Raw genomic sequence first — 72089 nt, forward strand, 5'->3', positions numbered from 1 at the left:
GTATAAACACTCTCCAGGCATGATTCGGTGCAAATAAAAGACATTCTTTATTTCACAACTCTTTCCAAAACCGGCAGTTACAGATGACTTCACGTTTTCCTTAGCTGGGGGAAAGCCTGCCCTGACGTCCCCTCCAGTGGGGATGTGCCCGGCTACTCTGCTTCACCCGGCTCCCACTACGGCTACCCACAGACCGGACCCACACCGGGACTGCTTCGCACTTCGAGGTTCCGCCCGCTCCTTTTCTCTCCGGCTTCCCTATTCTTCCAGCTCCCACACTCTGCCCCGGCTCCGCTTCTTCTCTCCCGTCCCGGACACAACTGCCTTCTTGCTCCCACTTTTTCCTCCACAACACTACTCCTCCCTCCCCTTTCTGCTGCCGGCTCCTCCTACCACCTGTTTCTGTGAAGACAGCCGTCCCACCCGGCCACTAGGGGGACCCACTAACACAATATAATAACAATAAAAACATTTTTATTAATAACAACGTTCCGGGTTAACTGTGCTCCTTTGTAAGGGGTCTGCCCACCCCTTACAGTATAACCACCATGGACCAACGCAAGGGTTTGAATAGTGCAGTTAGCATTCATTGCGTATTAATAAATAACACCATGTTCAGTGGCATTTTTCTTTTCTTAAATGGAGAGACTCCAAAAAAAAACCCAATGATCCTTGTAGAGAAAAATGTGCTCTTTCAAATGATAACAGAATTAATATATTTTAGGGGTACCCTTTTTGGGAAATTTGACCTAAAAATAGGTAAAATTCGGTGTTTTTAAGTTTTTGATCATATGTGGGTGTGAATATTTCCACAAATACATATGCTTTGACCGTGATATTGCAGCAATGCAAAGTCATGAAGATGTTTGTTGTACAGGGTAAAGCACCAGTTCCTATTGGTTTTTGGTCTTGAGTTATATATGGGCAAAGTTTGGCATAAATTTTATGCGAGGCGTTTTGCAAGCTACTTTGACACAAAATTGCGGCCGAAATATTGTTTTGTCATAGCCGGTAATAATTTTATCGCGTTTAGCAGCAAAAGTTGAGCTAGTATGCCAAATTTCAGCATCATAGCCAGTATAGAACTCTAATGGCTATGTGCCAAAGTTTGCAAAATCCTCTTAGCTGAAGCCGCAGGCTTGGGGGGGCCTCCAGTGAAAGGTCAACAGTGCCCAATATATTTGAGATCTGGCCCTAAAAATTTACAGAACCTCTTTTCAAACATACATGTACATCCTTATAAATTTTCAGCAAAATCGGAGAACGTCGAGTGGGGCCGATTTTTAAAACTGGTCCACTTGACACGGAATGACCCTGCTTTAAGTTTCCTTCCTTGACGCTTTGATGTCTTCCTTGGTCTACCAGTATGTTTGCGTTTAAAAACCTCCCCATGTTGTTTGTATTTGGTCCAGATTTGAGACAGATGACTGTGAACAACCATTATCTTTGGCAACACTGCGTGATGATTTACCCTCTTTTAAGAGTTTAGTAATGCTCTCCTTTGTTTCAATTGACATCTCTCGTGTTAGAGCCATGATTCATGTCAGTCCACTCGATGCAACAGCTCTCAAAGGTGGGATCACTCCTTTTTAGATAGAGACTAACGAGCAGATCTTATTTGATGCAGGTGTTAGTTTTAGGAATGAAAATTTACAGGGTGATTCCATAATTGTTTCCTCATAATTGAGTGATTCCATAACTTTTCCCCCTGTTTGGTCTTGAATAGTCACCGTTACTGGCTGCACATTATGTTTTCATGATTTTTTAGTGTTTGTTAAAGCCAGAAAGTTGCCATTTGAAATGACTTTAGTTTTGTGCCGTCTGTGATCTGTTTTTTTAAACAAAAGTAAAAAACTGAATGAACATCCTCAGAGCCAGAGGAGGCCAGAATTATTGCCAGGGGTATATAACAAAATGCTCAATAAACGTCCCCAGGGGCCACATCTGTGATTGGCACAACGAGGAAGTCTGATGTGAAGTGCGGGGGTCCTGATAATGTTGTTCCCAGAATAGGGACCCCTCCCACTCCAAATACTTATTGTGTAATCCAGTCTTATACTCCAAAGCTGAATTAACAATTCTTCAGGCTTCAGAGCTGAAATCTCACAGCGTTCCCCTTGCTCAGTGTCTGTACAGTGTTTGCTCTGGTGATTTGTGATATAAAAGGAGGTCTGGCATCTCTGGATGTTTTTATTTTGCAATGGGGGGTATGTTATTAAAACAAAAGAGGGCATCCAAGCAGTGGACAACCCCTTTAAATGAGCTCCTATAATGAGGGGACAGCTAGGATAACATTTCACATAATATAATATCACCAGAGTGAGCGCTATACAGACTTTGAGCAGGCGGACGCAGGGAGATGAGATATTAGGGGCGAGTCTGCTGACAGTCATGCTGACTGTTTCCTATACTAGAACTCCAATGTTACAGAAGCAGGACATGCAATCTATAAACCTTGTCAGCAATTTAGTGCCCCCTAGAGGAAGTAATATGCATAAACCTGCCTTTGTCTCATAGTGGGTTGTAAATGATACCAACAGCGCCACCCTTGCCCGTAGGTTATGAATGGTATTACAGTTCAACTCCATTAAAGAATAGAAGCTGAGCCTCACTGCCACCTATAAACCGTAGACAGGTGAGGGTAAAAACAATCATGTATATTGGTCTACCCCTGTGCATATAACCTACTGGGGGGCAAACTGAAGCCCGAAAACTAAGCCTCTGGGGTCTGTGCTTTTATCTTCTTTAAATATGATACTGTTTTGCGTATTATTGATCCCACAATGACGGCTGAACACTCGTGAAGCCAACAGCTTTCCCTCCCGCTCTCCTCACACGTGCACACTCAGTTCAATTGAGCATGCATTTCTTCTTAATCCACTTATCTCCCCCAAGAGCAAAAGGATTAGGTATGTTGCAATTCAATTGCCTGATCCTTATCGCTCCCTCAATAGGGGGAGAGTCGGGAGGCCCCCATACATTCTAGAGGCCACTGAGTCTGTGCGACCACCGCTCCTAAAGGCAGGAAACACATATGTTGTCGCACATGCTCAGTACAGCTCCATTCACACAGGGCACTTTGGGAGCCTCATCCTAAATATCCGAGCAGTCAGACCCCCCCAGAGATGGTGAATTTATCATCTATCCTGTGGATATATATTATTTATGGGACAACCCCTTTAAATATAATAAGTGAAACACCAACATTTTTCTTTTTGGGTGCTCCTGTCCATCCACACCTAGTGGCGCTCCATATTCTACACACTGTATATTTTTCCATTCATTTCTCGGGATCTTATAGAAGCCCCTGAATACTCCAGTGCAATATACAATCCAAAATCTATAGGTGTCCATTCTAGATATTATGCTGCCCTATAGGGGATGAGCACAATAAACTTCATCCGATCTGCACCGATTATGCTCCTGACTCTGCACCTTCCTCCACGACGACTAAAACAAAAGGGAAATAACAAAGGTAAAACCGAGGCGACGAAACCTGATTGTGCTTATACGGCTAGAACCGCCCCCGAGGAGCGATCCAGGCTCCGCCTGTGCATAGCTGTCACCATGGAAGCGTCCACACTGTGTCTGCATGCAGCCGATACTGTATCATAAATATAGCGGTGTACTGTCCACAAGGGGGTGTCACATCCCCCCGATACAATCTTTTAGTGCTGGGTGTGTCAGGGGATAGGACGATCTCTATTTTAGGGATTTATATACTGTATATTTTCATAAGAAAACTAAGTACACCCTCTTTCTTTCAATTCCATGGTTTACATATTGGGATATATTGAAAAAAAAAAGTTGGTCTTTAGATATTTTTAACTAGTGATGAGGGAACACTACCATGCTCGGGTGCTCTCGGTACTTGTAACTAGTGATGAGCGAGCACTACCATGCTCGGGTGCTCTCGGTACTTGTAACTAGTGATGAGCGGGCACTACCATGCTCGGGTGCTCGGTACTTGTAACTAGTGATGAGCGGGCACTTCCATGCTCAGGTGCTCAGTACTCGTAACTAGTGATGAGCGGGCACTACCATGGCCGGGTGCTCAGTACTCGTAACTAGTGATGAGCGGGCACTACCATGCTCAGGTACTCAGTACTCGTAACTAGTGATGAGCGGGCACTACCATGTTCGGGTGCTCGGTACTCGTAACTAGTGATGAGCGGGGCACTACCATGCTCGGGTGCTCGGTACTTGTAACTAGTGATGAGTGGGCACTACCATGCTCGGGTGCTCGGTACTCGTAACTAGTGATGAGCGGGCACTACCATGCTCAGGTACTCAGTACTCGTAACTAGTGATGAGCGGGCACTACCATGCTCGGGTACTCAGTACTCGTAACTAGTGATGAGCGGACACTACCATGCTCAGGTGCTCGGTACTTGTAACTAGTGATGAGCGGGCACTACCATGCTCGGGTGCTTGGTACATGACTAATGATGAGCGGGCACTACCATGCTCGGGTGCTCGGTACTTGTAACTAGTGATGAACGGGCACTACCATGCTCGGGTGCTCAGTACTCGTAACTAGTGATGAGCGGGCACTACCATACTCGGGTGCTCCACATAATGCTGCGGTCACAGCTGATGGGCAGGGATACACAATCACATCCCCCTGAGCTAATACTGATGACCTATTCTACAGAGAGGGGACCAGGGAAGCTGTTGTCACTGGTGATAATTGGTTCCCATCCCTTTTGTCTCCACGCAGTACAGACGCCATGATGAGGTTTGGTGCCCACCGCTCGTCTCTGAAGACCTCCCTCTTTATTCTTCAGCAGCACGTCCCCACACAGCACCTCTAAAAATAAAAGTATCATTATACTGCCCCATAAATATAAATATCTCCCATGCTGTGCCCTTGAATAAATAATCACTGTGCTTCCTTCACAAAATATCCCCCCACACTGCCCTTATCCAAAATACCTCCCACACTGCCTCTCTCCTTACTATACCCCCATGCTGCCTTTCTACTTAATATACCCCCACGCTGCCTCTTACCATAATGTCCCCCCATATTGCCCCTCTCCAAAATATTCCCCCCTAACTGCTCCTTTGTAAGCCCCACACAGATGCACAATACAATACACCCCCTCCCCACACACACACTACAATATAATGCACCCCCCATTACCCCTCCACACACACTATACAATGCACCCCCATCACCCTCTCCACAAACACACACAATACACCGCCATCACCCCTCTTGCCACATACACACACACACACACACACTACAAAGCACCCCCCATCACCCCCTCCCCGCACACACACAATGCAGCCCCCATCACCCCCTACACACACAAACACACACACGCACACACACAATGCAATGTACCTCCCATCACCACACACACACACACAAAATATGCACCCCCCATCACCACACACAAATATCATGTACCCCCCATCACCCCACACACAATACAATGCACCCCCATCAACACACGCATAGCACCCCCTATCACCACACACACAATACAATGCACCCCACATCACCACACACACAATACAATGCACCCCCATCAACACACGCATAGCACCTCCTATCACCACACACACAATACAATGCACCCCCCCATCACCACACACACCCTCCTCCCTCCCTTGGAATACAGTGATCCCCCTCTGCTTGTCGCAAAGCTGTGTTGCTTCCCAAATGTTCCCCCATTATGTGCCCTCAGCTTCTCTCCACTCATCCCCATTAATTAAACCTGTCATCTTCAGCTCCTCCATGGAGCACTTACCACTGCCTGATGTGTCTGTGTCTCCCACAGCAGTATGATGACGTCAGCAAGGTGCTGATCTCATTACGCTGCTGCACATTGGGGGCGGGGCCCAGTCATGGCACTACACACTGTTCAAATGTAGAGAGCTGCAAATACATTTGAATTGGAAGGAGGGAGCTGCGGTCACCGGCATTGGCCCCGCCACCGCTTGCTCCACCGCAGTGTGTGCATGCTGGACACACCATCACACAACAGGGACGGCACAGCACAGCCTCCTGGTCCTGCTGCAGCTACTGTGCGCATGGCAAATAATGCTGCCCGGCACACTACAGGCACCAGCGCATCTGGCATTTGCCACAACTGCCCTATTGCCAGTCCGGGCCTGTATATATATATATATATATATATATATGCCACAACTGCCCTATTGCCAGTCCGGGCCCGTGTATATATATATATATATATATATATATATATATATATAATATGTATGTATATACAGTTAGGTCGAGAAATATTTGGACAGTGACACAATTTTGGCGAGTTGGGCTCTGCATGCCACCACATTGGATTTGAAATGAAACCTCTACAACAGAATTCAAGTGCAGATTGTAACGTTTAATTTGAAGGTTTGAACAAAAATATCTGATAGAAATTGTAGGAATTGTCACATTTCTTTACAAACACTCCACATTTTAGGAGGTCAAAAGTAATTGGACAAATAAACCAAACCCAAACAAAATATTTTTTATTTGCAATATTTTGTTGCGAATCCTTTGGAGGCAATCACTGCCTTAAGTCTGGAACCCATGGACATCACCAAACGCTGGGTTTCCTCCTTCTTAATGCTTTGCCAGGCCTTTACAGCCGCAGCCTTCAGGTCTTGCTTGTTTGTGGGTCTTTCCGTCTTAAGTCTGGATTTGAGCAAGTGAAATGCATGCTCAATTGGGTTAAGATCTGGTGATTGACTTGGCCATTGCAGAATGTTCCACTTTTTTGCACTCATGAACTCCTGGGCAGCTTTGGCTGTATGCTTGGGGTCATTGTCCATCTGTACTATGAAGCGCCGTCCGATCAACTTTCCGGCATTTGGCTGAATCTGGGCTGAAAGTATATCCCGGTACACTTCAGAATTCATCCGGCTACTCTTGTCTGCTGTTATGTCATCAATAAACACAAGTGACCCAGTGCCATTGAAAGCCATGCATGCCCATGCCATCACGTTGCCTCCACCATGTTTTACAGAGGATGTGGTGTGCCTTGGATCATGTGCCATTCCCTTTCTTCTCTAAACTTTTTTCTTCCCATCATTCTGGTACAGATTGATCTTGGTCTCATCTGTCCATAGAATACTTTTCCAGAACTGAGCTGGCTTCATGAGGTGTTTTTCAGCAAATTTAACTCTGGCCTGTCTATTTTTGGAATTGATGAATGGTTTGCATCTAGATGTGAACCCTTTGTATTTACTTTCATGGAGTCTTCTCTTTACTGTTGACTTAGAGACAGATACACCTACTTCACTGAGAGTGTTCTGGACTTCAGTTGATGTTGTGAACGGGTTCTTCTTCACCAAAGAAAGTATGCGGCGATCATCCACCACTGTTGTCATCCATGGACGCCCAGGCCTTTTTGAGTTCCCAAGCTCACCAGTCAATTCCTTTTTTCTCAGAATGTACCCGACTGTTGATTTTGCTACTCCAAGCATGTCTGCTATCTCTCTGATGGATTTTTTCTTTCTTTTCAGCCTCAGGATGTTCTGCTTCACCTCAATTGAGAGTTGCTTAGACCGCATGTTGTCTGGTCACAGCAACAGCTTCCAAATGCAAAACCACACACCTGTAATCAACCCCAGACCTTTTAACTACTTCATTGATTACAGGTTAACGAGGGAGACGCCTTCAGAGTTAGTTGCAGCCCTTAGAGTCCCTTGTCCAATTACTTTTGGTCCCTTGAAAAAGAGGAGGCTATGCATTACAGAGCTATGATTCCTAAACCCTTTCTCTGATTTGGATGTGAAAACTCTCATATTGCAGCTGGGAGTGTGCACTTTCAGCCCATATTATATATATAATTGTATTTCTGAACATGTTTTTGTAAACAGCTAAAATAACAAAACTTGTGTCACTGTCCAAATATTTCTGGACCTAACTGTAGATATATATATATATATATATATATATATATATATATATATATATGAGGGGCCATCCAAAAGTAATGATAATCAATAATAAACACAATGAATATATTAAAAAAAAATATATTATTTTTCTACATAGTCTCCTAACAAGTCTCTTTTCTAAACTTAGAATTCCCTTCGAAAAAAATTCTTGATCTTGACCCTCAAAAAAATCCCCAACAGCGGTCATCACATAGCTATTGTCGTCAAATTTCTTGCCCCGGAGGTGTTCCTTGAGGCGAGGAAAGAGAAAGAAGTCACTGGGGGCTAGATCTGGCGAATAGGGGGGGTGTTCCACCAGTTCAAAGTCCGCTTCTTGAATGGTTGCCATGGCAACTGCAGCTTTGTGAGCCGGCACGTTATCTTGGTGAAACAGCACTCTAGCCCGCAGTTTGCCGCGCCTTTTCTCCTTGATAGCCTCCCGCAATCTTCTTATTTGTTCTGCGTAGTAGGAGCCCGTAATAGTGGCTCCCTTCTCCAAATAGTCCACCATAATAATTCCTTCAGTGTCCCAAAAAACGGACGTCATATCCTTCCCTGCTGAGCTTGACACTTTGAATTTCTTCGGCTTCGGTTCGTCGGCTCGTTTCCATTGTCATCGATTGTTGTTTAGTTTTGGGATCAAAGTGGTGGATCCAGGTCTCGTCCATGGTCAAAAAACGTGACAAAAAATTCTCCTTGTCTGCTTGGAACTTTTCGAGATTTGTTATTGAAATGTCAACTCGTTTCTTCTTTTGCTCGTCAGTTAACATTTTTGGCACCCAACGCGCGGAGACCTTTCTCATATGCAATTCTTTTGCAAGGATTCTTTGAATACTGCCATATGAGATCCCTGTGACCTCAGCTACATGCCTGATAGTCACTCTTTCATCTGCCAATACAACTTCAACTTTTTTCACGTTTTCTTCATTGAGTGACGTGGATGGGCGTCCTTCATGATGTTCATCTTCTGTCGATGTTCTTCCCAGCCTAAATTCCTTGGCCCAGTGTGCAACTGTGGAATATGGAGGAGAAGAGTCCCCCAATGTTTCCACCAAGTTGCTGTGTATGTCTTTGGTAGTCATTTTTTTCAAGCAGAGGTATTTGATGACAGCTCTGAACTCGTGTTTTTCCATTGTGATTTTCACTCCTCGGCAGTTCATACTCAAATGAATGTAGCTCCCGGGAATCGTGGCCTATTTAAGTGATTTTTTTTTTCCTGGACTAGTGGGTACCTAAGAGAGAAGAAAACATATTTTATTTTAATTTCTGTGTGCAATAGAAATAACCAATTATCATTACTTTTGGATCGCCCCTCATATATATATATATATATATATATATATATATATATATATATGTATGTGTGTGTCTATCTCCTGGAATAAACTCCACTCTAGTGGTGTCTATGAGGCGCTGTCTAGATTGGAGGTGATTCTTTGATGGGGGGAGATCCTCAATATATCACCTCCATTCTAGTCCCCTCAGTACAGAGCCATCTACACTGGAGACTGCAGTCACCTCACAATATCACCTCCATTCTAGTCCCCTCAGTACAGAGCCGTCTACACTGGAGACTGCAGTCACCTCACAATATCACCTCCATTCTAGTCCCCTCAGTACAGAGCCGTCTACACTGGAGGCTGCAGTCACCTCACAATATCACCTCCATTCTAGTCCCCTCAGTACAGAGCCGTCTACACTGGAGACTGCAGTTACCTCACAATATCACCTCCATTCTAGTCCCCTCAGTACAGAGCCGTCTACACTGGAGACTGCAGTCACCTCACAATATCACCTCCATTCTAGACATAACTGTCGCCTCGTGAAATCAGATCATGCCCCTAACACGTGTCAGGAAGGACGTCATACCGGAAAGGAGCCCGTACATTCTACCATCTTACATCCCAGTGGCCAGAGAGTAGCGTCTAGAATGGAGTTGATTTTTTGAGGGAATGATGTCACCAGAAGGGGCGGGGCCTCCTCGTGCTGTGCAGATCTGTGAGGGGAAGCAGCAGTGCCCAGGCTCCTGTGCAGAGCGGATCGATCCTGACCCTTGAGGTGGAGAAGATTCAGCTTTTCCTCATTTGTTATAGATCTGAGGCTCACACTGGATTTTGGGTAAGAAATAAAAGTGTCTCCTGTCACTACTGGGGGCTGCAGCTCGTGTATATATCACAGGGAAGGTACTGAAGCTGCAGCACAGGGCTGTGGAGGCTCCCATAAGGAAGGGGGATATGGGGGGTTACACAGGGCAGGGAGCGATGCTGCATATTGGGGGCTTACACTGGGCGATGCTGCACGTTGGGGGAAGGCGGCTGTACGTTGGAGGGGGGCTCGCAGGGGGAGAGGCTGCACGTTGGGGGTGCACGTTGGGGGTGCTCGCAGGGGGAGAGACTGCACGTTGAAAGAGGCTGCAGGAAGGATAGATGGATGGAGGGGACTGTAGGATGGAGGGGGGCACATCTGGGGTGGGGACTGTAGGATGGATGGATGGATGGATGGGGGCACATCTGGGGTGGGGACTGTAGGATTGATGGATGGGGGCACATCTGGGGTGGGGACTGTAGGATGGATGGGGGCACATCTATGGTGGGGACTGTAGGATGGATGGATGGGGGCACATCTGGGGTGGGGACTGATGGATGGGGGCACATCTGGGGTGGGGACTGTAGGATGGATGGATGGGGGCATATGTGGGGTGGGGACTGTAGGAAGGATGGGGGCACATCTGGGATGGGGACTGTAGGATGGATGGATGGGTGGGGGCACATCTGGGGTGGGTTCTGTAGGAAGGATGGATGGATGGATGGGGGCATATCTGGGGTGTGGACTGTAGGAACGAAGGATGGATGGGGGCACATCTGGGGTGGGGACTGTAGGATGGATGATGGGGGCACATCTGGGGTGGGGACTGTAGGATGGATGGGGATACATCTGGGGTGGGGACTGTAGGATGGATGGAGGCACATCTGGGGTGGGGACTGTAGGATGGATGGATGGGGGCACATCTGGGGTGGGGTCTGTAGGATGGATGGATGGGGGCACATCTGGGGTGGGGACTGTAGGAAGGATGGATGGGGGCACATCTGGGGTGGGGACTGTAGGATGGATAAATGGGGGCACATCTGGGGTGGGGACTGTAGGAAGGATGGATGGGGGCACATCTGGGGTGTGGACTGTAGGATGGATGGATGGGGGCACATCTGGGGTGGGGACTGTAGGAAGGATGAATGGGTGGGGGCACATCTGGGGTGGGTTCTGTAGGAAGGATGGATGGATGGATGGGGGCATATCTGGGGTGTGGACTGTAGGAAGGAAGGATGGATGGGGGCACATCTGGGGTGGGGACTGTAGGATGGATGATGGGGGCACATCTGGGGTGGGGACTGTAGGATGGATGGGGATACATCTGGGGTGGGGACTGTAGGATGGATGGAGGCACATCTGAGGTGGGGACTGTAGGATGGATGGATGGGGGCACATCTGGGGTGGGGTCTGTAGGATGGATGGATGGATGGGGGCACATCTGGGGTGGGGACTGTAGGAAGGATGGATGGGGGCACATTTGGGGTGGGGACTGTAGGATGGATGGATGGGGGCACATCTGGGGTGGGGACTGTAGGATGGATGGATGGGGGCACATCTGGGGTGGGGACTGTAGGATGGATGGGGGCACATCTGGGGTGGGGACTGTAGGAAGGATGGATGGGGGCACATCTGGGGTGGGGACTGTAGGATGGATGGATGGGGGCACATCTGGGGTGGGGACTGTAGGATGGATGGGGGCACATCTGGGGTGGGGACTGTAGGAAGGATGGATGGGGGCACATCTGGGGTGGGGACTGTAGGATGGATGGATGGGGCACATCTGGGGTGGGGACTGTAGGATGGATGGATGGGGGCACATCTGGGGTGAGGACTGTAGGATGGATGGATGGGGACACATCTGGGGTGGTGACTGTAGGATGGATGGATGGGGGCACATCTGGGGTGGGGACTGTAGGATGGATGGGGGCACATCTGGGGTGGGGACTGTAGGATGGATGGATGGGGCACATCTGGGGTGGGGACTGTAGGATGGATGGATGGGGGCACATCTGGGGTGAGGACTGTAGGAAGGATGGATGGGGACACATCTGGGGTGGGGTCTGTAGGATGGATGGATGGATGGGGGCACATCTGGGGTGAGGACTGTAGGAAGGATGGATGGGGGCACATCTGGGGTGGGGACTGTAGGATGGATGGATGGGGGCACATCTGGGGTGGGGACTGTAGGATGGATGGGGGCACATCTGGGGTGGGGTCTGTAGGATGGATGGATGGATGGGGGCATATCTGGGGTGGGGACTGTAGGATGTATGGATGGGGGCACATATGGGGTGGGGTCTGTAGGATGGATGGATGGATGGGGGCACATCTGGGGTGGGGACTGTAGGAAGGATGGATGGGGGCACATCTGGGGTGGGGTCTGTAGGATGGATGGATGGATGGGGGCATATCTGGGGTGTGGACTGTAGGAAGGAAGGATGGATGGGGGCACATCTGAGGTGGGAACTGTAGGATGGAGGATGGGGGCACATCTGGGGCGGGGACTGTAGGATGGATGGGGATACATCTGGGGTGGGGACTGTAGGATGGATGGGGGCACATCTGGGGTGGGGACTGTAGGATGTATGGATGGGGGCACATCTGGGGTGGGGTCTGTAGGATGGATGGATGGATGGGGGCACATCTGGGGTGGGGACTGTAGGAAGGATGGATGGGGGCACATCTGGGGTGGGGACTGTAGGAAGGATGGATGGGGCACATCTGGGGTGGGGACTGTAGGATGGATGGATGGAGGCACATCTGGGGTGTGGACTGTGGGAAGGTTGGATGGGGGCACATCCGGGGTGGGGACTGTAGGATGGATGGATTGGGGCACATCTGCTGTGGGACATTTTTTTTTAATTTCCCTCCCCAGACTCATAACTAAAACCAGAGTCTTTGCGGGGGGGGGGGGGGGAGGATTTAGGTGTTAGTTGGTCCCGTGATTAATTTGTATTAGCGTCTTGAACGCTAATACAAATAATCCTCCATACCTGCTCCTGCGCGCCACTTCCGGGGTCACAAGCTGCAATCAGCTCCCTGGCCTGGCGCGCTCACTGATGACGTCACGGGTAGCGCGATGAATTACCTCACCGCTGCCGGCGTCTTTGCAGACTGAGTGCCGCTGAGGAGATGTAACCGGAGCAGGGGGTAGGCGCTGTAGAGCCGAAGATAGCGGCGGTACCCGGGGGGTGTAATCTGTATGGGACAGGGGCAGCCATAGGGGGCGCTCTCTATGGGAAAAGGAGGTGCATGGGGTGTAATCTGTGTGGGGCAGTGGCAGCAGCCATAGGGGGCGCGCTGTGTGGGAAAGGGGGTGCATGGAGGGGGATCTCTATGGGGCAGCAGCCGTAGGGGGTGCGCTGTATAGGAAAGGGGGTGCATGGAGGGGGATCTCTATGGGGCAGCAGCCATAGGGGGCGCGCTGTATAGGAAAGGGGGTGCATGGAGGGGGATCTCTATGGGGCAGAGGAAGCAGCCATAGGGGGCGCGCTGTATAGGAAAGGGGGTGCATGGAGGGGGATCTCTATGGGGCAGGGGGCAGCAGCCATAGGGGGAGCGCTGTATAGGAAAGGGAGTGCATGGAGGGGGATCTCTATGGGGCAGGGGCAGCAGCCATAGGGGGCGCGCTGTATAGGAAAGGGAGTGCATGGAGGGGGATCTCTATGGGGCAGCAGCCATAAGAGGCGCGCTGTATAGGAAAGGGGGTGCATGGAGGGGGATCGCTATGGGGCAGGGGCAGCAGCCATAGGGGGCGCGCTGTATAGGAAAGGGAGTGCATGGAGGGAGATTTCTATGGGGCAGCAGCCATAGGGGGCGCGCTGAATAGCAAAGGGGGTACATGGAGGAGGATCTCTATGGGGCAGAGGCAGCAGCCATAGGGGGCGCGCTGTATAGGAAAGGGAGTGCATGGAGGGGGATCTCTATGGGGCAGCAGCCATAGGGGGCGCGCTGTATAGGAAAGGGGGTGCATGGAAGGGGATCTCTATGGGGCAGGGGCAGCAGCCATAGGGGGCGCGCTGTATAGGAAAGGGGGTGCATGGAGGGGGATCTCTATGGGGCAGGGGGCAGCAGCCATAGGGGGCGCGCTGTATAGGAAAGGGAGTGCATGGAGGGGGATCTCTATGGGGCAGGGAGCAGCAGCCATAGGGGGCGCGCTGTATAGGAAAGGGGGTGCATGGAGGGGGATCTCTATGGGGTAGCAGCCATAGGGGGTACGCTGTATAGGAAAGAGGGTGCATGGAGGGGGATCTCTATGGGGCAGGGGGCATTAGCATAGTGAGCGCTCTGTATAATAAAGGGGGTGCATGTATTTGGCTCTGTGTGGACTCACAGCATGGGGTGTGATCTGTATGGGGCAGGGGGCAGCCTGCGGGGTGGAATCACTGTGGAAAAGGGGGCAGAGTGGGGTGGGCTCAGTATGGAAAAGGGGGCAACGTGGGGTCGGCTCAGTATGGAAAAGGGGGTAACGTGGGGTGGGCTCAGTATGGAAAAGGGGGCAATGTGGGGTGGGCTCAGTATGGAAAAGGGGGCAGCGTGGGGTGGGCTCAGTATGGAAAAGGGGGCAGCGTGGGGTGGGCTCAGTATGGAGAAAGGGCAACATGGCTCAGTATGTAGAAGTCTAATGTGTGGGAGACAGTTCGAATAGGGGGCAGCATGTGATGCAGACAATTTGGAGATCGTAGTTCCTAAGTGAGGAGGGTGTAGTGGGTGTAACTCATGAGGGGAGACTGTGTGGTATATAAAGGGGGCAGTGTGGAAGCCATGTACCATAATATAGACAGTGTGGGGGTCATTTTTTTGTGCAGGGATTAAAGTGAGGGACAGTTATTTATTTTGGGGGCTTATTTAGGGAACAGCATGGGTTTTTATTTTTATAATGAGATGTTATTTTTAAGGGCACTGTGTCGTGATGTGCTGCAGAAGAGCAGAGAAGATGGAGGTCTGCAGAGACGAGCTGTGGATGTGAAGTCATCATGGCGCCAGGACCTGTGAGGTACCGAGGTTTGAGGCTGGATAAATGCAGGTGATGGCTAAACACATTGGCTAATGCAGGTTTTAAGTGATCGCTGATCTATATCCAGCAGATGGTTAGTGGTTTAACAGCTGCTGAGCCTGTGACCGTACTTTCATGTGCACAGTACGATCTTTACCATGATCGTCCTGTGCACATAGAATAGCATTCTTCTTGGCAGCATGTGTTCACAGGACAATGTGCGGCCAAGAAAGATATTTAAAGGCGTCTGTCACCCCCCAAATGCCAATTAAACTGTACAAATATTTTTTAGGGAACACAGCCCATATAAAAATCATGCCAGGTAGAAACAGTGTAACCTAAAAATAAAAAAATCTTCTATTTTTTATTATATTATTTTGCAGTGAGGGGGCATTGTGCACTTCTGGAGTGGCCTATAAACAAAAGTGAATCTTTTATCAAATGTTAAGTTGAGCTGTATACACCTGGTGTGATTTCTGTATGGGCTGTATACACCTGGTATGATTTCTGTATGGGCTGTATACACCTGGTGTGATTTCTGTATGGGCTGTATACACCTGGTATAATTTCTGTATGGGCTGTATACACCTGGTATGATTTCTGTATGGGCTGTATACACCCGGTGTGATTTCTGTATGGGCTGTATACATCTGGTGTGATTTCTGTTTGAGCTGTATACACCTGGTGTGATTCTGTTTGAGCTGTATACACCTGGTATGATTTCTGTATGGGCTGTATACACCTGGTATGATTTCTGTATGGGCTGTATACACCTGGTATGATTTGTGTATGGGCTGTATACACCCGGTGTGATTTCTGTATGGGCTGTATACATCTGGTGTGATTTCTGTTTGAGCTGTATACACCTGGTGTGATTCTGTTTGAGCTGTATACACCTGGTATGATTTCTGTATGGGCTGTATACATCTTGTGTGATTTCTGTATGGGCTATATACACCTGGTGTGATTTCTGTATGAGCTGTATACATACACCTGGTATGATTTCTGTATGAGCTGTATACACCTGGTATGATTTCTGTACGGGCTGTATACACCTGGTGTGAGTTTTGTATAGGCTGTGTACACCTGGTGTGATTTCTGTATAGGCTGTACAGACCTGGTGTCATCTCTGTATGGGCTGTATACACCCGGTATGATTTCTGTATGGGCTGTATACACCCGGTATGATTTCTGTATGGGCTGTATACACCCGGTATGATTTCTGTATGGGCTGTATAAACCCGGTATGATTTCTGTATGGGCTGTATAAACCCGGTATGATTTCTGTATGGGCTGTATACACCCGGCATGATTTCTGTATGATCTGTGTACATCTGGTATAATTTCTGTATTCAGCTGTATACACCTGGTATGATTTCTGTATGGGCTGTATACACCTGGTATGATTTTTATATGGGCTGTACAGGGCTGTGGAGTCGGAGTCATGGAGTCGGAGTCTGAGCTCATTTTGGTGGAGTTGGAGTCGGTATAAAATGCACCGACTCCTAAAATATATAATAAATTGGGGACAGTAGTGCAATGCAGAATGTGCTGAATTTTTTTTCATAGGAATTTGGGAAAGTTATGAAATGTCCTATAAATGTCTGTTCTATTCCTGATCTAAGGCTACATTCACACACAGCGTTTTTGCTGCGTTTTTTGAGGATACGTTTGTCAGCTGCAAAAGCAGATCAGCTTTTTAAAAAACCGCATCACCTGAAGGGTTTTTGAGCTCATACATAATGCTTTCAATAGCAAAAGCAGATTAGAAAAAGGCCACACAATCTGACATGCTCATTCTTTGTGAGGATCCTCACAAACCGCTGTGTCTGAATGTCCTATATTGAAACCCATTGCCTTTGCTGGATGCCCAGAGTCACTGCATTTCACTGAATTATTTTGCCATCAATGTTCGATATGTTTGTGACAAGAAAGAAATTGTTAGCAAGACACTGGCAGTAAAAGATAGTAAAGCTCATCACACCGGCCAGTTTCTTCAGGCCTTAGTGGAAAAAGTTCTGCAAGATTACAAACTCAAAAAACAGCAGGTTCTTGCCATTGTAATGGACAATGCTTCAAACATAAGTACAATTAAAGTGATGAATGAGAGTAATGAACAACAGCTAGTAGAAAATTTCGGATTTAGTATGTGTGAGATGGAAGGCCACAGTGCTGTTCATGTAACTGAGGAACCAACAGATATTACAACAGAAGAACAGCAAAATGATACTTTAGGATTAGATGGTTACATAGTTACTAAGGTTGAAAAAAGACCTAGGTCCATCTAGTTCAACCTTCCTCCACCAGTTCTACACCTGGTCACCAAGTCATTTATAACCAACAATGTTGTGTGTACTAAGGAAATCATCCAGCCCTTTTTTGAAAGCTGTTATAGTATCTGCCATTACTACCTCTTGTGGTAGGGCATTCCACAGTCTGACTGCTCTAACTGTAAAGAACCCTTTCCTATTTAGCTGTCGGAATCACTTTTCTTCCACTCGCAGTGATTGCCCCCTGGTCCTTAGTATTGTCTTCGGAAGAAATAAGTCATGTGCCAGTCCTTTATATTGACCACACATGTATTTATACATATAAATGAGATCTCCTCTGAGACATCTTTTTTCTAAGCTAAACATATCTAACTTTTTCAACCTGTCATCATATGGGAGATGATCTTGTTGAAGCTGCTTCAAAACACTTTCATATTCATCACATGCGCTGTGTTGTGCGCACGCTGCAGCTGGCAATAAGAGATAGTCTGCAAGAGGGACCCCGGTTTCACACATCCGGCTTTTCGCCTGTTTGGCGGATGCGGCGCACTCCAGTACAGTACAGTGGCAGCGCAACAAACACCGGTCACATGCTGTCATGTGACCGGAGTATGTAACCCGGAAGTTGCGGCGCTGCCACTCTACTGTATCGTACTGTACTGGCGTGCGCTGCATCCGCCAAACCGGTGGCTGAATTGAAGGAATTGCTTAATCACCCATTTACTGTGACTAAAAAATTACAAGCTGACGATTTAACTCCTGGCATTTTCATAAGGGAATGGAAAAACTTGCTATTTTGCCTGTCCCAAAGAGGAGGTTTAATCGCAGATGGCATTTCTGCTTCAATGCAACGGAGAGAGACACAGCTATTGGAAAATAAAATTCTTCTGGCAGCTATTTATGTGGACCCAAGTCATCGTATACTGCTTGATGATCAACAGCTTACTAAAGGAAAAGAAGCTTTGAGTGAGGTAGCAGTTAGGATGAACAGCTACAGGACTGCCAGGCGCAAGAGGACTTGGGGCCTGACAGTGCTACTGTTGCCATATCGTCATCCTCATCAGATAAGGAGTTTAACTTTGACAAGTATTTGGATGACATGGAGCAGGCAAACCGTTGCCGCAAGGAAAAAGATTTCACTCCGTCTCCTATAGCAGCAGATTGACCAGATTTCAGTAAAAGTTTTCACTTGCTCTCAAAAGAAATAGAAAAATTCAACCGTTCATCAAAACTGACTGTGCATGAGGCAATTCCTTTATACCCAGAAATTGTTAGATGTTGCCCATGTGGTTACGGCTTTGCCTCCAACCCAAGTTACTGTAGAGAGGTTGTTCTCTAGCCTTAAAATTATTAGGTCAGATTTGAGGTCATCTGCGAAGGAGGATCTGATGGAGGCAATTCTATTTCTTACAACAAATTCATGGACTGCACAAATGTTATTTACTATGTTTTTGTTGAAAACTGTTTTTTTGCAACTTACATAGTGTATTACATAGTGTTATATATAACACTATATATTAATCTATGTAAGTGGCAAAAAACAGTTTTCATCAAAAATATACTAAATAATAACATTTAGTATAATGCTTATATTTAAGTACAATGTGAACATCAGACATTTAATCATTTTTATGATACAATAGTCAAGATATTTAGAACATAAAATATATTTATTGGAATACAACTTTAGAACACAAAAAAATAATAAATTGTAAATATGTAATACAATATGTAATATTTATATATACACATACACACAAGATATATATGTAATCTGTATATTACATATTGTATTACATAATTATAATTTATTACAGTTTGTTGTGTTCTAAAGTTGTATCCAATAAATATATTTTATGTTCTATCCAAATATCTTGATTATTGTATCATAAAAATTATTAAATGTCTGATGTTCACATACACATGTTCATGTACTACAATACATTTTTCACTTAAAGGGGTGGTTCACCCATTTTTTTTATTTTCTGTCGAAGTTCTACTTACAATTCTAGGTATTTTCTCCATTGGCTTGTATTTCCATTTCTGGCACTGAGCGGCGCTATGCTGCACGCTCAGTGCCTGTCACATGACCCCCTGGAGCTGTGGCCGCCGGCATCCTCTGACGTCCCGGCATTTCCGGGCTCTCAAACAAGACGGGTACGTCACAGGATGCCGGCGCCACTCAGATTGAGTGACAGGGCTGTGGGCGGTGACTACTGCACGTCACAGCTCAGTATCGAGGGGAGGATCCGGAGGACGTCAGTGTGGAGCCGGCTGAGCGTCCTGAAGATGGTGAGGCACGGGGCGCCAGTGTGCAGTACAGGGGGGGGTTCTTCAGCTGAATCCCCCCATGCACGTAAGTATGTGATCACACTGTCCACCCGCCCGCTCTGCTGCGATGTCAGGAGAGCGGCCGGTGTCGGGCAGTGTGATCGTGTGCTCCTCCCAGCAGCAAGACACTGACAGGAATGTCACCGCTGTGCTCTGCCATCTGTCCTGCTGCATGGGACCAACTGTCTGCACTCTGTCACCTGCACCACAAGTCACAGAGTGGAGACAGTTGGTGACAGAGCACCTCTGCCCCCCCTCTTCTTTCCCCACTCTCTTCTCCCCCCTCTCTCTCTTCTCCCCCCTCTCTCTCTCTTCTCCCCCCCTCTCTCTCTTCTCCCCCCTCTCTCTTCTCCCCCCCTCTCTCTCTTCTCCCCCCTCGCTCTCTTCTCTCCCCCCTCGCTCTCTTCTCCCCCCCTCTCTCTTCTCCCCCCCTCTCTCTCTTCTCCCCCCTCGCTCTCTTCTCTCCCCCTCGCTCTCTTCTCCCCCCCTCTCTCTCTTCTCCCCCCCTCTCTCTCTTCTCCCCCCCTGTCTCTCTTCCCCCCCCTCTCTCTCTTCCCCCCCCTCTCTCTCTTCTCCCCCCCTCTCTCTTCTCCCCCCTCTCTCTCTTCTCCCCCCTCTCTCTCTTCTCCCCCCCTTGCTCTCTTCTTCCCCCCTCTCTCTCCTCCCCCCCCTCTCTCTCTTCTCCCCCCCCTCGCTCTCTTCTCCCCCCCTCGCTCTCTTCTCCCCCCCTCGCTCTCTTCTCCCCCCCCTCGCTCTCTTCTCCCCCCCTCGCTCTCTTCTCCCCCCTCTCTCTCTTCTCCCCCCCTCTCTCTTCTCCCCCCCTCTCTTCTCCCCCCCTCTCTCTCTTCTCCCCCCCGCTCGCTCTCTTCTCCCCCCCGCTCGCTCTCTTCTCCCCCCCCCGCTCGCTCTCTTCTCCCCCCCCGCTCACTCTCTTCTCCCCCCCGCTCGCTCTCTTTTCCTCGCTCTCTCCTGGCATGGTCAGTACAGAAATCTCTCCATCGTGGAGGGGTGAGAGGGAGTAATAAACATGGAGTCCCTACTGTGTCTGTGTATTTATTTCTAATAAAGTATTTTTCTCTGTGTGATGTCTTTTTTTTTTTTTTAAAACCCTTTGCTGGAAATTCTTAATGGCCAGGTTAAACTTGGCCTGACATTAAGAATCTCGGGCTTTATACCAGCTGGTAAAACATAGCTGGTATTAACCCCTTATTACCCAGCGTGCCACCTGCCACCAGGGCCACTGGAAGAGTTGGATACAGCGCCTGAAGATGGCGCTTCTATGAAAGCGCCATTTTCTGGGGCAGCTGTGGACTGCAATTCGCAGTGGGGGGCCCAGAAAGTTTGGGCACCCTGCACTGTGGATTCCAATCCCCAGCTGCCTAGTTGTACCTGGCTGGACTCAAAAATTTGGTGAAGCCCACATCATATTTTTTTTTTTTTTTTTAATTATTTCATGAAATTCATGAAAAAAAGGGCTTCTCTATATTTTTGGTTCCCAGCCGGGTACAACTAGGCAGCTGGGGGTTCGGGGCAGCCCGCAGCTGCCTGCTGTACCTGGCTAGCATACAAAAATATGGCGAAGCCCACGTCATTTTCTTAAAAACGTTTTCAGGGAAAAACCTTTATAAAAAAAAAAAATGCTTCCCTGCATTTCTATTGCCAGTGAAAGTAACACCAAGCAGCGGGGGCTAGCAGCCAGTAGCTGCTTTGGTTACCCTTAGCATAGAAAATGCAGCGGGAGCCCACAAACAATGTGATTTTTTTGTTTTTTTATTTTTAATGAATTTTTTTTAAAAAAAATCGGCATGGGCTTCGCCCATCGAGCACCAGAGCATTTTACTGCTCAATTCATCCCAAGTAATCAGATGACTCCAGTGTCGGCCGATTACTTGTTCTGTGTCCCCCTGCATCCATCGCAGCGTGTACGGGCTGTGAGGTCAGCAGAGTGGAGACAGTGACATGCTCTGCTCTGACACATAGTGTGCTGCATGTCACTATCTTTCTCCACTCTGGCACTTGTTGTGCAGGTGACCGGATGCTACATGTCACTAACTGTCTCCACTATGGGACTTGTTGTGCAGGTGAGAGTGTATACAGTTGGTACTATGCAGCAGAAATCACAGAGTGGGGCAGTTAGTGACATGTATCATCCGGTCACCTGCACAACAAGTCCCAGAGTGGATACAGTGACATGCAGCACACTATGTGTCAGAGCAGAGCATGTCACCAACTTGCTCTGCTCTGTCACCTGCGGTGCTGCATGTCACGTTTTTGCTGCGATTTGGTGCCTTTTTTGCTGCGTTTTTGCTCACTGCGTTTTTAATCAGTGCACAATGCCATTAAAGATTGTTGATGAAAAAAAAAAAGGTCTGATGTCATTTCCCTTATTCAAAATGTTCATTGTATGCAGGAGAGCAGACAGCAGCTGCAGAACTACAAGGCTCAGCATCCTCCATTCACTAGTGTATGCAGGAGAGCAGACAGCAGCTGCAGAACTACAAGGCTCAGCATCCTCCATCCAGGACTGCATGCAGTTTTTTACCCAAAAAGAAAAAAAAAATGACATGGGCTTCGCCATATTTTTGTATGCTAGCCGGGTACAGCAGGCAGGTACGGGCTGCCCCCAATTTGTACCCGGCTGGGAACCAAAATATAGAGAAGCCCTTTTTTTTTAATTATTTCATGAATTTCATGAAATAATTTAAAAAAAAAAATGACGTGAGCTTTGCCTAATTTTAGTGTCCAGCCGGGTACAACTAGGCAGCTGTGGATTGGAATCCACAGTGAAGGGTGCCCAAGCTTTCTGGGTACCCCCACTGCGAATTGCAGTCCGTAGCCACCCCAGAAAATGGCGCTTTCATAGAAGCGCCATCTTCTGGAGCTGTATCCAACTCTTCCAGCTGCCCTGATGCCGGGTGGCTAGCTGGGTAATAATGGAGTTAGGGCTAGCTGTATATTATAAGCTAGCTCTAAGCCCGAAATTCATGGTGTCACGCCAATATTAGACATGGCCACCATGAATTTCTAGTAATGATAAAAAAAACACAACACACAGAAAAATATTTTTATTAGAAATAAAACACAACACAATTAGTGACTCCATCTTTATTGAAATAAACCCCCCTCCGCAGTAATCCTGGGTCAGGGTCCCGCGCCGTCCAATCAGGATCCAATATCATCTGATCGGTTTGCTGGAAGGCAAAGCGATCAGATGATGTGTCAGGTTAAACTACGTGAATCACATGACACATCAGCTGATTGTATAAAAGCCGATTATACAATCAGCTGAAGCATCAGTGCAATAAAAAAAAAAAATAAATAAATACTCACGTCTGTGCTGATTACCGGTAGCTCCTGCAGCGGAGTCTGATCCTGGCCCATCACTGCAGGAGCTGCCGGTAATCAGCTGATGAAGTCCCCTGACGGCAGGATCAGCTGATAGCCGGCCCGGGCGCGAAAAAAGCCGGCGACACCACGAGAATCGATCAGCTGATGCGTCAGGTGACTGCATCAGGTGATCCACCGCCAGGTCCTGCAAGCTTCGTACGTGCCCCGGGGAGACTGCACACAGCCGAAGCGGCGGGTACCGAGACAGGGGCTGGAAGCAGGCATGCCACCCGGACCCTGCAGACAGGTGAGTATGACATACACACACACACACTGTATATATATATACACACACACACTGTATATTACGCACACACTGTATATACGCACACACACTGTATATACGCACACACACTGTATATACGCGCACACACACTTTCTTCCCCTGGCTGTGTAGAGCTGCTGCTGGTCTGTATGATTGATGATATCAGTGCATCCACCGGGGAAGAGGCAGGGAGGAGGTTTGGGTGGGAGCAGAGTGGGTGTATTAGACACAATGGGTGTGTTAGATAAGCTAGACACCGCCCTAGAGCCACAAAGAATTCTGGGACTTGTAGGAACTGAACACAGGAAGTCAGAGGAGAGATTAACCCCATCAGAGCTGGAGCCAGCAATGACCGTGTGCTCCTAGTGCACAATAAAAGGTAATTTTGCTGAAAAAACATAATAGATGTGTTGAGGGGCACATATTAGCAAGATTTATCAGAAAAAAAAAAAAATCAGTTTTGGTAACTGGACAACTTCTTTAACTATAAGCAATATATGTAGGAGTCGTGGAGTCGGAGTCGGTGCAAGGAAATTGAGGAGTCAGAGTCGAAGGTTGACTTACCGACTTCACAGCCCTGGGGGCTGTATACACCTGGTATGATTTCTGTATGGGCTGTATACACCCAATATGATTTCTGTATGAGCTGTATACACCCGGTATGATTTCTGTATGGGCTGTATACACCTGGTGTGATTTCTGTATGGGCTGTATACACCCGGTGTGATTTCTGTATGGGCTGTATACACCTGGTGTGATTGCTGTATACACCTGGTGTGATTTCTGTATGGGCTGTATACACCTGGTGTGATTTCTGTATGGGCTGTGTACACCTGGTATGATTTCTGTATGAGCTGTATACACCTGGTGTGATTTCTGTATGAGCTGTATACACCTGGTGTGATTGCTGTATACACCTGGTGTGATTTCTGTATGGGCTGTGTACACCTGGTGTGATTTCTGTGTCGGCTGTGTACACCTGGTGTGATTTCTGTGTCGGCTGTGTACACCTGGTGTGATTTCTGTATGGGCTGTATACACCTGGTGTGATTTCTGTATGGGCTGTGTACACCTGGTGTGATTTCTGTATGGGCTGTGTACACCTGGTGTGATTTCTGTATGGGCTGTGTACACCTGGTGTGATTTCTGTATGAGCTGTATACACCTGGTATGATTTCTGTATGGGCTGTATACACCTGGTGTGATTTCTGTATGGGCTGTATACACCTGGTGTGATTTCTGTATGGGCTGTATACACCTGGTGTGATTTCTGTATGGGCTGTGTACATCTGGTGTGATTTCTGTATGGGCTGTGTACACCTGGTGTGATTTCTGTGTCGGCTGTGTACACCTGGTGTGATTTCTGTATGGGCTGTATACACCTGGTGTGATTTCTGTATGGGCTGTATACACCTGGTGTGATTTCTGTATGGGCTGTATACACCTGTGTGATTTCTGTATGGGCTGTGTACATCTGGTGTGATTTCTGTATGGGCTGTGTACACCTGGTGTGATTTCTGTATGGGCTGTATACATCTGGTGTGATTTCTGTATGGGCTGTGTACACCTGGTGTGATTTCTGTATGAGCTGTATACACCTGTATGATTTCTGTATGGGCTGTATACACCTGGTGTGATTTCTGTATGGGCTGTATACACCTGGTGTGATTTCTGTATGGGCTGTATACACCTGGTGTGATTTCTGTATGGGCTGTGTACACCTGGTGTGATTTCTCTATGGTGTAATACTATTGTATGTACTGAGGATTTCGATTGCGTTAGGGCAATGACAACCAGAGACGAGTTCTTGGTGCAGAGATGTTTATAATATGTAACCAACAATATGTACATAAACGGAACAAAACACAGTAGAACATAAAACACAGGAAATACCTTCCAGGATCGGAGCGAAGGGGAATTCCCGGGGCCACGCACCGGACTCCCCCAGTGAGACCACCAAGAGCAAACCCCTATACAGGGACTGTCTGGCAATCACCCCAGAAGGCCTAAATGCGCAGCAGCCGGGACAAAGGGGAATAGGTATAGTCCAAAAATGTCCGTACGAGATGAGAGTCCAGAGTGGTTACGAACCGGAAGGAACCGGGCAGAAGTGCTGACCCAAGACGGCAGACGGAGTCCGGGCACAGCTTGATGAGACCAGGTGAAGTCCAGAGTCGGTGTCGGTTGTTTTTCAGGAGGATCCAAATGTCAATCAGGAACCAAGAGCAGCAAAGCAGGAGTACACAGCAAGCAGTATACTCAGGCACTGGACTAAGCTTAGGGGCGGCCTTTTAAACAGATGGACAGGAAGTAGGGCAACAGAACAGCAAACTCCATGTTAACAGAGGGCAAGCTCTTTCAAAAGAGAACTGGAAATCCCGGAACTCTGACAGTACTCCCCCCCCAGAAACGGCCTCAGGACGGATCAGGGCCTGGCTTGTCCGGGTACCGCCGATGAAACTGAGCAACCTTCCGGGGCGCCTGAATGTTACCCACAGGTTCCCAGGAATCGTCCTCGGGGGAGTACCCCTGCCAACGTACCAGATACTGAAGGTCAATAATGTCCTCAACCACGAGCTGCTCCTGGCCGTCAACCATCAGGCGGAGGAGGAGGCATGATACGACCATGAAACGTATTAGGGGAGACAGGTTTGAGCAGAGAAACATGAAAGACCGGGTGTACCTTCAAATGGTGCGGCAACCTCAGCCGACAGGCAACAGGGCTCACGATCCCGGTGATCCTAAACGGACCGATGAATTTCTGCCCCAGCTTCTGCGAAGGAACACCCAATTTCAGATTCTTGGTGGATAACCACACCGAGTCCCCTACCTTATACATGGGTGCCTGTTTCCGGAGAGTGTCTGCCGACTTCTTGTAACGCTCCTGAGCCGAAGCCAAAGAGTCCTTTAAAACCTCCAGATTCTGTCGTAGCTCCGTCACTCTGTCCTCCACCGCTGGCACCGAAACAGCCACCGGTGACCTAGGCAAAACATTTGTATGGTAACCCAAGTTAGCGAAAAAGGGCGTTACCTTAGTGGAGCTGCTCTGAGTGTTGTTATACGAGAACTCCGCCAAAGGAAGCAGCTTCAACCAATCATCCTGCAGATGGCTGACATAACGTAGGTACTGCTCCAGGGTTTTATTAGTCCGTTCGGTTTGCCCATTTGTCTGAGGATGGTATGCAGAAGACAAACAGACATCAATACGGAGTGCCGAACAAAACCCCTTCCAGAATTTAGACGTGAACTGCACGCCCCGGTCAGAGATGATCTCATCTGGTACCCCATGCAGTCGAAATACATTCTGGATAACCAAATCCACTGTCTCTGCGGCTGAGGGAAGACCGGTACATGGAATAAAGTGCGCAGCTTTGGTCAACCGATCCACCACCACTAAAATGGTATTGTTACCGCCTGAGACTGGCAACTCCACAATAAAATCCATTGAGATGGATCCCCAAGGGCAAGATGGAACGGGTAACGGTTGAAGGAGTCCCGTAGGAGCCACACGAGGGACCTTGCACCGGGCACAAACCACACATGAGTGGACATAGTCTTTCACATCCTTTAAACAGGTTGGCCACCAGAAAAAACGACTCAGAAATTCCTGCGTCTTCTGTACCCCCCTATGACCTGCCAACACGGAGTCATGGATCAATTTGAGAACCCGAAGTCTTACAGCCTCCGGGACATAAATACGTCGCTCTCTCAACCACACACCATTCCGAAGGACAAGAGTCACATCATTCGGGGGGGCAGCAAGAAATACGTCACCATCATAGGCCAGCTTGATGTCCTTCCACAAGTCCTGGTCCTGGATTACTCCAACGAAATTGGCATCAGATAACACGGTCTGAGACGGGGTTCCAGGCACGGAGTCCATGGCGTGGATTCGGGACAAGGCATCGGCTTTCCCATTACGTGAACCTGGGCAGTATGTAACGATAAAATTGAACTGGTTAAGGAACAAGCTCCAACGGGCCTGCCGTGGAGACAGGCACCTGGCAGATTTAAGGAATTCCAGGTTGCGATGGTCTGTGAGAACTATCACTTGCTGCGCTGCTCCCTGTAAGTGGTGTCTCCATTCCTTAAAAGCTGCAATAATCGCCAACAATTCCTTGTCCGCAATGTCATAGTTCCTTTCTGCAGGGGACAACCGGCGAGAAAAGAAAGCACACGGATGCAAGAGACTCTTGTCCCCAGTTCTTTGGGAAAGGATAGCCCCTAATGCAGGGGTCTCAAACACGCGGCCCGTGGGCCGCATGCGGCCCCTGAGGCTGTTTGTTGCGGCCCGCAGACCCCGTGACAATCGCGGCTCTATGCTGAGGGTCGGCGCCGGCAGGAACTTGCATTTGAATCCATCTGCGGTGCCGCGCAAGGAGCTGTCAGTTCTATCCCAGTTGCTGCTGCTGTCTGCCAATCAGATGCAAGGAGGTGACGTCATACAGCGACGTCACTTCCTTGCATCTGATTGGCAGGCAGCAGCCATTGGTCCAGACACAGCTCCTCTGCGCTGCACCGCAAATGGATTCAAATGCAGTGAAGTTTCTGCCGGCGCCGACCCTCAGCACAGAGCCGCTATCATCACGGGCCGCGACAAGCAGGTAAGGTACGTGCTCAAGATCAGGACCCGCTGTGTGCTGGACACAGCGCGTCCTGATCGGCGGGGCCGCAAGTCTGCTCCTTAGGAGACCGCAGCTGCCCGTGCCTGCGATCAGGGGTTTGGGCCGCTGCGGTCTCCTCGCTGTGCTCTGCCTAGGGAGGACGCTTCAGACGCCGCAGCATAAATTCACATGCTGCGGCCTCTGGAAGTCACACCGCAGTTCCGTTTTCACTGCGGGCCGTACACGCACAGTGGGCATGGGATTTTTAGAAATCCCATGCCCACTGTGCTTTTACCATACATAGCAGGGTTTTGGACGCAGCTGAAGCATGCTGCATCCAAAACTCTGCAAGTACTGATTGTGGGCACACAGGGAACGGAGGAAAGCGGAGGAGAATTTTTTTTTTTGTTTGCAGAATACTACAGGGATGGCCACAATACTACAAGGGATGGGCTGAACACCACAGGGATGGGCCACAACACCACAGGGATGGGCCACAACACCACAGGGATGGGCCACAACACCACAGGGATGGGCCACAACACCACAGGGATGGGCCACAACACCACAGGGATGGGCAAAATACTACGGGAATTGGCAGAATACTACAGAGCACAATACTACAAGGATGAGCACAATACTACAAGGATTGGAACAATATTACTGGGCACAATACTACAGGGCACAAGGATGGGCACAATACCACAAGGATGAGCACCTTACTACAGGGCACATGGATGGGCACATTACTACAAGCTTTTGGCTAAGATTACTATATGATGCTGCTAATTGTAAAACAATTACAAGAAGGTGATAAAATGTAAAAAAAAAAAAAAATCCTAAAGCATGACTTTTTTTATTTACATAAAAAATGCTTTTCTGTATATAAACTTAACAAAAAAAGTACACGTTTGTTATAATAAACAAGCGAAAAATGTTTACAAAAGTGATCCAAGATGTATAGAAAAAAAAAAAACATGGATTCATTAAAAATGTTCACTTTGTCCTGCAAATAATGCGGCCCCCCTCATTTTTTTTTTCTATATGCGGCCCATACACCCAGCTGAGTTTGAGACCCCTGCCCTAATGCATAATCGGAAGCGTCGACTTCCACAATAAAGGGGAGTGCGGGATTCGGGTGTATTAGTATTGGTGCTGAGGTAAAACAAACCTTGAGACGATTGAAAGCTTCCTGGGCCTGGGCGGACCACACAAACTTCTATCCTTTCTTGGTTAACAGAGTAATAGGACGGACGATCTCTGAAAAGTTACGGATAAAGCGTCTGTAAAAGTTGGCAAAACCGACAAAGCGTTGTACCTCCTTGATGTTTCCCGGTTCCGGCCAGTCTAGAATTGCTTGTATCTTGCCAGACTCCATGTTCAGTCCCTGAGGAGAGATGACATATCCTAAAAATTGTATTTTTGAGCAATGGAATTCGCACTTCTCCAGTTTAATATACAGGTGGTTATCCCTCAGTCGGGTAAGTATTGTCTTGACGTGCTCCTGGTGTTCCTGTAGGGAATCAGAAAAGATCAAGATATCATCCAGGTAAATCACCATGAATTGGTCCATTATATCCCTAAAAATATCGTTGACTAGGTGTTGGAAAGCCGCAGGAGCGTTACAAAGTCCAAAAGGCATCACTAGATACTCATAATGTCCATACCGACATCTGAACGCTGTCTTCCACTCGTCTCCGGGACGTATGCGGAGTAGATTATATGCCCCACGGAGATCCAATTTAGTGAATATCTTTGCCTGTTGGACTCTCTCCAATAGCTCAGGAATCAACGGTAACGGATACCGGTTCCGGATGGTTATCTTATTTAGTTCCCGGTAGTCGATACAAGGTCTCAGAGTCCCCCCTTTCTTTTTCACAAAAAAGATGGGTGCCCCTGCTGGCGAGGTAGAAGGGCGAATAAATCCCTTGGCTAGACTTTCATCGATGTAATCCTTTAGTGCTTCTAACTCAGGTGTCGCCAACGGGTAGACACGACCAAACAGGATCTCCGCCCCTGGGAGTAAGTCTATGGGACAATCATACGGTCTATGCGGGGGAAGCCGATCTGCTCTTTTGTCGCATATATCAGCGAAGTCATGATAAACCGGGGGTAGAACAGGTACCTTTACAGTGCCCTCCGCATTCGGTGTTACTGGAACCGGTACAGTTGGACTAATGGTCGGACCACTCTGCGGTGGGAAGGATATTTCTTTAGTCTCCCAATCGATGACTGGATTTGTAGACCGTAGCCACGGAATTCCTAAAATTATCGGAAAATGGGGAGAAGAAATCAACCTGAAAACAAGGGTCTCCTGCTGACCTGGCTTCATCATACATTCTAGGGGTACTGTTTCCCGATCAACTGGTCCAGAAACTAAATGGAGATCCGTCTACCGTCTCCATGGTAACCGGTGAGGATCTTTGTTGAGTCTGGATACCGTGTTTCCTGGCAAAAGAAGAGTCCATGAAATTTCCCCCTGCCCCAGAGTCTATCATAGCAGATGTAGGAATTAACTGTCCCTCCCACCGGATCTGAATGGGAAGCGAGCAATGGGTGTATTTCCCTTCTGAGTCCTTAGGTGAAGTTGACATTACAGTCAAGGGAAATACCGCATCCAGGTGTCCACTTGCCTCAGAGATATCGGACTCTGCGTCCGTGTTGTCACACTCTGCCATGGCTGCCAATACCTTATTTGGGCGATTTGGACGTCTTGGGCAGTCAATCAGGAAATGGTCCGATTGACCGCAATAGAAACACAAACGCTCACGGAGCCGGTGTTCACGACGTTCGTTGGTCTCTCGCTTTTGTAGAGAGTCCACTTGCATAGGAACATCCTCGGCCTCCCGTGGCGTCCTGAGAGCGGGTTCTCTGGAAGGAAACACAAAGTTGGTTACCCGGTTTACAGCTGCCCATTTTTCCTGTCTACGTTCCGTCAAGCGGGTATCGATACGCACACAGTGTTGGAGAAACAGTTCAAAATCCCCTGGAGATTCGGAACGAGCTAACTCGTCCTTGATGGTACCGGACAAACCTTTTCTGAAAACTGACAATAACGCATTGTTTCCCCAGTCGGTGTCTACCACTAACCTCTTGAACTCAGTGGCGTATTCAACGACAGACCGCTTTCCCTGACGTAAGGAAAGGAGAGCTGATTCAGCGGTAGCACGGCGATTCGGATCATCAAACATTTGCGCCATTGCTGTCAGAAAGTCATCCAGGTGATTTAAACGGATATCACGATTCTCTATCATAGGATTAGCCCAAGCCAGTGCTCGTGAGGTTAACAACATGATTATACATAACACTTTTGACCGGTCAGAACGGTAATAATCAGCATGTACATCAAAAAACAGTATACACTGGTTAACAAATCCACGAAACTGACTACGATCACCACTGAAACGAAATGGGGGTAACCTAGGCATACCGGCAGCTGATACGGACGTAGTGGGGGCGGCTTCCTGAGCCTCCACTCTGGTTTGCAAATCCTGAATAGCCGGACCCAGTACCTGGTGATCATGGCCCAGCTGTACCTCCACATCTCTAAAGGTCCAGTCACACTAAACAACTTACCAGCGATCCCAACAACGATAGGGATCGCTGGTAAGTTGCTAGGAGGTTGCTGGTGAGATGTCACACTGCGACGCTCCAGCGATCCCACCAGCAACCTGACCTGGCAGGGATCGCTGGAGCGTGGCTACACGAGTTGCTGGTGAGCTCACCAGCAACCAGTGACCAGCCCCCAGCGCCACGTGGAAGATGCTGCGCTTGGTAACTAAGGTAAATATCGGGTAACCAACCCGATATTTACCTTGGTTACCAGCTCACGCAGCTACACGTGCACGTGCAGAGAGCAAGGGAGCAGCGCACACTGAGCGCTGGCTCCCTGCTCTCCTAGTACAGCACACATCGGGTTAATTACCCGATGTGTGCTGCAGCTACATGTGCACAGAGCAGGGAGCAGCACACACTGCTTAGCGCTGGCTCCCTGCTCTCCTAGCTACAGCACACATGGGGTTAATTACCCGATGTGTGCTGCAGCTAAATGTGCACAGAGCAGGGAGCAGCGCACAATGCTTAGCGCTGGCTCCTTGCTCTCCTAGTTACAGCACACATCGGGTTAATTAACCCGATGTGTCCTGCAGCTACATGTGCACAGAGCAGGAGCCGGCACTGACAGTGAGAGCGGCGGAGGCTGGTAACTAAGGTAAATATCGGGTAACCAAGGACAGGGCTTCTTGGTTACCCGATGTTTACTGTGGTTACCAGCCTCCGCAGAAGCCGGCTCCTGCTGCCTGCACATTTAGTTGTTGCTGTCTCGCTGTCACACACAGCGATGTGTGCTTCACAGCGGGACAGCAACAACTAAAAAATGGCCCAGGACATTCAGCAACAACCAACGATCTCACAGCAGGGGCCAGGTTGTTGCTGGATGTCACACACAGCAACATCGCTAGCAACGTCACAAAAGTTGTTCGTTAGCAGCGATGTTGCTAGCGATGTTGCTTAGTGTGACGGGGCCTTAAGCTTAGTTTGCACCGCCTCCATCTCCTGCTGCAATGAGTTAATCATGGAAAAAAGCTGATCTACTCGTGTCTCAGTCATTGCCCCAGCGAAATCCTTTTTTAGGCCTGAGTATAATGTAATACTATTGTATGTACTGAGGATTTCGATTGCGTTAGGGCAATGACAACCAGAGACGAGTTCTTGGTGCAGAGATGTTTATAATATGTAACCAACAATATGTACATAAACGGAACAAAACACAGTAGAACATAAAACACAGGAAATACCTTCCAGGATCGGAGCGAAGGGGAATTCCCGGGGCCACGCACCGGACTCCCCCAGGGAGACCACCAAGAGCGAACCCCTATACAGGGACTGTCTGGCAATCACCCCAGAAGGCCTAAATGCGCAGCAGCCGGGACACAAAGGGGAATAGGTATAGTCCAAAAATGTCCGTACGAGATGAGAGTCCAGAGTGGTTACGAACCGGAAGGAACCGGGCAGAAGTGCTGACCCAAGACGGCAGACGGAGTCCGGGCACAGCTTGATGAGACCAGGTGAAGTCCAGAGTCGGTGTCGGTTGTTTTTCAGGAGGATCCAAATGTCAATCAGGAACCAAGAGCAGCAAAGCAGGAGTACACAGCAAGCAGTATACTCAGGCACTGGACTAAGCTTAGGGGCGGCCTTTTAAACAGATGGACAGGAAGTAGGGCAACAGAACAGCAAACTCCATGTTAACAGAGGGCAAGCTCTTTCAAAAGAGAACTGGAAATCCCGGAACTCTGACATATGGGCTGTGTACACCTGGTGTGATTTCTGTATGAGCTGTATACACCTGGTGTGATTTCTGTATGGGCTGTATGCACCTGGTTTGATTTTTCTATTGGCGACGTTCCCTATTATGAATATTTGTGCCGGGTGATTGGCATTTTGTGGGTGACAGATATATTGCTCCTACATCAGGTGATTGACAGCTTGATGAGGTAGACCAATAATCCGCAGCAGTGTAAACGCACCTTAAAGAGCGACTTAATGTTTTATAAATTATTTTATATGTTTTAGGGTAATTCATTTTGAGCAGATCTGAGGGGAACCCAGTCCCGAGTCCCCCACAATTGCTGCAAAGACCTATTAGGAAAGTGCAGGAGAGCAGACAAAGCAGCACGGATTCAGTAGAAAATCCGAGTCCTGTCTCCTGAGCCGTGCACTTCACCTATGGGGGTCTCAGGACACATTACTGCACCAGTCTAAGAATTAATGGACCTTTTTGATGACCCTTCTTTTGAGAATCCTAGAGCATGGTGCATGCTGGGATACTCGAAAGAAGCCTTATCATGGTGCGGAGGCTGCAGTCAGTGCCACAGCCTCTGCCCCTCCCTGAAATGAAGCGTCAAGGGACAGAATAGGAAATTATTAATGCAAGTATATTAAAAAAAAATTATATTTTGGCACTAAATATAGGGATTTAGAATGAAAATTACTTTGCCTTTAGACCAAACCTTTAAGTTACTCTTTAAATGTTTACTAGTGCAGCTACTAGCAACTAATCAGTACTGTGGTACCTAGTTTGATGATAGTTGGTAACAACAATTTCAATCATCTCCTTACCATTGTTAAGGTATACAAGTTTATATGATAGGGGCTAACCTGACATTGAAAGTGATCGCTGTATAACGTTGGTGATGTGTCATGTATTGACGGTTGTTCTCAGGCTGGATTTCTGTACTGACAATTGTTCTGATGATGCAGTCATGTACAGACAGTGGTTCTGGGGCTGTATTTCTGTACTGATGATTGTTCTGGTGATGTAGTTATGTACGAACGTAGGAATGCAGCATATAGCGTTTTTTAAGCGTCAGAATCCTTTTTTTCTACTGCGCATGCTCAGCTCTTGTGTTTAATAATTGAAATCAATGTTTCTCTCTCTCTCTCGGCTGATCGCCCGGCGGGTGGATTTTGAGAGCGATCAGCTGGCTTTTGAGAATGATCATCTGATCGCTGGGCTACTGTGAACAATCAGGTGATCGCCCAGCGGCCGGCAGCCGGGTGATCAGCTGATCGTTCACAATAGCCAGCCGCTGGTAAAACAGTAAAAAAAAAACCCCAAAAAACAACGGATCGTTGTTTTGCAGCATCAGTCACATCAGTTGTGCCACTATCTGCAACACATCCGTTGCATAAGTCACACAACTGATTGTGACAGATGCAAAACAACGCAAGTGTGAAAGCAGCCTTACTAGTAGGGGGCATTACAACTTAAAGTGCCTAAGGCAGCATGAATGCCAAATACGGCCCTGGGTCCCACGTAACCATTCATATTATTATAATGCACCCCATAGTCCTCCATGTATTATAATGCATTTCCCACAGTCCTCCATGTATAAGATAGCGCTCATAGTCCTCCAATTATTATAATACAACTGCCATAGTCCTCCATATATTATAATTCACCTCACAGTCCTCCATATATTATACTGCACCCCATAGTCCTCCATATATTATACTGCACCCCACAGTCCTCCATATATTATACTGCACTCCATAGTCCTCCATATATTATAATTCACCTCACAGTCCTCCATATATTATACTGCACCCCATAGTCCTCCATATCTAATACTGCACTCCATAGTCCTCCATATATTATACTGCACTCCATAGTCCTCCATATATTATACTGCACTCCATAGTCCTCCATATATTATAATGCAGCCACCATAGTCCTGCATGTATTATATTGAACTCCCCACAGTTCTCCATGTATTATATTGAACTCCCCACAGTCCTCCATGTATTATACTGAACTCCATAGTCCTCCATGTATTATACTGAACTCCATAGTCCTCCATGTATTACACTGAACCCCATAGTCTTCCATATATTATAATGCACCCTCCATAGTCCATGTGTAAGGTAACCCCATTAGTCCATATAATATAACGCAGTCCCCATAGTCCTTCATATTGTATTATTCACAACAAAGTCCTCCATGTATTATAATGCAGCCCCATGGACCATGTATATGGTAACCCCATTAGTCCTCATATAATGCAGAACCATAGTCCTATATGTATTATAATGCAGCCCCTAGTTCTTCATATTGTATTTTGCAGCCACATAGTCCAGTCCTCCATGTATAATGCACCCCCGCATTCCATGTATAAAGTGTCTGTCATATTGTATTATGCAGCCCCATACTCCTCCATGTATAATGTACTCCTGTAGTTCATGTATAAGGTATCCTCATTAGTCCTCCATATAATGCAGCCTCCATAATCCTATATGTATCATAATAGTCCCATAGTCCTTCATATTGTATTATAAAGCCCCATAGTCCTCCATGTATAATGCACCTCTATAGTCCATGTAAAAGGGATCTTTCATATAGTATTATGCACCCCTTATATTCCTCCATAAAGTATTATACACCCCTTATATTCCTCCATATAATAGTATGCACCCCTTATATTCTGCCATATACTAGTATGCAGCCCCCATATAGTGCACCACCATATTGTGTGTTCCAATTTAATATTGTGCACCTACATATAGTTATATGAATCCGACATATACTTTTTTGCAACCCCCATATAGTAGTATGCACCCCCATAGTCCTCTGGCCATCCTGATTAAATACACAAATACACTCACTTCTCCTCATTCCCCCACTGTTCCGGTCTCCTCAGTGTGTGTCCACTGTTCTGCCGCTCTGACATTTTAGCACAGTGGCGCACAGTAGTGACTTTATCGCGCTCCTCTGTGCTGACACATCAGAGTGTCACAGACACACAGCGGGAGAATGATGAGAAAGGGACTGTTCTGCTCCTTCTCTCATCATTGCTTTCAATTGTATTGGCATCTGTGATGCTGATATAAATGTAAGTGCGATCCACGGCATGGGGCCTGTGGAAGGGGAGGGAGGCCGGTGGAAGTGGAGGGAGGCCAGTGGAAGGGCAGGGGGGCCTGTGGAAGGGGAGGGGGGCCGGTGCCAGCGCTGGCATTGGGCCCCCCGGACTCACAAGCCCCATAGCGGTCGTGTGGCCTGCCTCTATTGGTGGTATGCCACTGGTGGAGGCTACAGGGAGATAATCAAAAAATCCACTCTAATCTAGCCGGCTCACTAGTGAATCATCTAGAATGGAGTTGCTAAAATGAGGTCCTCAAAAAATCCACTCCAATCCAATGTTGTAAATTATGACGACTCTGTTGGCGTCGCTCTGTTAGGCTATGTGCGCATTTTGCAGATTTGGTGCAGAAATGTTCTCCATGAAATCTGCATCTTCTGACAGAAAAATGCACCAAAAAACACATGCGTTTTGGTAGCTTTTTCTGCCATACGTTTTTCTCAATGTAATCAATGGATTGAAGGGCTAAAAAGTGCAGGAAAAACCGCACTAACAATTCACAAGATGAAGATTATTTTCTGCACCAAATCTGCAAAAAAAATAATGTGCACCCAGCACATCAGCATTTACATTGACTTTGCTGCCATAGCTGGCTTAAAGATAGGCATACAGATCTGTGCTACAAACTGCACCAAATCTGCAACAAAAACGCACTGTGTGCACACAGCCCCTTACACTTCTCCCCATGAGGCTCCACCCACTCTTCAAAAATGTCGCTGTCGCGGCTGGGACTGGAGGGCGTAAAGTAAAAGCCAAAATGGAATTTTACCCTATAGAAATAAATAAAAAATATAACTGTAAAAAAATTAATGTATGACTTCTGCTCAATGAAAAACTTGAGCAAGTCCTGAAAAAAGCATTGTGTGTGTGTGTGTGTGTGTGTGTATATATATGTATAAAAATATATATATATATATATATATACTGTGTGTATAGTTGTTTTTTTGTGTGTGTGTGTGTGTGTGTGTATACAGTATACATGAGAGGACCTCTTGGAATCAACCGTTGCCTCACACCTTGTGAAATCAGGCCACGCCCCTAACACGTGTCGAAGTGAAGGAGCCCGTACATTCTAGCACGTAACATCCCAGTAGCCAGAGGGTAGCGTCTAGAATGGAGTTGATTTTTTTGAGGTAATGATGTCACCGGAAGGGGCGGAGCCTCCTTGGAGCAGGGCAGTTCTGTGAGAATGAAGCAGCTGTGTGCCGCGGCAATTTTGACCACTCCCCTAGCCACACCCCTAGCCACACCCTTTTGGCAGTAAGGGTCATTCAGCAGATGCCCCGGACTGTTCATTCATATTCATAGCAGTCAGAATTTTCTTATATTTCTATGTGTCACTATATGACATGTTGCTTATTTGTGCCTATAAGGCCGTGGTCACACATTGCATAAATCCGGTGTTTTTTGTGTCTGCACCAAACTACACAATAACTATCTTCTCTGTTTTTTCCATTTTTGCTGCATTTTTTTCTGCCTTTTCTCCATTATTTAATGTGTTTTTGGTGCAGATGTGAATCTGCGTTTTTAAGTGTTTTTCTTGTAGAGAAGCTTTTTCCTGCATTTTTTTAAGCTTCACATAGAAACCTCCAGAGAAAAAAAACCCCCAAAACCGCAGAATTTAGCGGCGCCTTCTCCTGGAATCACATCCACTTTACTTAGATAATTAGGCTATGTGCGCACGTTGCGTACAGTCACTGCAGAAATTTCTGCAGCGATCTGAAGAGCACACGTGCGCTTCAAATCGCTGCAGAAAATGTCCGTAGTGGAAAAAAAAAAGCCGATTCCATGCGCTCTGCCTGCAGCTCCTGCCATAGACAGAGCGGGGGATGCAGGCAAAGCGCATGGAAGAAGTGACATGTCACTTCTTAGAACACACGCTTCGGGCAGCAGCCAATGTGCTGCGCTCTAATCCGCCACGTGCGCACGGCCCATGCACAATCTTCATAGATTATGCAGGGGACGCAGGACGCATGCAGTTACGCTGCGCTACAAAGCGCAGTATAACTGCATGTAATTACGCAAAGTGCGCACATAGTCTTAATCACAGCAGAATAAATGTGCAAAAAAAACAGCAGAAAAAAATGCAGCATTTACACCACATGTGAACACGGACTAATTGTCCAAGCAAAGTGGATGAGATGTCATGAAATCTCCACCCGTGCGTGGAAAGACGCCGCTGAACTGCGAGGATTTGGTGTTTTTTCTTTATAAGCTTCAGGATTCACATCTGCACCAAAAATGTATGAAACAATAAAAGACAGAGAGGGCGCTCCTGTGTGAAAACTGATGATGAAAGTAAAACAGTGTGATGGACACACTCACCTGGTACTGTTGTACATCAGGTACAACGCTGGGGAATTAGCCGTAGGGAATTGCAAAGTGCACCGCTTGACATCAACGGGGGAACCGGTCCTTTTAAACCTACAGGAGTCCTGTCCTAGGTGGCTGCTCACGCGATCGACAATCCCACATGGAGATCACAGCCGCCGGACCAGCGCTAAATTACAACTCCTCCTCTGGGATGGACGGTCCCGTGAATACGATGCCGGTGACTCACCAGCCCTTCAGGCAAGCGTTTGATAGATGCAGACAAATCCCGGATTAGCTGCAGCAGCCCCGTGAGCTCCACATGGAGAGATGAGAGTCAGGGAAAAAGAGAAAAAAACACGGTATGGCTGCGCTGCTAGAGATAAAGATAGGGTGATGGTTTTAAGGATTTTAATGATTTTAATATAGGTATGGTGCCACAACGCGTTTCAGGGATGCATATTCCCCCTTCCTCAGGTAGCAATAATCATACAAACTGATATGCCTTATATACATGTAGTTAGAAGGTCCCCACACCCCTTAATTGATTTAACACTTAATGTGATGAATAATTAGAGAACAATCAATCAATTACAGGGTTTGTAGAAGCCTTAGCCGACAAAAAACAATTGCATATATTCATATTGGACAGCAATATTAAATGAAATATGTATTAATTATAAAGTAAGATTCTACACATAAAGAAATAAATAACAAATATCGATTTTAGTAATATACCATAAGTAGCACTTTTTGCAAGATAAATGCAATAATTGAAAAAATTAAGAAATGTAAACAAATGTGAAAAAAATAAGAAAAAGATAAATAAATCTACTCTTTCCGGATCCAATATTATTATATATTTCTATTGTTATTTATAACCTATATTATATAGGTTATATAGGTTATAAATAACAATAGAAATATATAATAATATTGGATCCGGAAAGAGTAGATTTATTTATCTTTTTCTTATTTTTTTCACATTTGTTTACATTTTTTAATTTTTTCAATTATTGCATTTATCTTTCAAAAAGTGCTACTTATGGTATAGTACTAAAATCGATATTTGTTATTTATTTCTTTATGTGTAGAATCTTACTTTATAATTAATACATATTTCATTTAATATTGCTGTCCAATATGAATATATGCAATTGTTTTTTGTCGGCTAAGGCTTCTACAAACCCTGTAATTGATTGATCGTTCTCTAATTATTTATTCATCACATTAAGTGTTAAATCAATTAAGGGGTGTGGGGACCTTCTAACTACATGTATATAAGGCATATCAGTTTGTATGATTATTGCTACCTGAGGAAGGGGGAATATGCATCCCTGAAACGTGTTGTGGCACCATACCTATATTAAAATCATTAAAATCCTTAAAACCATCACCCTATCTTTATCTCTAGCAGCGCAGCCATACGGTGTTTTTTTCTCTTTTTCCCTGACCAAACATGTATGAAATAAGGGACAATGCATAAAAAATACCGCAAACACGCAATAATCAGAGAAGAATGTCATTGCGCTCGTGGTGCGGACAGCGTCAGAAAAAACACAGCATTTACGCTACATGTGAACGCGGCCTCAACAACACATTTTTATTACATTTTTTTATGGGTTTTAATAAAGAAAAATAATAAATTGCGCCATTTTTTTCTGCCATTTACCGATCCCCATAAATAATCTGATCGCTGCGTTGTTCGGGTCGTTGCGATTACAGGGAAACAAATATGTCCATGTGATTTGCTGATTTGTGATGTTTATTATTTTATTAAAAAAAGTAATAAAATTACATTCTACTTTTTTTTTTTTTTAGTACTTTTATTAGAAGAAGAAAAACCCTCTTTTCTTCTCCCTCTAGAATACAGGAGATAGAGACGCTGCTCTGTACAATGGAGCTCTGTGTCCTGTGAGAGGCTGCATTGTAGGTCCATTTATGTAAAATAATTTATCTATCTATCCCTCTATCTATCCCTCTATCTATCCCTCTATCTATCCCTCTATCTATCCCTCTATCTATCCCTCTATCTATCTATCTATCTATCTATCTATCTATCCCTCTATCTATCTATCTATCTATCTAATATATTTTTCTCATTTATCTATCTATATATCTATCTATCATGTCTGTATTTATCATATATCTATATATATCCCTCCATCCATTCATCCATCCATCCATCCATTCGTCCATCCCTCCATCCATTCGTCCATCCCTCCATCCATTCGTCCATCCCTCAATCCATCCCTCCATCCATTCGTCCATCCCTCCATCCATTCGTCCATCCCTCCATCCATTCGTCCATCCCTCCATCCATTCGTCCATCCCTCCATCCATTCGTCCATCCCTCCATCCATTCGTCCATCCCTCCATCCATTCATCCATCCATTCATCCATCTATTCATCCATTCATCCATCCATTCATCCATCCCTCCATCCATCCCTCCATCCTTTCATCCATCCCTCCATCCATTCATCCATCCCTCTATCTATTCATCCATCCCTCCATCCATTCATCCATTCCTCCATCCATCCATCCCTCCATCCATCCATCCATTCATCTATCCCTCCATCTATTCATCCATCCCTCCATCTATTCATCCATCCCTCCATCTATTCATCCATCCCTCCATTTATTCATCCATCCCTCCATCTATTCATCCATCCCTCCATCTATTCATCCATCCCTCCATCTATTCATCCATCCCTCCATCTATTCATCCATCCCTCCATCTATTCATCCATCCCTCCATCTATTCATCCATCCCTCCATCCATTCATCCATCCCTCCATCCATTCATCCATCCCTCCATCCATCCCTCCATCCATCCCTCCATCCATTCATCCATCCATTCATCCATCCCTCTATCCATTCATCCATCCCTCCCTCCATCCATCCGTCCTTCCATTCATACATCCCTCCATCATCCCTCCATTCCTCCCTCCATCCCTCCATTCGTCTCTCCCTCCATTCGTCTCTCCCTCCATTCGTCTCTCCCTCCAGCCGTCCCTCCCTCCAGCCCATCCCTCCCTCCAGCCCGTCCCTCCCTCCAGCCCGTCCCTCCCTCCAGCCCGTCCCTCCCTCCAGCCGTCCCTCTATTCATCCCTCCCTCCATTCATCCATCCCTCCCTCCATCCATCCCTCCCTATATCCATCCCTCCATCCATCTTTACAGCTGGATAATCTGCTTCTGGTTTCTCAACTGCAATACAGAGGTCAAGATAACCAAAACTTCCTATGCTTTTCAATACAGGCAGTGCGCCTGCGCAATAACATCACCGTCACTCACAATTTGAAGTGTCCGGTGATAGTGCCACTGCGCAGGCGCAAGATTATGGGCGGCTACTTGGATGACGCTGGTGATGAAAATGTCATCACCAGCGTCATCCAAGTACCCGCCCATAATCTCGCACCTTCGCAATAAGATCACCGGCGCTCACTATTTGAACAGTGCTCAGTCCCGCGATAGTGCCCCTGGGCATGCGCCCATGTGCTCGGGCTCCTTTGCAGAGCGGACGGATCCTGACCCTGAGGTGGGGAAGATTCAGCTTTTCCTCATTAGTTATAGAGCTGAGGTCACACTGGATTTTGGGGTAAGAAATAAAAGTGTCTCCTGTCACTACTGGGGGCTGCAGCTCGTGTATATATCACAGGGAAGGTGCTGAAGCTGCAGCACAGTGCTGTGGAGGCTTCCATAAGGAAGGGGGGATATGGGTGGTTACACAGGGCAGGGGGCGATGCTGCATATTGGGGGGCTTACACTGGGCGATGCTGCACGTTTGGGGGGGCTCGTAGGGGGAGAGGCTGCACATTGAGCGGGGCTCACAGGGGGGAGAGGCTGCACGTTGAGGGGGGCTCGCAGGGGGGAGAGGCTGCACGTTGAGGGGGGCTCGCAGGGGGAGAGGTTGTACATTGAGGGGGGCTCGCAGGGGGAGAGGCTGCACGTTGAGGGGGGCTCGCAGGAAGAGAGGCTGCACGTTGAGGGGGGCTCGCAGGGGGAGAGGCTGCACCTTGAGGGGGGCTAGCAGGGGGGAGAGGCTGCATGTTGAGGGGGGCTCGCAGGGGAGGAGAGGCTGCACGTTGAGAGGGGCTCGTGGGGGGGAGAGGCTGCACGTTGAGAGGGGCTCGCAGGGGGGAGAGGCTGCACGTTGAGGGGGGCTCGCAGGGGGGAGAGGATGCACGTTGAGGGGGGCTCGCAGGGGGGAGAGGCTGCATGTTGAGGAGGGCTCGCAGGGGGAGAGGCTGCACGTTGAGGGGGGCTCGCAGGGGTAGAGGCTGCACGTTGAGGGGGGCTGCCGGAAGGATGAATGGGGGCACATCTACGGTGTTTAAATCCAGTGAATAAAGACCACAATGTGTGTCAATCAGTGACGTTTCGGTCCTTCCTTGGACCTTTATCAAACTCACACTATAAAGATACAAAAGAAAAATACAAAGTGAATATTCTCTCAAAGGTACATGAATATTAGAGCAAAAATCATACATATTACTTGTGGAAAGATACATAGAAAAGATTTATCTATATAACAGAAAATGGACACAATTGGAACATGGCCAAGTCCCCAGCGGCTGCAAACTCCCATAATATTCACTTTGTATTTTTCTTAAGTGTCTTTATAGTGTGTTTGATAAAGGTCCAAGAAAGGACCGAAACGTCACTGATTGACACACATTGTGGTCTTTATTCACTGGATTTAAAAAATAAAAAAATAGTTTGAATATTTTGAGTGCCAGATTTATTTCTTCACTTTATTTTGATTTCATGTCAGATAGTGAGAAAAACCTGCAGATGTGTCTGTATAGAGAGCGGAGGGAAAAACCTGCAGATGTGTCTTTATAGAAAGTGGATGGAAACTTGTTTTTCTTACCGACTCCTCAGCCCTGGTGTGGAGGACGTCACTGTGGAGGTATCATACAGTGCTTCTATTATACATTATGGGGCAGTTAAAGGGGAATCTTTGGGCTTTAAGAGGAAAATTACTTTGTAAGAGCTGTAAAGTTGTGAGAGAGGTTCTTATATGACCCAATTAAATATTAATTACATTTTTATTTTTTGGGGGAGGGGGTACCAGTTAGTACTTCCGCTATGGGGTCCCATGATTTCGATGTACACCTCTGTTCACCCCCTTAAAGAAAAACAATTGAATAAAACTAATTTTCCTCCAAAAGACTTTCAAAAATGCAACATTGTTAAGTAAACTAAGTCTCAAATGACGGAAAAATAAGCATTAGGGCGTCCAAATTGTGAAGACAAAAGAATGAAGGAAATCCCAATGTCATAATGTACCACACTAAGTGGATCCTGCCACGTCTGCTTCTATCCCTGCTGAACTGACTCTGGGGCAGCACGGGGGATATAGGAGGCGTAGAAGCCATGCATCAATTGGTCTCAGGGGCCACACGGCTCTGGTAGCAGAAGCGTCCATCTAGAACCTTCCACATGACTTTTCCTTCTGTCCGTGACTTTTACAATATTTATTTTACAGCTTTGAAATTCAGAGAAAAGATATGCAGAACGCTGCAGACACAATGGAAAAAGAAGAAATGGATGTGCGGAGTGATGAACGGAGTAGAGACCTTTTCACAGGTAACCCTCCTCAGTGAAGAGTCACCATTAAATAACAGAGAGAACAGTCACATTCCCAGCTGCAAGGAGAAAATGAAGTTACATTCTCCCTGCTGCCGCTCGTATACAGTCACCGATGCAGTGCGGGAAACAGTAACACTTACCGCTCACAGGCTGTCAGCCAAGGAACAAGAGGGTTGATTACTGTGCGCCCACTATCTAGTGAGTGGTGACTGTTTCAACCTCTCCCACTGTGCTGGTGACTGGAAGTGAGCAGCTGCTGGGAGAATGTAACTGCATTTTCTCCTTGTAGTTACTGTGTCACAATCTCTCCGCTGTCTTAGACACAGTGAGTGACAATTTTGCCTCTCTATGGAATCAGGCTGTGCTAAGCTGTTAGATTGTTGAGCGATAGCTCAATTCAATATGAAACTGAGAGGTGCTTGGTTTCTTCAGGGGTTCCCTGTTCTGAGTGATCAGTTACTTAGCTGAGCAGTCAGCCCCAAACAGAGGGTATCACGGAGGTGCAAAGGTAGCTGGAGCCAGGACCCCAAAAATGGCCCACAGACTAGGGTTCCTTATCCCAGAGATAGGCTTGATGGTATCCAGGTCTGGACCGCCAGTTTAACCCTAACTCCTGTCCAAACCCTGATCTAACATCCCCTCTCCCACCACCTGGGGTGGAGATGCAAACTCCACAAATGCCACAGACACAGAAAAAAAACAAAACTCATACACACTGCACACAAACAGGAGACACAGTATGTGTATTGGAGGGAATAAAGTATAAGGAAGGAAATAAATGTACAACGGGGAACTTCCACACCACTCAAACAGCAGTATACTGGTCACCAAGAATAGGATCGCCAGAAAGACAGACTCTCAAACCTTAAATAGGGAGAAGACAGGTGTATATAAATTAGCCTTATGAGTCTCAAGGAGCCATACACCACTCCACAGGAATTAACTCAGGACTGGAAAGCAGTGGAAAAGACTCAGCTGAGGCTGAGCAACTAAGATCAGGTTGCCTGTGAACAGGTCCGACGCCACAGCGGCACCCCGCGAATGTGGGCCTGAACACCACATGACACGGGACCTTGGTTATCTGTGCTCTGATCTATAGCTGCCAGATTTTGGACCTCCTCTTACCATTCATTTGCCCTAATCCACTATGCTCCTTATGTTCTGATCCCAGACCTGACCACGCCTTTGTCTTTCCCCTTAGTTCACGGCATGCTCTCTTTGTATCTGACCCCAGAACATTTGATAACCCTGCCTCACGGCTTGTCCATGCAGTGACTAGCGTCACACACTGTTCGAATAAACCAGATAGATATCATTTAACTGCTAGGTACTCAGATTACCTCTATATCTGCAGGTAAATAGTGTTTTTGTAGCTGCCAGATTTTCTTCAACCCCCTTCTCAATATGTAACATATTATTAGATCCTATTACTTCTTGCGGGCTCAGAAGCTGAGTTTCCATTATTGACAGCATATGACGTCTGAGTTATTCAGTGGAGGTAAGCTTCACCCACTGCTGTTAACTTTCAATCTTTGACAGCAGCATTCGCAGCACGCAACCAATGAGGTACAATGTTCCACATATCCAACGCCCCCAGCAACATTTATCATTGGGTACATATGGGTCGCCATAATAGCTGGGGGTCTGCTAAAGACCCTTGCCCTATTTAGGAGTACGCCTATGATCTCCACACCTAGATACATTCCTTCAGTGGTGTAGATTTCAAAATGAGATAATTTGTGGGTTGTGATTCCACTGTTTAGGCACATCAAGGGCTTTACAAACGTGACATGGCATCCTCTATTTCAGCCAATTTTGTTCTCCAAAAGTCAAATGGTGCTCCTTCCCTTCCGAGTCCTGGGGTATCTGCGTATACACAAGAAATTGCACAACAGAATTATATGGTCCATTTTCTCCTTTTAGGCCCGTTTCACACGTCAGTGAAAAACACAGACGTTTTTCACTGGCGTGTAAAACACGCACATGTCCCTGCGTGTGCCGAAAATCATGGCACACGTGGGTTGTCTAAGTGCAATCCGGGCTCCGTTCTCCGTGGCCCGTGATTGCACTTAGAAATCAACTCACCTGCGCCCGCTCCCGCTCTCCATGGTGCTGATCGCTCCCGCGGTGCAGCATCCTGCCGGCGGTGACCTCCGCAGCAGCTGCTTCCGGGTCGGCTGTGTCGCGCATAATGAATATGCGCGACAGTAATCAGCCAGCTTAGAAGCAGCAGGGAGGACGGGCTGCAGAGGACATCGCTGGACGCCGGGTGAGTTAAAATGTTTATTATTTTAAATGCACGTTTTTTTTTGGCACGTGTTTCACGGACCACACCACTGCGTGGTCCGTGGGACATCAGTGATGCCAGAAAAAAATGGACATGTCTCCTTGCAGCAATCACGCACACACGGGTACGCTGCATGGAGACACGTGCAGTGAAAAATCACTGACGTGTGAGCAAACCCATTCATTATAATGGGTCTGCGTATGTCAGTGATTCTGGTACGCTTAAAAAAAAAGCACAAACGTACCAGAATCACTGACGTGTGAAAGGGGCCTTACCCTTGGGAAAACTAAAATTTGTGGTTAAAGCAACACTTTTGTGTTGTGTTTTATTTTTTTCCTTCCACATATTTTTAATTTCTGTAACGCATTACTGCTGTAGGAATATTACAAAAAAGGGATAAATACATAGCTAATGTGAAAAATGAGTAAAAAGACATAGGCATTGCATTACTGCTTTAGAGATATTTGCAAAGAGAGATCCTTAGCTTTTGTATTGGCCAATCCATGTGAGCCCGATTAATCTCGACAAGGTGATCTCATTATATTGGGAACCTAACCTTAAATGCCTCTATGTGTGATTAAAAATCTGCATGTCTGGCAGATAGGTTCCTGACTAAATAAGATGGTGGACAGACCCTGGCTATAGGGCAGAGTGCTTGGTCAGGTGCTTGTCAAGGTTATCGGGCTCACATGGATTGGTCAGTACATAAGCTAAGAATCTCACTTAACAAATATCACTAAAGCAGTAGTGCAATGCCAATGTCGTTTTACTCATTTTTCTCATTACCTGTGTATTAATCCCTTTTTCTATTATTTCTACAGCAGTAATGCAATGCCAAAGTATCCTTATATTATTGAGTGCCACTGGATATGCTTTTGTAGATATGTTTTATTGAAAGTCGTTTTGAGCACTTCGAAGGGTGCAGTTTTTAAAATGATGTCATTTTGGGTATTTTCTGTCACACAGGCCTTTTAAAGTAGAACACTACATACTTTGGAATTTATATACATTTATGTGTGTCTATGTGTATGTTTGAGGTTATATTATTTAAAAGCTTTATAACTTCAATTTTATTTATGGCAGATGACGGTACCAGGAGTTCAACACAGAAAGCTCAGGGCAGTGAAAGTCACAAAGGAGAGAAGCCATATTCTTGTTCAGAATGTTCGAAATGTTTTGCTAAGAAATCAAATCTCATTACACATGAGAGAATTCACACGGGAGTGAAGCCATATTCATGTGCAGAATGTGGAAAATGTTTTGCTCTGAAAGCAAATCTTATTAGACATGAGGTAATTCACACAGGAGAGAAGCATTATTCATGTTCAGAATGTGAGAAATGTTTTGCTGACAAATTAAATCTTATTACACATGAGAGAATTCACACAGGAGAGAAGCCATATTCATGTTCAGAATGTGAGACATGTTGTGCTTCCAAATCAGCTCTCATTGCACATGAGAGAATTCACACAGGAGAGAAGCCATATTCATGTGCAGAATGTGGAAAATGTTTTGCTCTGAAATCACATCTTATTAGACATGAGGTAATTCACACAGGAGAGAAGATTTATTCATGTTCAGAATGTGAGAAATGTTTTGCTGACAAATCAAATCTCATTACACATGAGAGAATTCACACAGGAGTGAAGCCATATTCATGTTCCGAATGTGGGAAATGTTTTACTTTGAAATCAAAACTTGATAAACATTTGAGAATTCACACGGGAGTGAAGCCATATTCCTGTTCAGAATGTGAGAAATCTTTTGCTTGGAAATCAGCTCTCATTACACATGAGAGAATTCACACAGGAGAGAAGCCATATTCCTGTTCAGAATGTCAAACATGTTTTGCTTCCAAATCAGCTCTCATTGCACATGAGAGAATTCACACAGGAGAGAAGCCATATTCATGTTCAGAATGTGAGACATGTTGTGCTTCCAAATCAGATCTCATTACACATGAGAGAATTCACACAGGAGTGAAGCCATATTCATGTTCAGAATGTGAGAAATGTTTTGCTCGGAAATCATCTCTTGTTAAACATGAGAGAATTCACACAGGAGAGAAGCCGAATTCATGTTCAGAATGTGGGAAATGTTTTGCTCGGAAATCATCTCTTGTTAAACATGAGAGAATTCACACAGGAGAGAAGCCGTATTCATGTTCAGAATGTGGGAAATGTTTTTTTCAGCAATCACATCTCATTAGACATGAGAGAAGTCACACAGGAGAGAATTCATATTCATGTTCAGAATGTGGGACATGTTTTGCTGCAAAATCAAATCTTATTAGACATGAGAGAATTCACACAGGAGAGAAGCCATATTCATGTTCAGAATGTGGAAAATGTTTTGCTCTGAAAGCACATCTTATTAGACATGAGGTAATTCACACAGGAGAGAAGATTTATTCATGTTCAGAATGTGGGAAATGTTTTGCTGCAAAATCAAATCTTATTAGACATGAGAGAATTCACAAAGGAGAGAAGCCATATTCATGTTCAGAATGTGGGAAATGTTTTACTGCAAAATCAAATCTTATTACACATGAGAGAATTCACACAGGAGTGAAGCCATAGTCATGAATATAATGCCTGTTTTAGTAAATATTAAGACTTTTACTACCTGTTAATAAGGAGTTTATTTTTATGTCATTACAGTTGTGTACTTTTTATGATGGATCATTTACAAACTATTCATCTTTTTACACTTTTTTTAATTTTTGATGGAGAGAAAAAACTTTTTTTTGTTATAGCCAAGTTGTACGCTTTATTCATCCATTTGTGTATTGCTTGAATGAGAGCAGAATTCATTTTGTTAAATCTACACTCCATTTTGTCTTTGTGTAAGAGCCTGTACTGTGTCTCCCCTGGTGTAATGCAACAGAGACCCCTCTGTTTACTTTAGATAAGGGCTTGTATAGTTTCAGTTTCTTTGTTAAAAGTGAAGTTCAGGAATGTAAAACTAAAAAGTTTATATAGTCTTATATAAATGAGTAACCATGATGTAATCTTTTATTTGTTTATTTGTTTGAGACAAAGTGAGAGCTACTCCTGATACTTTATTGTCTCAGAGGTGCGTCTCCTATACATACATGCATGCATGCATACATACGTACATGATCTCTCTATAATTTAATTTAATTAGGACTACACACACAAAATCTTATGTCCCATGCTGAATGGCGACAACAGGATCTGGTGTCTAATCAGTGACCCACTCCTCCTGGGAACCGCTCATCCAACCACCTTGTCTTCCTCAGAAAGGCAACTCAAGCTGTATCAAAAGGTAAGAAGTTTATTCTTACAATATTCGAATTTGATGCACAGACAATTTTGCAAATTTTCCCACCTGCAAAGAATGGAGAGGGCTGTAATTTTTATTGTAGGTAGCTTCAACTGTGACAGAATAAAAAAAAAAACAATACAGAAAATTATATTGCATGATTTTTAAATAATAAATTTACATTTTATTGCGAGAAATATGTATTTGATACAATGGAAATACAGAACTTAGCATTTGGTACAGAAACCTTTGTTTGCAGTTACAGAGGTTAGAAGTTTCCTACAATTCTTGAACCAGTTTGCACACACTGCAGCAGGGATTTTGGTTCACTCCTCCATACAGATCTTCTCCAGATCTTTCAGGTTTCTGGGCTGTCACTGGTCTGCATTGAGTTTCAGTTCCTTCCAAAGATTTTCTATTAGGCTCAGGTCCTTAGTTGCCCTGTCTGTGTGTTTTGGAACATCGTCATGCTGTAAGGCCAAGCCACGACCCATCTTCAATGCTCTAACACATTCTATTTTGGTCTCACTTGACCACATGACCTTTTCACATGCCTCCCTGGATTATCCAGATGGTCACTGGCAAGATTCAAATGAGCCTTGATGTGCAGGCATGAGCAGGGGGACCTTGCGTGCCCTGAAGAATTTTAATCCAAGACGGCATAGTGTGTTACAGTAATATTTGAGAATGTGGTCTGTTTTGTTCAGGTCATTGACCAGGTCCTCCCGTGTAATTCTGGGCTGATTCTTGACCTTTCTCATTATACTTACCTCCACGAGGCGAGATCTTGCATGGAGCCCCAAACCGAGTAAGATTGACAGTCATTGGGGGGCGTGCGTGCGGCAGAGCATTGGGAGGCTGCATGTGAAAGCATTGTAAGGGTGCGTGCAGCAGGGCATTTGGAGCGTGCGGCAGGGCATTGGGAGTGTGCGGCAGGGCATTGCGGCAGAGCATTGGATGGTGTGCGTGCGGCAGAGCATTGAGGGGCGTGCATGCACAGAGCATGTTGTGCGGGCGTGCGGCAGAGCTTTGCGGGCTGGCTGGCGGCCGTGCGTCAGAGCATTGAAGGCAAGCATGCGGCAGAGCATTGCTGGTACAGGTAGTGTAGAGCGCTATTTAAGGAGCACTATGCCTCTGTCCTTGGTGACAATTAAGACATTAGGATCTCTTTGCGCTCACCAACAAAATGGCTCCGCCCTGTGATCCTAAACTTCATTCTCTCTATATCCTTTTGCAAACACCCAGGAGAGGGAGGTGACATTACACACATGAGCAGATTACACCCATTTTTACTGCAGTTGTAATGTAAGCTAGTTCTACAGTAGGTCTACAGTAGGATTGCAGCAGCTGCTCCCCCTAATGCTTAAGAGTGAAAAATATCATCTCAGCTGAAAACTTTGCCTCTTTCTTCAAGCAGAACATAGACAACATCAGAGCAAGCTTTGGTCCACAATCACCACAGCCCCTCATGATAGATACTCAGCTCTCTTCCTCCAAATCCAGCTTCTCCACCATGACAGAAAACAATTTTTTCACTGTACTCTCAAGATCACATCTGTGCACTTGACCCGCTCCCATCGCACCTCATCCCCAACATCACAGTCCTCATCCCAGCCCTAACCCATCTCTTGAACCTATTGTGGAGACACGGGGCTCAGTGGGTGCTCTCGTCCACTAAAACCCGCCGCCTTTAGAAAGACAGCGTGGCTCAGGGCTCATCCCAACTGAACGCCGCCCTCCTTAACCGTGGGTGGAACACTACTCAGGGTGAGGGAACCACAACAATTAGACTTTATTGGATTCCCAAACAATTAACGGCACATAACACATAACCAGCAAAACACAAATGTAACAGGCAACAGAGTCTCACCCTTCCGCTGGCTCACCAGGGATTTAGAATGTCCATGCCTCAGAGGTTCCAGGGCTATTTACTCCAATCCAGCAGCACCCCGCTTTTGGCGGGTACCCACCGAGAAAGGAATAATGCCAGATTTAGGAAGCTGTCTGAGGTCTGCAAAGTCTGTAACAGGTGACTGAACTGTCCCAACCTGAGTGTCCTCCTTAGGTAGTCCTGGTATGACGTTACAATCCTGGCAGCCGGAGTCGAAATCCCTAGGCTGTGGATATGGTCTCCAACTGGAACCGGAGTCCCTAGATTGAAGCCATAAGATATCCTGATCCTCTAGTCAGCTCCTAAGAGCTTAGACTGGATCCAACTGCATCCATCAACAACCCCCTGGTGGCTTAAAGAAATCCCTTTTATAGCCACAGCCTTCCACTTGGATACACTGTGTCCTCATCGATTGGTTGGACAAGATCGCCTCTCCCATTGGATGAATCTCAAGCTGCATGGACAATGTTCATCCAAATGATGTCCACAGAAAGACTGAGGGTATCTACATGAAGTCTGCAAGTCACAGACTCGACAATGGCTACTAAGGTAATCACATTAGCAATACACAACTACAATACAATGATTACTGGAAGAGTCTAGAGAAACAATACGTCTGGCTTTCAGTGGCCAACACAATTACATGAGTCAACAAGAGTCTTGTAAAAACAATGAGGGACTTATCCCCCATCTATAAAGAATCTATCATCCTGTCTGGCTGAATTTTAAGAAACTTTAACCAATGAGAGGCATTGGGTGTCCATGTTGTCACATTCCTCCCCCTTCTTAATATTAGCCAGACATGATAGGCTTCCGATCATCCTTCTCCTCTTGACGGGAAAGCCCATCCGCATTTCCATGGTTCTTGCATTGTTTATGGGAGATGGAAAAATTGTAAGATTGTAATGCCAGACTCGACCTGAGCAAGCATCCGTTGTCCCCGGCAGTGCGATTTAGCCAACTCAATGGATTGTGGTCAGTGAGGACTGTGAACTCATTGCCATAGAGGTAGGGCTGCAATTTTTTCAGGGCCCAGACTATGGCCAGGCATTCTTTTTCTATGGTGGCGTAAGCCCTCTCTCGGTCCAACAGTTTCCGGGAGAGGTACGCTATCGGATGTTCCTCACCGTTGTCCTCCACTTGGCTAAGTACAGCTCCTAGTCCTGTGTCCGATGCGTCTGTTTGGACGATGAACCTGCGACGGAAGTCAGGAGCAGTCAGGACTGGGCTCTGGGCCAGCCGGTCTTTCAATTGGAAGAACGCAGTTTCACATTCTGGGGTCCAGATAAGGTTACGGGCATATCTTTTGGTGGTGAGGTCAGTGAGCGGTTTTGCTATGGTACTGTAATTGGGGATAAACTTTCGATAATAGTTTGCAGTTCCTAGAAACGCGCGGACCTGTTTTTGATTGACCGGGTGTGGCCACTGGGTAATGGCTTCTACTTTTGCAGGTTCGGGACGAATGCACCCACTTCCCACTCGATGTCCCAGGTATAGCAGTTCAGCCATCCCCATTTGGCATTTGTCAGGTTTAATGGTGAGCTGGGCTTTGGCTACCCTCTGCAGCACCTGGGACACGTGCTGAAGATGCTCTTCCCAAGTGTCGCTGAAGATAGCGATGTCATCCAAATAGGCCTGGGCATACCCCTGACATCTCTCTAGTAAATGGTCTACCATCCTCTGGAAGGTGGCTGGGGCATTTTTCATCCCAAAAGGCATGCTGGTAAACTCAAAGAGGCCAAAAGGGTTATGAAGGCCGATTTCTCTTGAGCGTCTTTTGTGAGTGGGATCTGCCAGTATCCCTTGCTCAAATCGAGGGTAGATATAAACCGAGACCCCCCTAACCTATCTAGTAGTTCATCCACCCGGGGCATGGGGTAAGCATCTGTAATCGTGACCTCATTGAGCCGTCTATAGTCCATACAGAAACGAGTACTCTTGTCCTTTTTTGGCACCAACACCACACTGGCAGCCCATGGGCTATGGAAGGGAACTATGACTCCCATATTTAGCATGTCATCCACCTCGGCCTTCATCATTGCCAACACAGGAGGGGTCACCCGGTAGGCGGGCTGTCTTAGTGGGGTGGCCGCCCCTGTATTGACATGATGCTGAACCAGGGGGGTTCTACCAGGCTGACTTGTGAACAGGGTTTCGTATGGTCCGAGTATGTCTGATATCTGTCGTTTCTGTGATGGACAAAGCTGTTCCCCCAGTGATACCGCTTTTACCACCATTTCCCTTTTGGAGTCCACTAATAAGTCTGGGATCTGGTCCAACTCTGGGTCATCTACCTCTGGACAACAAACTGCTAAATTGGTGACCTCTCGTTCCTTATAAGCTGTTAGCCTGTTGATGTGGTAGGTACGCTCACGAACACCTGCTCGATCCAGGGCCACGCTGTAGTCAGTATTGCCACATTTCTTGGTAATGGTGAATGGACCCGCCCACATGGCTTGCAGCTTGTTTTTCCGTACCGGTACTAGTACTAGGACCTTCTGTCCACAGGCAAATTCTCGGGGTCGGGCAGTGCGGTCGTAACATCGTTTTTGCCTTTCCTGAGCCACTTCTAAATTCCCGTGGGCTAACGTCATAAGGTGCCTCATCCTTTCCCTAAACTTTTGAACATAGTCCAGTATGGGAACCTCTTTTGTGGGGAAGGTGCCCTCCCAACTCTCTCGTACCAGCTCTAGGGGCCCTCGTACCTTTCGGCCGTACAGCAATTCGAAGGGGGAGAACCCAGTGGAGTTTTGCGGCACCTCCCGGTAAGCAAAAAGGAGCTGCTGCAGGTTTTTCTCCCAGTCCCCCCCCTCAGACTCCACATAACGGCTAATGAGCTGCTTGAGCGTTCCGTTGAAGCGCTCACACAATCCATTTGTGTCAGGATGGTAGGGGGTGGTACGCATGGGACGGACTCCATGTTTCTCCCACAGGGTCTGAATCAATTCACTCTGGAACTGTGCCCCCTGGTCAGTCAATACTTCCTGTGGGAACCCTACTCGGCTAAAGATGTCCAGTAGAGCCTGAGCCACGTGCTCTGCATCTATGGAGGATAAGGCAATGGCTTCTGGGTAGCGGGTAGCAAAGTCTACCAGGGTGAGGATGAATCTTTTTCCACTGCGGCTGGGTATGGCTAAGGGGCCTACTATGTCAATGGCAACTCTCTGGAACGGTTCTCCTATCAAGGGCATGGGTTGGAGTGGGGCACGACATGGGGCTCCTCCCATACGTTGACACACTGGGCAAAAGGCTCTGTATTTTTGCACTTCTTGAGTGACCTTTGGCCAGAAAAAACTGCGCAGCAGGCGAGCCCGGGTCTTTCTGGCCCCCATGTGCCCAGCCGCAGGAACATCATGAGCTAATCGCAATAGTTGGGGTCGGTATTGCTGGGGTACCACAAGCTGATGTACACGGGTCCAGGGTTTTTCTGGGCAGGATGCAGGCTTTTCCCGATATAAGAGGCCTTTTTCCCATCTATACACCTCCCCCTGATTTCCTCCCCCAGGTTGGGTGGCCGCACTACGGATAAGCTCTAGGGTGGGGTCTGTCAGTTGGGCTTCCCTGAATTCCTTACAATCTATCTCCCCCCAGTCAATGGCCACAGTTGGGTCTGAGGTACTCACATTCGTTGGCTCTGAGCAGGAGGCTGACGATTGAGGAGGAGGAGGGTTCTCCTCGGATGGGTTGGCTTGGCTGCGGGTGATGGCGGTGATAAACTGGCTGGAAAGTCCTTGTCCTAGGTCATTTTCCAAAATAACAGGGGTGGGGAGGCCGTCCATTAGCCCCACTTCAACCTCTCCTTGGTCAGTTCCCCAGTCCAACTGCACTCGTGCCAGAGGGATGTTCGAGCGCTGGCCCCCAGCAAGGGAGATGGTCACTTTACGGCCAGGTAAATGATGTTCTGTGGGAACGATATCTGGGCTGACCAGGGTGATGGAAGATCCAGTGTCTCGAAGTCCCTGAGCCTGTATATCACCAACCTTGACCGTCTGGATGTGGCGATGGAGGTTGGCTGGTGTACGGTGTCCGGCTTGCCGTAGGGTGTGGACTGGGTAAACCACTTCCTTAGCTATTGGTGTTTCTCGGGAGTAGCATTCCTCAAGTCTCGTTGGTTCATCTCGGCATATTTTGACTGGTTGGACTGGCAAACGGGCTCTAGGCATGGGGCCCCAACTTTGAAGACTCTCTTTGGCCATGTGTCCAAGGCGCCCACACGTATAACAACACCGTGGGTTAGACAAGTCACGGGCCCTGTTGGTAAACCTTCGTCTTGTTGGGGCTTCTGTGGTGTAATCAGTTAGTCCAGCACGGGAGTCTGGGGGTCGCTTGGATCCATGGTTGAGGGACCTCCTCAGATCGGTGGGTCTATTGGGCCTCCAGCTGGGTCAGTTGGCTGTAAATTCATCAGCCAATCGCGCTGCTTGCTCTGGGGTTTCGGGCTTCCTGTCAGCTACCCATTCTTGGATTTCCTGGTCCATATTCTCCAGCAACTGTTCTAGCACCATCACATCCCAAAGGGCAGCAGTGGAGTGGGCAGCCCGACCATCGAGACAGCGGTTACAGTGTCGTCGGAGTTGACTGCCAAATTCAACATACGAGACACCCTGCAGAGTCATAGTCCGGAACTTAGTGCGATGTATCTCGGGTGTTATGGTAAAAAGGGCCAACAAAGTGTCCTTAATAATTCCGTAGTCCAAGCAGTCCTGAGGCCCAAGTGACCGGACAGCCTCCTGGGCCCGGACCGGCAAGCTTGTCCACAGGTATTTGGGCCACTCAGCTGGGGACACCTGGTTCATACGCATTAGCACCTCAAAGTTTTGCAAGTGTTCATCTATGTCAGTGCTGGAATCATTAAACACTGGAACGTCCCTGTAGCGAAGACAACTTCCTTGGTGGTGGTCTATCCTGGAGGTAGGTGCTGGTGGTAAGGAAATTGGAACTCCCAACACGAATTGCAGAACTCCAGCCCTCTCTTCCCTTGAAGCTTCAGGCCCCAATACAGCTAACAATGCTTTGGCTCGGACCATTTGGGACCAAGTTGATTCCCGATTGTCACTAGATCCATGATGCGGCACATAGTTTAAATCCTCTGGGTCAATATCGGCGGGATCCTCATCGTCCTCTGCATCATTCTGGGCATCCCAACGGACTAATTTCCGGATCAAGTCCGACCGAGTGTCAGCGTTCCTGTAGTCAATCTTTCGCCTCTGGCACAGACCCTGTAGCATCCATTTACTGCAGCGGTCGTAACTCCTCTCTTGTCCTTGTCCCATGGCTGAGCTGGTGGGGTTGGACATGGCAGCGTCCGAAACCTGAATGCCTCCCCTATGGCCTGCTGGGTATGCTTATGTGCCTCCCTGGTTGTTGAGCCCTGGATCGTGTCCGAAAACACCAGTCCGCTGCAGCTCCCCTGGGTAAACCAGGCTGAGTAGTATCCCACTGCTGCCACCAATTGTGGAGACACGGGGCTCAGTGGGTGCTCTCGTCCACTAAAACCCGCCGCCTTTACAAAGACAGCGTGGCTCAGGGCTCATCCCAACTGAACGCCGGCCTCCTTAACCGTGGGCGGAACACTACTCAGACAACACAGGTTGAGGGAACCACAACACTTAGACTTTATTGGATCCCCAAACAATTAACGGCACATAACACATAACCAGCAAAACACAAATGTAACAGGCAACAGAGTCTCACCCTTCCGCTGGCTCACCAGGGATTTAGAATGTCCATGCCTCAGAGGTTCCAGGGCTATTTACTCCAATCCAGCAGCACCCCGCTTTTGGCGGGCACCCACCGAGAAAGGAATAATGCCAGATTTAGGAAGCTGTCAGAGGTCTGCAAAGTCTGTAACAGGTGACTGAACTGTCCCAACCTGAGTGTCCTCCTTAGGTAGTCCTGGTATGATGTTACAATCCTGGCAGCCGGAGTCGAAACCCCTAGGCTGTGGATATGGTCTCCAACCGGAACCGGAGTCCCTAGATTGAAGCCATAAGATATCCTGATCCTCTAGTCAGCTCCTAAGAGCTTAGACTGGATCCATCAGCATCCATCAACAACCCCCTGGTGGCTTAAAGAAATCCCTTTTATAGCCACAGCCTTCCACTTGGATACACTGCATCCTCATCGATTGGTTGGACAAGATCGCCTCTCCCATTGGATGAATCTCAAGCTGCATGGACAATGTTCATCCAAATGATGTCCACAGAAAGACTGAGGGTATCTACATGAAGCCTGCAAGTCACAGACTCAACAATGGCTACTAAGGTAATCACATTAGCAATACACAACTACAATACAATGATTACTGGAAGAGTCTAGAGAAACAATACGTCTGGCTTTCAGTGGCCAACACAATTACATGAGTCAACAAGAGTCTTGTAAAAACAATGAGGGACTTATCCCCCATCTATAAAGAATCTATCATCCTGTCTGGCTGAATTTTAAGAAACTAACCCATGAGAGGCATTGGGTGTCCATGTCGTCACACCTATCACTAACAAGTGGTGTATTCCCTTCATGCTTTAAACATGCCTCCATTACACCCATCCTCAAAAAGCCCTCCCTTGACCCATCATCTGCATCAAACTATCGCCCCATATCCCTTCTCTCCTATGCCTCAAAACTACTGGAACAACATGTCCATCTTGAATTGTTCTCATACCTCTTCTCCTGCTCCCTCTTTGACCAGCTACAATCTGGTTTCCGACAACATCACTCTACTGAAACTGCCCTAACCAAAGTCACCAATGATCTACTAACCGCTAAAGCCAAGCGACACTACTCTATCCTCCTCCTCCTGGACCTATCTTCTGCCTTCGACACAGTAGACCATTCCCTCCTACTACAGATTCTCTCATCTCTGGGCATCACAGACTTGGCCCTATCTTGGATCTCCTCATACCTAACCGACTGAACTTTCAGCGTCTCCCATTCTCACACCACTTCCTCATCTCACCCCCTATCTGTCGGTGTCTCCCAAGGCTCAGTTCTTGGACCCCTGCTGTTCTCCATCTACACCTTTGGCCTGGGACAGCTCATAGAGTCCCACGGCTTTCAGTATCCTCTCTATGCCAATGACACACAGATCTACCTCTCTGGACCTGACATTACCTCTCTACTAACCAAAATTCCACATTGTTTGTCTATTTCATCCTTCTCTGCACGATTCCTAAAGCTTAACATGGACAAAACAGAGTTCATTGTCTTTCCTCCTCATCACTCATCTCCTCCTACAAGCCTTTCCATCAAACTTGATGGTTGCTCACTCTCCCCAGTTTCACAAGCTCGTTGCCTTGGAGTAAACCTCGACTCTGCTCTATCCTTCAAGCCACACATCCAAGCCCTCTTCACCTCATGCAGACAACAACTCACAAATATCTACAAAAAGACAGTTTGCACTCTATAATGCTAAAGTATGGAAACCATGAATGTGTGAACATGGACCTGCATTACTGCTAAGGAAAATCTGAGAAAAATTAGATATTTAGCATATATAAATGGCCATTTGTATATCTGCCCAGTTGCCCCTTCACGGCATATCTCGTAACTGGGTCCCTAACTCTATGCTGAAGCCTCTCTCTAGGTTAAAAACCTGTTAAAAAACTGTTAAAAACAGTCTCTTCCAACAAGCCTACAACCTACAATAATCCTCAGTCCAGCACACCACTGCGCAACCAGCTCTGTCCTCACCTATTGTACCATCACCCATTCCCTGTAGACTGTGAGCCCTCGCTGGCAGGGTCCTCTCTCCTCCTATACTAGTCTGTTTTGTACTGTTAATAATTGTTGTACATATACCCTTTCACTTGTAAAGCGCCATGGAATAAATGGCGCAATAATAATAAATGATAATAAACCTTTTATTTTTCTCTAGTCACCCTCCACGACAGCATATAGGAGGTTAACTCTCCGCCCTAATAGGGACAGGAAACACAAAAAGGTTAAATAACTCCTTCCCATCTCCAGTGTTGTTTCCTGTCCCTATGGGGCACGAAGAGGTTACCTGCGGTGCTTCCGTGGCCGGTGATGTGAACACCGCATACATACTTCCTTATCAACCGGGCAGCTGAGGTCTTAATCAACCTGCTTCCTCCTCCATCGCTGCTCCTGTCTCCTCCAGATTCGGGACCTGCCTGCCCCTCCAGCACCTCTTGGAGGTAAAGCGGAGCAGGGTGACTTGCTGGGGGGCCTCCCTGAGTTCCGCGGCACTTCCTCTGACGCGAGGTGGCTATCGGGCGTTTCTTGCCAGCATCACTTCCGGATTTCATGCGTTCCACTGTGGAACGCACGCACGATCACAGCCCCGTGGCAGTAAACCAGGAACTCGCCCCGTTAGGTGGCCTGTGCCCCCCAACCGATGGAGGAGGTGGAGTCACCCACACAGTGGGAAGCTGGGATATCATCCTCACTGCATAAAGATCCCAGTGAGAGCACTCTCCAGGCTGAACTGAGGATGGAGGGAGATCGCTCTACCCACTCTGCTTCTGTGGAGCCCAGCACAGCTCCTGGTTCAGTGAGTATACTGCAACTTGGGGGAAGGACGGAGGAGACAAGAATGTGGCACCAAAGAAGGAGAAGACCAGCCGTAAATGTGTTGTGTAGCAAAAAGCTTCCTTCAGGCCATAATAAGAAACTATGTGAACCCTGTACTGACCGAGTAGTTAGAGAGGACCAACCCTCGCTCATTGAAGAATTAAGCCTGAAATGTCAGGAGGTTCAGTCTTCCCTAGCATCCCTCTCCCAGCCTCTTCCCACTGCAGCCCCAGAACCCAAGAAGAGGACACAGGCCCATGGAGTCAGTCAGACTCTTTAGAAGGTCTGTCATCACTACCAGATAAGGCAATAGAGGAGAATGAAGGTATCTTTCCAGTGGATAAAGTAGTGACCAAATATTTCAGTTTTAATATTTTATTAAGTTTTCATAAAGAAAAGAAATAACAAAACTGATGAAATAGTAGACACCCTCGGATACAACATAAGTGGCAATTTTAAGGGTATAATCCTACAAATGGGGAAATATCCGAGTCATTAAAAGAGGAAAGAAGAAAAAGAAAAAAAGGGGGGAAAGAGTTAGGATAGAATATAGTAGTTAAGTCTGAGTAAGGAAGGGTGGGGAGAGACCTCAAGCACCAATTTGATCCCAGCAGTGTCAGAACAATTAATAAGAGGACAAACATATCCAACCCCCCCTTCCCCCCGATGCGGGGACCAGGCAGAGGCTAACATGAGGAAATAAACTTAGGACCCAACACAAATTACTCCGAATGGAAACACCTGGTGGCGGTGGCTGCAACCTCCCCGCCAAACTGGGCCATAACTCTCTTCATGCGGTAGGTCATGTCTATTTCCACAAACCATTCCTCCAAAGGAGGCTAGACAGAGTTCCAGTGGTGCGGGTTGACAGCCTTGGCAGCCAGAAGAAGATACCTTAGAGTCGACTTCTTATAGGCCTTTTCTGGCATATGAAACATATAAAGCAGGTTCGCCTCTGGTCGTTTGGGTACTTTGATTCCTGTGACTTTGAGAATCACATCCAGGACCCCACTCCAGAAAGTCGCCAGGCCTGGACTGTTATGGTCAGGAGACCACGGCAAATGATCTTGCAAAAATCCCATCAGAGGTAGAAAATAATGCTCAAGAGTAGTTGGAAACTTAGTTGGCTGCAATCCGCTGACTACACATGCACAACTAGAAGTAGCAGTGGAGCATTCCTAACCAACCTAGACGCCTCATCACCGCCTGAGAACTAACTAGCCTCAAAGATGGAGTGAGAAATCCTGACTTGCCTTAGAGCAGCCCAAAAAGATAGAAAAGCCTCCAACATATAAAAATGGTGATGTAAGAAAAGAGACAGCACACAGATGGTTAATATAGGGTTAAGCAAAGTGAGGCCCTGCTAGCTAGATACAAAAAGGATAGAAAGCTTACTGGTTGCAGCCAGTGAAAACTCTGAAAAAATACCAACACCTGATAATTAAAAATGCCTTAAAGATCACACGATTTTTCCACCCACTATATCAGGAACTCTTGTGCAAGTACAAACTCCAAATCAGACTGGGAGTGAAGACTCCGTTCTTGCTGGGAATAAATCGTCCTCAATAAATAGTGCAGAAAGAACGCTTATTCCTATGCAAGAAACAAAGAGAATTTTCTCAAACATTGAATTAGGAATAGACTTCAAAAGTTAAGCAGAAATGCCCATAAATACAATTCAGTCTAAACCAGAGGTCTCAAACACGCAGCCCGCGGGCCGCATGCGGCCCCTCAGGCTGCTTTGTGCGGCCCCCAGGCCCGTGCCCCCGATGACTATCGCGGCCGGTGCAGGGGCCACCTGCAGCCACTGTCTGCGCTTCATGTCAGATGATTGTTTTGCCGGCGCTGCGCTCTCAGAGTCCAGAGAGCTTGACTCTGTGCGCGCAGAGCTGGCAAAACAATCATCTGACATAAAGCACTGCCAGGGGCATGGGCCTGCAGACAGCAAGCAGCAGAGATGAGGCAGCCAAGGGAATGGGGCACAGATGAGAAGAATGGTGGGGTTTTTTTTGTGTGTATGTGAAGGACGGCACATTAACCCCTTAGCGACCTATGACATACTGGGTACGTCATGGCTCCCTGGTACTTAAGGACCCATGACATACCCAGTACGTCATGGTGAGATCGCGGCCCCGGAGCCACGGTGGCCATGATCGCGTTGGAAATACCTTAGATTCGGGGAGGAGGGGACCTCTGCCTGACCTCAGGAGGGGTGGTGTCTCCTCCCCGGACCTACAAAGGCTGTGATTGGCTGACAAACACTGCTTAGCCAATCACAGCCACTGTAATGTTTCAGCCATTGAAAATGGTTGAAACATTGAAATCCAGCCATGATCAGTGCAGCTGTAGCACTGCTCATTGGCTGGAGCTGGGTGACCTCAGTTTCACCCGCCCCAGCTCTGATTGGAGAGACCGGCCTTGTGCCTGATCTCTCCAATCACTGTGGATCTTGGGCCTGAGACCGCTCCCCTCAGCTTCACTCCGGCGTCTGTGGAAGCTGAACAGATTGATCGGTAAGTTATAGTCACTGCCCCCTGTCAGCAGCCGCCACTGCCTCTGCCACTGCCCCCTCCCATTACTACAGGATGGACACATTACTATAGGATTGGGATATTAGGAATGGGCCATTACAAGGATAGGCACAATACTATAGGATGGGGACATTACTATAGGATGGGACAAGGCTGGGGACATTACTAAAGAATGGGGACATTACAAGGATGGGCACAATACTATTTGATGGGGACATTACTATAGAATGGGGACAAGGCTGGGGACATTACTATAGGATGGGGATAAGGTGGGCACATTACTATAGGATGGGGGACAAGGTGGGCACATTACTATAGGATGGAGACATTATTATAGAATGGGGACATTACTATAGAATGGGGACATTACTATAGGATGGGACAGAACTACAGGATAGGGACATTGCTACAAAGGGACAAGGATGGGGAACATTACTATAAGATGGGGATAAGGATGAACACATTACTACAAGATGGGGACATTACGATAAGATGGGGACATTACTATAGGATGGGGACAAGGATGAACACATTATTACAGGATGGGCACATTACGATAAGATGGGGACAAGGCTGGGGAACATTACTATAGGATGGGGACAAGGATGAGCACATTACTGTAGGATGGGGACAAAGATCAGTACATTACTGTAGGATGGGCACTAGGATGGGGCACAATACTACAAGGGGACAAGGATGGGCACATTAGAACAAGATGCGGAACATTACTAAAAGATGTTGGCCAAAATTTCTATATAGTGCTAATTGTAAGACAATTAGTTACAAGAAAGGAATAAAATGTACAAAAAAAACCTCAAAAATAAGGCATGACTTTTTTACCATTAATTTTTTTATTTATATTTAAATAAAGAATGTCCACATTTGCTATAATAAACAAGTGAAAAATGTTCAAAATCAGTCATTCAAAGGTATATTTATATATATATACTAGCTGTAGTACTCGGGCGTTGCCCGGGATAGTAACTGTCTCTCTGTCTCTCTCCCAGTCTCTGTCTGTGTGTCGCTGTCTGTCTCTTTCCTTGTCTGTCTGTTTCTATCTGTCTCAATCTCTGTATCTGTCTGTCTCTCTCTGTCGCTTTGCCCATCTGTCTCTTTTCAGGGCTGTCTCTTTTCAGGGCTGTCTCTTTGCCAAGCTGTCTCTGTCTGTCTGTCTGTCTTTTTCTGTGTCTCTCTCTATCCGTCTATCCTATCTTATACTAACAGTTTATTTTGTTCCTATAGCAACTACTGACGGTTGATATTTATAGCCTGCAGCTCCCAGCTCCATTCAGTTTAATGGCCGCAGTATTTTTGTAGAATAACTGGAAAGCACAGGTTTACATTTTCCTGCCCAAACATAGTCTATGACGTTCCCTGAGTCAGATGGAGTGTCTGTGCAAAATTTCGTGATTGTAAGTGCGACGGTGCGGGTTCCTTTAGCGGACACACACACATACACTGAGCTTTATATATTTTATATATATATATATATATATATATATATATATATATATATATACCAATAAAAATGTCACTTTGTCCTGCAAAGAATGCGGCCCCCAAATTATTTTTTTCTCTCTGTGCGGCCCATACACCCAGCCGAGTTTGAGACCCCTGGTCTAAACCAAGCCCAGACTAAGAGAATAAACCCTCACAAGGAAAAATCTGTGATATTACACAATTCCCACTAATTGCAAACAAAAAGACAGAAAAATGAATGAACAATTAATCTCAAGAAGAATAAACAAAATACTTATCAGGCATAGAATAAAACAAAGGAATGAAAAAACTGCTGTAGAAATCATTCCTGGAGAATCCAAAAAAGGAGCAGAAAAAAGCAAAAAACAATTCTACATGGAAAGGTAAAAAAGCCTAAAGGCAGGAGGACAACTTCAGGACATCTTTTCTTGGAGCAGAAACAATTATCACCGGCAAAGGTTAGACAGAAACTGCCTTCCTATATTTCCCCAGGCTGGACACCATTGGCTTTCCTGGAACAGCAATCATTCTCCACACCTGTCTGAGCGACAGATGCAGAATCAGACTTATTACCAGCACTAGCCACCAGAGGTAACTTAGAAACACTCCCAGGAACCGCACCAACCCTGATCATATTCTCAACACCGGACAGCGCCACAAACTATGCACCATATCACCTCCAGGGGCACCACATTGCCAGCATACGTCAGGCATGTCCGGACACCATTTATGAAGCAGTGCTGGGACCTGATATCAATGGAAAACTATTCTGTAACAGGTTTCTTGGGACCTTGTGGCCACTGACGATTTATGGGTTAGGCGGAAATAACGATCCCATTGCTCCCTAAACTCCGTCTGAAGCTCCGTCTCCAATACACTGCAAAAGTGAGGGAGGGCAGTTAGGACCATTGCGGTCAGCATTTTGTTGACACAGGACAATGTGTGTAAGGTGAGAGTGCTGGACATACACAGAGATTCAAAGAAAAGAAAGAAAAACTGTACAACAGCAATTTATGAAAATTGTATACATGTATTAAATAATTCAGAATAGACATACATAAATATAATCAAAAGATTAAAATAGAACTTTGGTGAGAGGACCAGCAGGTGGCGCACTCACTCCACAGCTCCGTGACCAAAGGTAACTAGATAGAGGTATTGAGAGAGGAAAATAGCTGCAGTAAAACACTACACCAGGGCCAGGGGACACAAAGGTAAGTGCAATCACAGCAGCAAAAAAAACTCAAAACAGAAAAAAGAAATATATATATATATATATATATATATATATATGAACAACAACAAGGCAGAGTCCAGCAATAACGTGAGCAATCCAGGATGCTGTTAAAAAAATTTTTCTTTCTTTTTATTCATAAATTCATTAAAATATAATGGTCCAAGCAATTCAGAACAGCATTATCGCAGGAAAATAGCGCAGATAGGACTACGCGTTTCAGCGGTAAAATCCGCCTTCTTCACGGTCCAGAATCTGATCTGCTTTCCAAACATAGAACCTTATATACATCTCACTCCCATCAGGGTAATTACAAACATGTGTGAGAGATTTAAAAACATGAGCTAGAAAAGCAAATCAAACATGTAAGCTATCCGCATATTAATCAATATACAGCATGCATAAGAGTTATAAGGAAAGGATTCAGCATTTTGGAGAAAAATACAATCAGAAAATCCAATAACCTGACTATAAAATTATTTTTTAAGTGATACAAAAGCATAACGCAGTAGTAATAACCAGCAACATATAATGCAACAATGTATCAATAGTGCATAATGATATCCATGTGATTATTAAAGCCCTGTGGCATGCGAGTCCCCAGCTCAAATATCCACCTACTCTCTCTTGCAAGCACTTTTTTATGAAAATCTCCCCCTCTCAATGGTTTTTTTACATGCTCTATGCCCATAAAAGAGAAACCGCGTAAATCCCCATTGTGTTTTTTTGAAAAATGTCGGGATACTACTGATGCACCAACCATTGGCAAATTGCTAGCATCTGATAGATGCTTGCGGATTCTGGTTTTAAGGGGGTTCAACCTACATATTGCATGCGGCATATATTGCAATTAATTAGATAAACTACATTCTCCGTATTACAGTTTATAAAAGAACGAACATTAAACTGTTTTTCATTGGAAATAGATGTAAATATTTTAGACTTATTAGCAAAACCGCAGCACTTACAAATATTAGCACCGCATTTAAAAAATCCTATTGTTTTTAACCAGTTGCTAGGGGAGATTTTGTCTGGATCTTTGAACATGCTAGGTGATAATTAACGGACTCCTCGGTTGCTTCAGTAGCCAGCATTCAGACTGGTGGCAAAAATCACCAAAAAAGGAACTTCCGGCAAGAAGGTGCCTTGCCAAAAAACGATCTTGCAAGAGGGGAGGAAGGAAACATAAGTCCAAAAGTCTTTCATATGACGTTCCGCAAACGCTGTTAACAGAGATTCCTGTATTTAATCTTTCTAGTTATATTTTGACAGATTCACAAATTGGACTTTTGTCTAAAGGACTAGGTTTCTCTCCGGTTAAAAAATTCAATTTATTTGACACTATTGTTGATATCAATAGATTTGCACGCAATTTGACCCTTAAAGTTCATTATAATGAGGATAATATTCATGTGTATAATGATTTATCCTCTACTAGTGTATCATTGGATAATAATTGTATTCATTTTAGTGAACAGGTAGCGGTCTCTAATCTAAGACAACTAGAGGGGGAGACAGCTGGAGCACAGGGTGAATTTAAATGACAGGTTTCAGACTCGTAATCCTATATTCTACCCAGTAAAATCGAGACCTCCTTTCCTTGATTTTTTTCAGGAAACAATTGAAAGTAAGTTGGTGTCTCTTTACAACCAAGTAGAACATCAAGAGGTTAAATTCAATCTGAGTACTTCTGAACATAGGGCAATTAATGAGCTGAGAGCAAACAGCGATCTCCTTGTTGTCCAGGCGGACAAGGGGGGCGCTGTTGTAGCTCTCAATGCTGGTTTATACAGGAAGGTGAACTTGTTGGATCTGGAAAATAGTAGCACCTATGTTGAATTGCCATCAAATCCAACTAACTCATTTAATGCTGAATTATTACATCTGTTACAGGAGGGGATCAGTATGGGTGCTATTTCAGATAGAATTAAGAAGTTTATTTTTTGTGAAACACCGATTGTCCCAATATACCACTCACTCCCTAAAGTTCATAAAGAGGTATTTCCTCCCCCTCTCAGACCTATTGTATCTGGGATTGGGTCATTTAGTGAGAAACTAGGGGAGTGGGTGGATTTTTATCTTCAACCCTTAGTGTCATTAACACCAAGTCACCTTAAAGATTCCAAAAGTATGATACAGATTATGGAAAAATTTCATTGCAATCTGACTATATGTGGCTATCTTGCGATGTGGTGGGGTTATATCCCTCTATCCCCCATCACATCGCGATACGATGTATCACATATTATTTGTCCAGATACAGTAATTACGAGGATTCCATCCAGAAGTTTATTGTTTCTTCAATTCAGTTTCTTTTAAGCCACAATTATTTTTCGTTTGATGAGAGATACTTCCTCCAGACACAAGGCGTGAGTATGGGCGCTAAGTTTTCACCTTCCCTAGCTAACCTGGTTATGTCCGTGTGGGAGGAAAATTATTTTTTAACATTGATAACCCATACAAGGATAACATTGTTTGGCTGGGTAGATTTATTGATGATCTGATATTTGTCTGGAGGGGTAGTCTCTCGTCTGCGAAAAGTTTTTTTTCTTATTTGGATTTGAATGAGTTCAATCTAAAATTTACTAGTAGTGGTCATGAGGTATCAACAAACTTCTTGGATTTAAAATTGACCGCAGATTTGGATAGTAATAAGGTTTTGATATCTCCCTATAAAAAATCTAGTGTATGCAATAGTATTTTAATGGCTTCCTCTAATCATCCCAAACATGTCATTCAGAATATTCCTGTGGGTGAGCTTATTAGACTAAAAAGGAATACCACATCTAGTGATAAATTGGAGGAAGAAATTGAAATAACTTGTAACAATTTAAAAAAAGGGGGTATCATAATTGGTCTTTGGAGAGAGCCAAGAAAAAAATAGCAGGCATTGATAGGGTTAAGCTGTTGGATTCTACCAAGAAAAAAAGACAGTTTGACTCCAAAAAAATCTGGGGTAGTTTTCAGCACTGTGAGGAAAGAGTTAACCGAAAATAATAGAAATTCATTCTCCCTGGCAAGACCAAACCAGACTTATTTACGTAATAAACTATGAGACCAACTTCAAGGACGCAGAATGTTTTGACTTAGAGACGACTGAAAAACATCTTGTTATGGGAGTATAAGTCATTATATTAATTTCTCTTGCTGGGAATATGTAATTCACGCCTTTAATGAATATGTATGTTGCATAGTTACGCCCTAATCAACTTTGTATAACTTTGTAATGTAAACAATATCAATACACTTTTCTATTCGGAGCCGCACATCTCCAGTCTTATGTGTATAACAGCGTCCGCTTGTTTTCATTGAGACGGAGTAGCAGAGGGGGGGGGGTCACCGGTACCCTCTCTGCATTCGGACATCGCTGGCAACAGCTGTGACCGTTAGGTCAACCTAACATTATCTGGCGCCCGAACAGGGACCCGTGTTTGTAATCCCAGGACGCAGTGGATTGTCTTGCCAAGCCGAGGAGGAGGTGCCCAGACGTGGGGACCAGAAACACCTGGCCAGGTAAGAGTTGAACCTTATTCTTCTCTTTATGCTCCCCACATCTGATCTCCCCTCTCCTCAACGCGCAAGAGGTACACTGTGAGTAGATACTGGGTTATTGGCGGGTTTCTACTGAACTCTGAGAGAGCCTTGCCAGCTGATGTTTTCTGTGCCTTGTTTGGTTGTTTGTTTGTTTGTTTCTCTGTGTTTCTCTGCCTCTCCGTGTGTCGCGTGTCTGCTCTCCTGCACTTTGCTTCTGTGCTGTTGTCTTTGTTGGTAGTCATAGATCCCATACATCAGTGAGTGTTGAAAGGGAATAGTGTACCTGCTCTGTCCAATGGATGTGATATTCACTGCCCTAGTGTTAGTGGGAATAGCCCTGTTTGCCATTGCCATCGGATATAGAGTGTACCTTTGGTACAAGAAGGGTAACCCAGCACCATTCAACATACTCAGCCCCCTCTGAAGTTAGGACACCACCTTTCAGTAGGAATACAAAAGGAGTTAGTCTCTGAGTATCTCCAGGAAAGGTGGTTCTAGACCTTACCTTAGGTAGGAATACAAAAGGAGTTAGTCTCTGAGTATCTCCAGGATAGGTAGGTTTAGTCCAAAGGACGTTCAAGGGTCTAAAAGCTGAAGAAGATAGAGGAAGAAGAATGGGGCAAGGAATATCAAAAGACAGAAGAGCTGGATGCACCCTGCAACATCTCATTACGTGTTATCATGGCAAAAGAACAGCCAGTCAGTCCAAGGAAGTTTTTAAGACATTTGGATTGAAGGGGAAGGATCAATTGGACCCCAACAAATGGGACACAATAGGAGCTACTAGAGCAGGAGTGATAGCAGATAAATCATGGACTAAACTAGTCAGAACTCTTTCTGACATGGCAAAAACAGCCCACGATCAAGGTTGGATATACCATGAAGAATCAGACACATGGGAAGAAGCTGGGAAGCAAGCTAATAAGGAACAGCAGCTTCCTCCGTACCTGTCAGCTACTCCTGGAACAGCTCCAAAAATAACAGGATCCCCGGAATGGACCTGCACAAACTGTGGCCAACAAAATCCGGACTGGAGTGAAACATGCCTAGCCTGTGGAGCCCCACAGCACAAGCTACAAGCCACAGCACCAGTGCCTCTTTATCCTGTAGTGGAAAGAAGAGTCCTGATAAGACCACCTGTTAATCCACAAAACCCAGATGCTCCCAGAGATGCAGTTCCTCGTACGTATGATGACTACGTACCCTGGACTCCAGCTGAGCAGATGGCTTTCCTGCAAAATGCTCCAGACCCGACTAGAAACCCAGTCAGTTTTTCACGTTACCTGAACCAAATACAGGTCTCCTACAGAAGCACTTGGTTAGACATGGAAGGTTTGTGTAGAGTTAAAATGTCTCCCGAACTGTATGCCAAACTCACTGCCCACCTGACAGGACATGTTCCGGACAATACCTGTAATGTGGAATCGGGCCAAGATTTCATGATAAGACTCAATCTCTTCTGCGCCCAGGAGCAAAGAACTAAGGGCACAATGGGACCATTGCATCAAGGTCCTGTGGAGAATGTCAGCTCATTTTACTACAGATTGATGCAGTCATTCGCAGATGAAGGGCTGGACTTACAAGCGGGTGCGATACGTCGCCTGATGGTAAGATCCTTCATGGATGGAATACATGCACCTCTGGCAGAAAGATTGAAAGCGTGCTGCCCAGAATGGAGAAACATGGAAGACATAGATCTTCTAGTCAACAAAGCAAGTGGCTTAGAAACCGACGCAAAGGATAAAAGGAGCAACAAGAAAGTTGTCATAGCAGCAGTGGACGGTCAGCCAGAAGGTACAAGAAGGAAGGCAACGACCTGCTACTATTGTGGGAGTCAGAGGACATGTGATCAGAGACTGTAGCAAGAAGAAGAGGGACACTCAAAACCAACCCGAGAGTCAGGAGGAGAAGACTGCCTGACTTGCGGCAGCACGGGATAGGGATGCCAGAGGTCCATTTATACACGTCCCCCTTCACATTGGCAACAAGGAAATAAGAGCTTTGGTGGACTCAGGAGCCTCACGCTCCTGAACCCCAGGAACCTAGTGCCTGAAGGATCCATCTCATCTGAAGCTACTGTAGTATCCGGATTTGATATACAAGCCCAGATAATCCCAATAATACATCCACTGAAGGTGAAACTGGGACCACACATGTTCGTGTCTAAATTCTTAGTGTCCCCCCTGGGTGGAGATGCCCTAGTGGGAGAAGATCTACTATCAAGACTACAAGCTCAGATTGTCTACAATCTGACAATGCGTCACTACTCATGCAATCGCTGTATGATTGCACAAAGAATGTTCCTTTCTCCCTTACAGAAGAAGCTCGACAAAACGTTCAAAAGCTCAAGGAACTAGTGATTGATGCACCTGCTCTGGCACTACCAAACTATGATCTCACCTTTAATCTGTTCGTAGCAGAGCTTCAAGGATTTGCCGTAGGAGTACTCACCCAGAAGACGGACAAACATCACATAATCGGGTACTACTCCTTTCAACTTGACAACGTCACAAAAGCAGCACCAACCTGTGTCCGTGCTGTTACAGCAGTTTCAAACATACTGCAGAAAGCATCTGAAATCTCACTCGATTTCCCGACTACCATCCTTACCAGCCATGACATTTATGCTGTTCTCAATCAAGTGCAGTTGAAACACCTCTCCATGGCAAGACAAGTCAGACTCCAGTGCACGCTGTTGCTACCCCCAAACATCTCATTTCCTCGAGTTACAAGTCTAAACCTTGCTGATCTGCTGATCTTTACAAGTTTAGAAGGGGGGACAGAAGAGAGGACAGAAGAGAGTGACAAACGTACCAGTGCACCATTTGATCATGATTGTCAGGAACTCATTGAACATGAGGCAAAGCCCCTGCACAATATACAGGCAACACCGCTTACAAATCCAGACTTTTAACTTTTTGTGGATGGTAGCAGATACGCTGATGAAGCAGGCAAGTTCCACACCGGATTTGCAGTAGTGACTCTATATGCAGTCTTAGCCAAGCAACCGCTACCTCCACGCATATCTGCTCAAGAAGCAGAACTTCTTGCTCTCATCTGGGCAATTGAGTTTCTGGAAGAACGAACAGAGAACATCTACACGGACTCAGCCTATGCACACGGCATTGTGCACAATTTTGGCACTATCTGGC

General features: G+C 46.4%; 1 protein-coding gene across 2 annotated transcripts; it reads left to right on the plus strand.

The window, feature by feature from the left end:
* Positions 1-9898: 9898 nt before the first annotated feature.
* LOC142277323 (uncharacterized) lies at positions 9899-49852 on the plus strand. 2 transcript variants are annotated; one of them, XM_075332632.1, is made up of 4 exons: positions 9899-10020; positions 14889-15016; positions 44061-44161; positions 47535-49852. In XM_075332632.1, exons 2-4 carry the CDS (start codon positions 14967-14969, stop codon positions 49028-49030), a joined length of 1647 nt encoding a protein of 548 aa, XP_075188747.1. In that variant the 5' UTR covers positions 9899-10020; positions 14889-14966; the 3' UTR covers positions 49031-49852. The 2 variants fall into 2 exon arrangements, with proteins under 2 accessions (XP_075188747.1, XP_075188748.1); XM_075332633.1 differs by lacking the exon at positions 14889-15016.
* Positions 49853-72089: the final 22237 nt, after the last annotated feature.

The sequence above is a fragment of the Anomaloglossus baeobatrachus genome, unplaced genomic scaffold, assembly GCF_048569485.1.
Source record: "Anomaloglossus baeobatrachus isolate aAnoBae1 unplaced genomic scaffold, aAnoBae1.hap1 Scaffold_41, whole genome shotgun sequence".
Taxonomy (NCBI): Eukaryota; Metazoa; Chordata; class Amphibia; order Anura; family Aromobatidae; genus Anomaloglossus; species Anomaloglossus baeobatrachus.

Bases quoted from the DNA above. Each gene is read 5' to 3' on its own strand.
- LOC142277323 (XM_075332632.1), top strand. From the start codon at position 14,967: ATGGCGCCAGGACCTGTGAGGTACCGAGGTTTGAGGCTGGATAAATGC. The intron at 15,017-44,060 runs GTGATGGCTAAA...TTTATTTTACAG, and splicing joins TTGAGGCTGGATAAATGCAG to CTTTGAAATTCAGAGAAAAG. The intron at 44,162-47,534 runs GTAACCCTCCTC...TATTTATGGCAG, and splicing joins GAGTAGAGACCTTTTCACAG to ATGACGGTACCAGGAGTTCA.